The following is a 72,089-nucleotide window of genomic DNA, read 5'->3' as shown; positions in this document are numbered from 1 at the left end:
AATTTGCCTTTTTTAATACCTTTTCTACGGCCCATCGAATACCATTCCATAAAAAAAGGAATACAATCCTCCATGTTCCAACCCGGAAAATCCACCCACTTTGCAATTTCCTTCCAAACATAATTAATCACAACCCATTTGAAAAAGATATGGTCCCTATCTTCCAAATGCAAATCACAAAAAACACACTTTAAATTAGTAGAAGTTAAGTTAATACCTCTATACACCAATAGATCCTTTGTGGGAAGCCTATTCACAAAAAGCCTCCAACCAAAACTTTTAATCCTAAAGGGAATCTCCATCTTCCAAATTAACTCCAACGCCTCATCGTGCCTATTAAAAGGACCAAAAGGAATGCGCTTTTGCGCATAAACGGAATAGCACGAAGATACCGTAAATCCTTTCTCCGAGTCAAGAGACCATTCAACTAAATCCTTCCCTTCTTGAAATCCGCCAAAACTCTCCAAAAGATTTCGCAAAATCAAATAATCCAAAGCAATTCCGGGCTCAAGAAACGCCGTCCCCGAAATACCTAAATCCCCCCACTTCCAAATACCCTCACTCCACCCTCCCATAGCCGCCACCGAAACTTTTTTCAAAGAAGATAGCAAAAAAAGATTCGGAAATGAATCCATCAAAGCACAATTGTTTAACCACCGCACCTCCCAAAAAGGTGTGTTGAAACCATTTCCCACTTTGAAACAACAATTAGAAATCAACGAATCACCGGAAGAAAGGGATGAAATAGATGAGTTAAAAAAACCAACCTTTAGAGTATCCCTCCACCAATGGGATGAAGAAGAGCATACATGAGCGCCGCCTCCGCATAGGATATGCAAGGATAAATCTCCGTAACGGGCTTTCAAGATCTCATACCACAAAGAATTGGAACCATTAATAATCTTCCATCTCCACTTGTTTAAAAGAGCTAAATTGAAGTCGGAAATATCCTTGATAGCTATACCCCCCTTTACAAAGGGTAAAGTCACAACCTTCCAACTTATCCAATGAATTTTCCTTTTTTCCGCCACCCCTCCCCATAAGAAATTGCTTTGACTCTTATTGAATTCTTTGACCACTTTAATCGGCATCTTGTAGAAAGATAAAGTGAAGATAGAAAGAGAACACAATATAGATTTCAAGAGAGTGATTCTACCTCCAAGATTGAGAAAACGATTCTTCCAACCCGCCACACGATTTTTCACCTTCTCCAAAAGCGGCTTCCAAGAAGAAGCTTCCTAGGATTTATACCAATATGAATCCCAAGAAATAAAAAGTTACTTTCTTCCCTTTTACAAGAAAGAAAAGAAGCGGCGGCCTCCAAAAAATTATGCGACACATTAATTCCAATCAACTTGCTTTTATGAAAATTAATTCCAAGACCCGACACCAACTCAAAAGCTCTCAACACCAACTTCATTGCTTTAACATGTTTCCACGTTCCCTTTCCGACCAACAAAGTGTCATCCGCAAATTGGAGAATATCCACATTACACCTTCGATTAATATCAAACATCTCAAAACCCCCTAAATCCACGGATTTTCTAACCAACCGAGCAAGTGCTTCCGCTACCAAAACAAAAAGAAAAGGAGATAAAGGGTAACCTTGTCTAAGTCCCCGTTTGACAACAAACTCCTTGGTTGGACTACCATTTACCACCACCGACATGTTGCTATTGAAAATTAATAACTCCATCCATTTCCTCCATCTATCACCAAACCCCATTTTAACCAACAAAAACCGAAGAAACTTCCATGAAACCTTGTCATAAGCTTTTTCAAAATCCACTTTGAAAAGAAGACAAGAATTACATTCTTTCCGAGCATAATCTACCACTTCATTAGCAACGAGAGCACCGTCGAGTAATTGCCTTCCCGGAACAAAAGCACTTTGACAATGAGAGACTATAGAATCCAAAACAAGTTTCAATCTACCCGCCAAAATTTTAGCTACCACCTTGTACATACATCCCACCAAACAAATAGGCCTATAGTCATCAAGATCTAACGAGTTAGAAGATTTCGGAATAAGAGCCAAAAAAGAAGATGTCACCGCCTTTGACAACTCTCCTCCCGCATAAAAATGATCAAGGAATCGCATGAAATCGGCTCTAAGAAAAGACCAACATTTCTTGATGAAATGAAAAGTGTAACCGTCGGGCCCCGGGCTCTTGGAACCCCCACAACAAGCAAAAGCTTCCTTTACCTCTTCTTCTTGAAAAGGCCTTTCAATCCACCTTTTGTTCTCCCCACTTATAAAATCAAACGGTATCCCCTCTAACGTAATGCCAAAGTCCCCCTCATCTTCGAATTTACTTGAAAAATGGCGAAAAACTTCATCTTTAATCTCCCTTACGGAATTCAAGGATCCGCCCGGAGTATTTAACGGCCCAATGTGATTTTGTCTCCTCTTATCTTTCAAAACTTTGTGGAAAAAACTGCTATTTGAATCCCCCTCATTTAGCCACTTTAATCTAGATTTTTGAAGCAACATATTCTCTTTAACTCTCAACTTATTCCAAAACCGACTAGTAGCCTCCTTCCTATTTTGAAGAAATTCGGATTGAAAATCTCCCTCCATCTCATTCAACAACTCATCCCCACAATTAATATCCCTAACGCCCTCCTCAATCTCCAAATCGATTCTACCAAACACCTCTTTGTTCCACCAATTAAGTCTTCCTTTAAGAAGTCGGAGTTTTTATTTCAAGACAAAATCCCCTCTTCCTTCTACCTTTAGATCTTCCCACTCCTTCTTCACAAAAGGTAAAAAAGAATCAATAGAGAACCATTCATTGTTAAACTTGAACGGTTTTGGCCCCCAATTATTGTTATCCACCTCTAACCAAATAGGACAATGGTCGGATAAATCTCTATCCCCCACAAATTGACCAACAATCCCCCAATCGTTCACCACTTTATCCGACACCAAAAATCTATCAATCCTACACCTCGATCTACCATCACCTCCTTGCCAAGTAAATTTTTTTCCTTTGCAAGGAATATCCACCAACATGCTTTCCGAAATAAAATCCGCAAATTCTTCCATTTCATTTGTGTTAGACATCACCATCCTACCCTTTCGTTCTCCACGCTCTTTAATCGCATTAAAGTCCCCTCCTATAATCCATTCCCCATCATTGAACAACCCCTTTAAATCCAACAACCTTCTCCAAAGAATTCTTTTCTTATCCAAAACACAAGAGGAATAAACATTCACTAAGTAAAAGAAATTATTGTTTTTCCTAAATTTGATGCCAAGATAACCTTCTCCTTTGAAACTAGTAATTACCTCCAACGCATCTTCCTTCCACAAAGTTAAAAGACCCCCGATCTACCCGTCGCATTAGAAAACGAAAATCCAATACCGTTTGTACACCAAAAAATTTTAGCAACAAAGTCTTGAATATCTACCAATTTAGTTTCTTGTAACATGAACACATCCGCATTACCCTTAAAAATCAAAGAATTAATTCTTCTCCTTTTTAGAGCATTGCCACCCCCTCTAATGTTTAAGGATCCAATAATCATGATACAACTTTTTTGGACTCCTTCTTTCTTAAAGCTTCTTTCTCCAAAAACTCAAGTCGCTCCAAGATAACACTTTCATTGCCCACACCCGAAACCCCTAATGCTTCCATAGCCTTCCACATTTTTGAACCGGCTTCACTGTCCAAGTTGCCCCACATCCTACAATTATTTCTGTTGATGTCTGAAAATCCACTGTCAACACCACAAGACCCCGAAGCCTTATCATCACACAATAAAGCTGGGGCAGAATACAACATATCCGTACCACTACCTTTAGAGGCTGGAAGTTCATTATTTGACATGGCTTTACGCCTCCTTCATGTGAATAGTCCCGACGGGTTCTGAGTTTTCCCTAAAATCTTTTTAACAGGCCGAATTGACCTCCTGTGAATAACACCTCCCACATCCGCTAATTTTTTAATCCTGGCCTTCTTTAGCAACTTACTCTTCTTCACTCTAGCCGAAGACACCGCATTATCAAACAAACCGTTTCCGCCGTCCAGAATTCCCACACAATCTTGCGACTGTGCACGGCAGTGCTGCTCCTCACCCCACGAAACTGATGGTTGTGCCGGTAGAAAACTGTCAGCCACAAAGGAATTAGAAACTGTCTCCGACGACCCTTCAAGATTGTTGACCACAACCCCTTCCACTCTCGCTGCTTCCTTCCCCCTAATACCTCTCGAACAACCCGACAAATTGCCAGCCTCCTCCGCCCTTCTCGAAACCAAAAAAGCACCAGATTTAGTACCCTCCCCTGCAACCGGACCCAACAACACCGTATTCGACGAGAATTCCTCAATAACATCTTCGACCTCTTCATTGTTCTCAGAAAAATCTCCTATCCAAACATCCTCAGAATCCACTGAACCAGAAACAGAATCAGAGATTAGAGATTTTGAAAAACCTGAGTTCGAGAAACGATCACCCTTGTCTTCCTGAACCACTAAACGGAACGAACTTCTATTAATCTCAACCAAGACCGAGTCTGACAAAGTACAGTTCAGAGGGACTGCCAACTTCATTCTCGCTACATCTCCGAAATTCCCGCTAGCTATGTGATCATCCAAGCAGATAAACTTCCCTATCGAGTTAGCCAGCGCCAAGAAAAAATCTGCATTCCAGGCTTGGAAAGGCACCCCGAAAATCCTCACCCAGATTATTCTTTCTTTATCCAAAACCCCATCGTCCCACTTCAAGACCTCCTCAAAACAATTCCTCCACCACACTTCACCTTCCTCAATAAGATTGTTTATAATATCCTCTTCAGATTCTTCCAGCAAGCATAAAGATGCTCCCAGAGGGGTGACATTGATGTTAAAGAAACCTTCCATTTCCAATTTTGTTTGAATATGATAAGTGGATCCTAGCAGCACTACCCTCCCCACAAAGGCCCTCCGGAGTCTCTGTAAATTAGCTTCAGTTGAGGAGAAAGACACTGAAACCGACTCCGCCTCTGCTCTGTCTTCCTGCTTGTTGGTGACTACGTCCACAAAAGACCTGTTCCTGTTGACGTTCACAAACTTCTTGAAAGTCATACCTGGTTTTCTCAAGGATGTTTCAGCTGCCTCCAAACCTCCCCCAAAACGCCTCAAATCCTGCTGCCTCCTCTGAACAACCGGTCTACCCCGCTTGTACTTAGGAATATTAGCTTTAATTTTGAATCCCCCAATCTGGACGTTGTCCACACTGATTTCCAGCAGCCTCAAATCTTCAACTTCCCTAAACCTCGCAAACCCAAATCTTTTCCCTAGGTTGTTCCTTCTCGGTGCTATCGAAACCTCCGCCACATTGCCTATGCATCCAAATAGATCAAACAACTCCTTTGCTTTGATGTCTTCTGGGAAATCAGTGATGTAAAGAGACAAGAGCTTGGAATATTCTTCCCTTCTTAGAAAACCAGAAGTGGAAAACGATTCCCACCTCGGAGCCCAATGCCTGAACTGTTTCTTCCTTGTCTCTACCCAGTTGTCTTGATAGATGGAACCGCTACCCATGGTCTAACAGAAAAAGAAGAAGAACGAACAACGAAATACCCAAAACCAGAAACTGAAACACCTTCAAAACCTAAATCGGAAGCCCCAAATCACCTTCTCGACAAGGTCCCTGACCCGAAGACCAGGAGTTTAAACCGAAATCGAAGAAGTGATGAAGCCCAGATTTGGTCGGAAAAGGTTTCAGATAGAGAAATAAAACGCCGTACACACTCGCCGGAGTCCGTTCATCTCGCTCTTCTTTTTGATAAGCCAACTTCTTTGGTAACTATATGTTTATTTTAACTATTTATATTTTATTTTAATTTCAACTTATAATATTTTTTGCTTAAAATAGTATAAAGTTAAAAAATAATAATTATATACATCACTATTGTCACAAAAATGTTATATTACATCACATTATATTTTTGTCATTTAAGTTGTATCGATGTGGTTTTAGATAGTATTTATTATTTAGTATCCAGGATATTATTTATTATTTATAATATTAAATATATATAATTTAATATTAATACCAGCTTTACACTAACTTAAAATATCACATACTTAAACTATATTTGGTGTAGAAATTGGAAAATGTGTGCATGGAGAAATTGAAAATCAAAACTTTTTTTTGTAACAGAAAAAAATATACCGCGAGAATGTCAAAAAGTAAGATTAGGATAGTAAAGTTAGGAAATAATTTAATTATATTTTGTTAATTGTTGTTTAATTCACCAAAATATTTAATATAAAGAAAATGAATTTTAAATAAAAACCTAACAAATTGCAATAAAGTCCTAAGTTCTGGCCAAAAGTTGTGATAGAAGAGGATCCTTTACTTTTTTTTTAAATCTTTTCATTTGTTGTAGGTGGGTGTTGGCTATAAGCCTATAAGAATCAAGAATAAGAAGACGAAAAAAGAAAAGGAAGATATTCAAGAATAAAATTGATGATTATTCTCAAGAATGTTGTAAACATTAATTAAAAACGTTTTGTTCCATAATAGACATGAATAAGATTAATAGTATTATATTTTAGGAAGATATTTTTTAGAATCTTTGCATAATTTCAAACAAACACTCTCCTCTTTGAACTTAGAAAATTAACAACAACAAAAAAAAAGTCAATGCAGCCGTTAACTCTTTATTTTAACTATTTTTGGGCTAACTTCTAGTATCTTTAATATTTAATCAGTTGAACCCATGAAAGCATGATTATGCAAGCTTAGGAGAGTAAGTTGTGTTGTTGAATTCATTTTTCAATGTTATTCATTTTTTTTTTTATTGTTCTTTAAGATATCTCTCAAGGTGTGAAAGAGAATAGTTAAGATTTAGAGAAGGTTTTTTTAAAGAGGTGTCAAGAGAGTTTAAAAATTGCATGGATTAAGTGGTCTGAGGTGTGTAAACCTAAATAGGTGGCCTTGGGGTCAGGAATTTTCACTTGGTTATTCTGGCCCTTTTAGCTTAGTGGAGATGACAGTTTATCCCAACCGCCTCTAGTCTCTAGTGTGATATTTTGTCTCTTAAGTATCGTGCCCAGATCCTATTCTCTCCATAAGGGAGTATGACTTCTGACTTCCACTCTGATTCATCTTAGTGGAAAGGAGTCTCTCATTGGGTTCTAAGATAGTTGGTCAATTTGATTGGTTTGCGAATTCTATGAGGAGAAAAGTGAGTTTCAAAGGCCTTACCTCTTTTTGGAAAGATACTTGAATTGGAGACATTCTCCATGTGCTATATTCACATGCTCTTTAGCCTCGAACCAGTAGGATTGGTCTGTTAGTCAAGTGGGAGCTCTAGTTAAAGGTTTTCTCACTTGGGAATTAAAGTAGTAGAGACCCTTATTTAATTATCGACAAAAGATGGCTTTTGACTTAATATTTTTAAATAAGGATGTCTCTTTCTCTCTAGAGCATGTTAGGTGGTCCTGATGTCTCTCTAAGAGTGGTTTGTTTTCAATTGCTTCAACTTATCTTATAATTCTTCAGAGTGGGATTCACGGAGCTCCATTTTTGGAAGCCTAGTGAACGTGATTCTTTCCTTTGTTTAGGGTAGTTGGACGCCCTCTAGAGTAGTAGTTTTCTCTAGGTAACTTCTTCTTTAGAGAATTTTCTTTAGAGACAATATTCCTATATGTAGAGTGCTAGTTGATTGTAAACGTGTTTTTTGCCTGATGTGAAGGGGGTCTTTAGAGTCACTTATCCATTTGTTTTAACATGTGGTTATGAGATATTTGTTTAGTAAAGAAAATTGTAGATGGTTGGGATGATGATTTGATCTTCCTAAGGGTCTCTATTGCATTTTTCTGTTATTGATTTATTTGAGAGGTAGGCTTAACGTTAAGCAATGACTCCAACCTAAATGTTCAAAATTATAGGAAAAGTTCATGAAGAATTTTTTTTTTTGTTTATGGTGACTCTTTTGGATAAAAATTATAGTTTTTTCTTAATGTTCTTGCTGGCTAGTCCTTTGTTTTTGGTTTTTCTAGAGTTTGTGTTATGATACTTCTTGTGACATAGCGAACTTCTTGTGTACTTTTGACATGTTATTCTAAGAAAAAAAATTAAATTAATGAATTTGAAAGAGTTCTAAGATTCAAGCCACTATATAAACAAACATAATTTTATATATATATATATATATATATATATATATATATATATATATATATATATATATATATATATATATATATATATATATATATATATATATATATATATATATATATATATATATATATATATATATATATATATATATATATATATGGGATGTATCAAGTAGGAGGACTTTTTAAATAAGAGACAAGAGGATTAAAGGTTAACCACTAGATTTGATAGTTAGTCTTGGTGAACATTTATTATCATTGCTTGAATGTGACTTCATTAAGATCATTTATCACATCCAATTGTCAAGATTTAATCGTCTTATCTCTTATTTAAGAGTTCTCCTACTTGATATATATATATATATATATATATATATATATATATATATATATATATATATATATATATATATATATATATATATATATATATTTGAATGTGACTTCATCAAGATCATTTATCACATCCAATGGTATATATATATATATATATATATATATATATATATATATATATATATATATATATATATATATGCTTGAATGTGACTTCATCAAGATCATTTATCACATCCAATGGTATATATATATATATATATATATATATATATATATATATATATATATATATATATATATATATATATATATATATATATATATATATATATATATATATATATATATATATATATGGTGACTTTTGATTTGTCTTGATTTTGTCATTCTTTAAGATATTTATTTTGTCTGGCTTTGATATTTAATTTTTGTTTTGTAGCTTTTGTATTCTATCTACATCTTATACTAGAACTACTAGAATCCTTTACATTATTATTTTTTAAATTTTTTTAAAAAATAAATAAATAGCCTAAATAAGTTTAACTTTAATCTCCACTACAAAATAAGTGTTGCCTCTTTTAAATTGGTGATCATTCATAAAATTAATAGAACCTAAAAAGCTTGTGGAATATTCAATGATATCCTTACTTTTGAGGTAGTAAGCTTTAATTTCGTTTGCTATTAATTAAATATGTATGATAAGTGGTAAATTGTCGAAATGTTGTTTGGTCAAATAGATACAACGAATTTATTTTATAGTATTAAAAATCAAAGTTATATATATATATATATATATATATATATATATATATATATATATATATATATATATATATATATATATATATATATATATATATATATATATATATATATATATATATATATATATATATATTTTGGTTATTATGAGAAATGAGAATAATAAATCAAGACCATTAAATTTTGATTTGTTGATTTTATTGAACTGAATTGGTTTATCTTTCTATGTTTATAGAAAGAGAAACCAATTTAATTCATTAAAATCAACAAATCAAAATTTAATGGTTGTGATTCATTATTCTCATTTTTTATAATAACCAAGTGTTCTCACTTGAGTTGTCATATATATATATATATATATAACATAAAAATCGATTTATTAGACTTAATTAAACTATTAAGGTGTTCATTGGTTCGGATAAATCTGAATCAAATTAGAATTCAAATTAAAATTATGGCGTTTGAGTTTGACATTTTTTAGTTAGGCAAAAAGCAAATCAAAACAATGAATTTCGTTGTTAATTGATTTGAATAACGGATTTTCAAAATTCTACTCGCGAACTCGTATACTCAAATCAACTATTGTTAATTCATATATTTTATATTATCATTCTCATAAAAACTAGCATAAAGTATACAATTTTAAAAAATTAAATAAAACGTCATTTGTGACATTCGTAAAATAAAAAAATAAATTTTAAATTAAAAAATTAGTTTTTATTAACATACATATTTTGTAAAATATTTTTGGACAATTACTTTAATTATAAGCAATCAATCCAATTCAAAATTAGCCTGTTATTTTTTCATTTAGCTTGGTTTGGATTTTATCATTAAAATGTATAAATTCAATCTAAATCAAATTATATATTTTTTATCGATTTTAACATTAAATTTTCTTAAAAATCAAAACAAATCGACCCACAAACATCCCTATAAATCACCGTTAAACTTTCATTTTGTCCAACAATTATATCAAATATATTAAAGTCTTCTAAAAACTTAGACCAATACATGTACACTAACCATGTTTTATTAGCCCCATAAAAAAATCATGTTTTATTAGCACAACTAAAAAAACAAGAACTAAATATTTAATAGTAAAGGGCCAATAAAGTAACAACATATTGCCTATGTCCCAACAAGTAAAATATTTAAAAGTAAAGGACCAATAAAGTAATAAAATATTGCATATGTCCTACAATATTTACTCAATTTAACTCTATCATGCATATTTAAGAGATGTTTTCATTCAACTATCTTTATGAATTATTTGTACATATCAATTATCGTATAAATAAAGGGAAGAATAATTTAATGAGATAGTACATACAAAAGAAGCAATAAATTTGTATTGTAAATTAAAAGTGATAATCATTTTAAAACATCTATTTGCAAATGTGATAAATATGGTAAGATAGAAAGAGTAAATAAAGTTTAATTAAAACTCAGTCGGTAGCTGCACCAAAATATCATATGCAGGAGAGTAGATTCAAACCGAGGATGTTTTTTTTTAAAATTGAACATACACTTTTCTCTTACATATTAAGTGTTCTTTTAAAATATCATTAAAATATTTATTAATTAAAATTTAATAATATACCTTTATTTATGAATTTTAATCTTACAAACTATTTTATTAATTATACTTTATAAATGTCAAAAAAAAATTAATTTATTATTATTATCGACCTAACTAACTATTACTCCCTCTGTTCCTTTTTAAGTGTCGTTTTAGCAAAAAGCTCTTCAACCAAGATAGTGGATTATTAGAGTTAATTTTTCTATTATACCCTTATTTATTTTTCTCTTTCCAAATAAATTCAATCATACATTCTCCTTTTCCAATAACTAATTGAAAAAATTGAGGTGGAGTTATTGAGAAAATAAGGGTATAAATGACAAATTATAACATTAAATTATAAAACGACACTTAAATAGGAACAAAAAAATTCTTCTAAAACGACACTTAAAAAGGAACGGAGGGAGTATCTTATAAAATTGTTAAAATTAAAGGTGTTCATGGATAAAGGCTGAGCTACAAATGCACTCATTCAAAGTTTAAACCAATTTAATTTTTATTTTTGCTCAACTCAACCATGTATGAATTCAAGTCAAACCAACTTATTTAAATTCATTGGTATTTAATTGAGATAGCGAGTTTGCAAATTCAACCGTTTGACATGGCATTATATTTTTATTTTACTTTTAATAAACTATTTAGCACAATCTTTATGATTATATGTTTCTTAATACAATTATAGTTTATATTATGTGTAAAATCCCAAGTATAAATTAAATTTGAGAGGCCAAATTCTTTTATTCAAAGAGAGATCGATAATCATACTCTTTAATTTATTTTGTATAATTTGTATTTGTTTTTGGATTTCATTCAAATTGTAAAAGAGTTTTTAAAGTATTAAATAATATATTTTATCCAAATTAATTACTAAAATTTTATAATTTTTTAAATGTTTATATAAAATAATGTGTTAATTAAATTATCATTTTATTTAAAATTTAAAAAGTATATTTAATGAATAATTTGTAAATTGAACTCAACCAATTCATTGATAAGTGGGTTGGTTTGATTCGAATTTAGTCTTACAGATATAAAATATAATTGAACACTCAATCAAAATAAAAAATTATTGATCGGATTGAATATAAATTTGATCAAATTGGATCCAATTTAACCTATGAATGCCCCTATGTAAAACTCAAACCAATCATTTAAAATGAAACCATGAAAGTTAAGAAAGATTGTTTTCAATTAGCAAGGATTTGACTTGCACGTGGAATAGTCGTGACTTCAATATTTGCTATTGGGATGAGGACATATTTGATGAATAATTTATAAGTTTTTTGTATGTGCTCTTTGAACTTTAAATTCTCCTATAATCCTAATGAACTCCATAGTCCAACCCACATAGACTTATATTTTAAATTATTGAATTATGGAAGTATCTTTGTATGCACTCTTTCAATTTTAAAATGTGCTTTAATTTTAATGAATTTCAGAGTGTAATAGAGATGGAAATGACTATTCATGGATACGGGTATGTTCTGTGTTTAATAAATATGATATTTATAGTTATTTTATATTTATATGGATATTTGTAAAATAGATATTCCTGAATTGTGAAATACACGCGAGTATTTAGACATATCCATAGATACTATTATTTAAATATATTTAATAAAATGTATAATTAACTAATTTTCTTTTATCTCTTTTAAATAAAAAACTATTTTAAATTTAACAAAAATTAAAAAATAACTCACATTCATTTTTTTTTCTTCTTTTATCAAATAATTATATTAGATTCAACAAAATAATAATTTCATATTTAACACAATAATAATATTAATAATAATAATAATTTCATATTTAACACAATAATAATAATAATAATAATAATTTTATATCAAATACATTAATATTTAAATAATTTTTTAATTATTAATAGATATATGTATCCGCGAGTATGAGTACCATCAAATATGTATTCGTGTCTGTAGTAAAATAAATAATTAAATATCAGTTTATTTTATCTGCGAATATCTACCCGTATCCACGACAGATTTTACTCACGAGTACAATTTTTTTTTTCATTCATAGAGTTCAATCCACCTAAAGATATATTTGAAAAATTGAATCATGGAAGCATTTACTCTGCCAATTATTTCCAACTTAAAAGAACCATTTTCTTCCTCCACTACAACATTTAGCTGTTTGAATTGTCAACAAGAAAACAACCATTTGGTTGTTAGTTTCTATTTGTCACGCTTCACCCTCGTTACCTTTTCTTTTATTGATTGTTATTTTTAGACAATTTTGATACACTTCTTTTTTAGATGTCGATGATAACGATTTGATTCTTATTATCATGGGCTCCGACTCATTAATACAGAAATTTTATGTTCAAAGCTAGTATGATGCTACATAAAGAAAGAGAGTTATAGCAACGTGACAAATCTAAATATGACTAAAGTAGCACCATTACGTGTTAATGCGTATTCTAAGCTTCTCTTTTAGCACTTAACCAAAATATCAGAATTTTCTCTTTTGGAACATTTTTTTTTCCACATATACCAACAGGAAACAACATTATCACTTGTCTAAATCTTCTCACCTATCAAGTTTCATCAGCTCGATTCTCATTCAATTCAAATCTTTTTTAAACTATATACCGCAACACTAGTCAAGATATTTTCTTTTTTTTTTTTTTTTTGGATCAATACACTTGTCATGCTATGAGTAGTCATTTAGGTGTCATAATAAAACTTTAAAGTTCATGAAGAATTTGTTTTTTCCTTGGCATATAAATTAGTGTATTTACAATAGAAAAATGTATTTAAGTTAGTAAGTCTTGTTAAGATTGGAATCCTTTGTGTCGAAGCAACATGTTGCTCGATGGGAATAAGAGTGTTTGTTGTATCCCAATTTTTGACCCTGAGATCCCACATTATTTTGTGCATAGTGTGATCATCGTCATCATTATTATTCATATTCCATTTACTAACAAAAAATAGACAAAAAAGAAAGAAATTGTGTTTTGCTTGTTGCTTGTTTCCCAAGGTTGGTGATTGATCAAGAAGTTTAGGCAAGATTAGGGTTCTAAGACCCACAAAGGAGCTCAAGCATCCTCATATGCTCAAGTGATTATCCCCCATCAAAATCAAAGTCTAAGAGTGGCTCAATTCAAGATCAGCAACTTTCAAGTGTTTTAACCTAGTTTTTTCTCAACTTTATGGATTCTTTTCACCAAGATCCAAGATGAATTTGAAGGAGAACCAAGGACAAATTTGAAGAGTGTTGCAAGGGCTTTCCAAAGAGACCATTAGCACAAGATTTCAATGCTTGAGCTAAGAGATGTGAATGTGTGAGTAGAGCACCATAGCACTTGAATTCCAAACCATGAACATGAAGAACAAAGCTCCAAATCCAATTCAAATCTGCGTAGACATTGCTTGCAGACCCTTTTGCTTGTTCTAAGCACCATAATTAGATGATTTTACTTTCTTTTGAGCTATGTACCAAGTGATTCAAGTCTTAACCAATGCATAATACCATTTCAAGCATGTAGCCATGACTTTCATTTTGGAAAAGCTACTTTAATCACCAACAACTCTTGCTTGGAGCTTCCAACTTATTTGCTCTGCACCAAAAGTGATTCAAGTCCAACAAGCAACCATTTAAGTTGCAGAGAATCTACCCTAGGTTCATGTTTAAAGCATTGCAAGTACTATGGGAACCGTAACTTTAAGCTTTCTTCACCAAGAAGCAAAGTTGGATAACTTTCACATGTGATCGCCAATTAATCTAATTTCTTCACCCACAAACCCTAATTCTTTCCTATAAACAGAGACCAAAGCCTCTTGCATATAACACACTAGAAATCAATTTGCAAAAGATACATGGTTGAATTCGTGGTTGAATGCTGAACATATTTGCTGTTTGAATCTCTTGAAATGGTTGAGTAATAAAGGAGTTTGATTCTCTAAAATTAGTATTGTTGTTGTGTGTTCAACGAAGAAGATGAAGTAGGAAATTCCATTTTTCAAATCTAAGTTTATTTTATTTTTATTGCTATGTGTGTGTTAAATGACTAATTGATTTGGCTCAGCTGGCAAGCGTGTTTGTGTTAAGGATTTCGTGTATAGGGGTGTGGGTTTGATCCACCCCTTTTACACTTTTGTTTGTTTATTTTGCATTTCCACCATTTACCACTTAAACTAATATATTATGTAGTGCTTGGGCTTTATGATCAAACACAAGCAGTTGGTCTAGTGGCTAAGCTTTAATCTTGTGACCTTAAGGGTGTGGGTTCAAACCCTTCCAAGTACAAAAGCTAATTTTTAGTCACTTGTTTCTTTCACATTTTTATTTAACTTTAGTATTTTATTTAAAATAGCAAACTAACTTGTTTTTAAACCATTTTTTGCACACTACTTATTTAACTTGTCTATTTTGCTTATATATTTTTAAATCCCAAAAATATTATTTATTTTTAATCATTTTAAAATTAAAACAAAAACAAGTCTTTTTATATGTTTTAAACCTTAAAAAATCATTTTCTTTTAATATATTTCCCCAAGTAAACTCCTATTATTTTTGTGTGAATCTTTCCAGGGTTAGGTTAAAGTCACCTTGACCATACCATGTTCCCTTAAACTAACTCTCTTTTAGGGTTTGGTCTTTAAATCAATTTTAAAATCAATTAGGTTTAGGTGTGTTTCAAAATCCTAATTCAAAACCCTATTTTGAAATCCTTGATCTTTAGCTTCACCATGTTAATATAATTTGTTTGCTTTGATCTCTCCTTGTTGGTGTACTTGTACATACTTGTTGATATTTTTATCCTTGTACATTTGTGCGTTATTCATAGTATTATCATTGTGTGTGTGTGTGTGTGTGTGTATTGTTTACTAACCACATGCATGAGATATTCATCCATCATCCATTATATTCATTCATACATGAAATGATTCAAAGGTATAAACATCCTTTTATCCATCATCATTTTAGTTTACATTGATCTTTGTTATATTCACTTGTTTACTTTTGTGACACATATTATCACACACACTTGAGGTATTCATGATTGATTGCTTAAGTTGTTGTTGAAATATCAAAATAAATGGGAATGATATTGACTAAAATTTTCAAGGTGTTCAATCTCTCTTCCAATCTCTTTTATCTTTTTGCTTAGTATTATTAAAGCTTTGCACCCCACTTCTTTTAAAAATTGTTTTTTATTGTTAAAGTTAAACCTTTTGAAAATCAACCATTGGTTTTGTATTGTTAAAGCTCAACCAACTTCTCCTTTTAAACATGTGCCTTGTATTGTTAAAGCTTGGCTCCTTTTATTAAAAACTTGTTAAGTGTTGTTAAAGCTTAACATTTTAAAAGCCCAGTGAGTATTGTTAAAGCTTAACACCCAAAAATATTTTTGCCACTTGACCCTTTTATTTTCCTTTTAAGAGGAACTACAAAAGCTTTGAATTCCCTATTGCACTTAAGGGGTATGTAGGCCTGAGATTCAATATCATACCAAGCTCACTTTTAAAACCTTATTTTCTCATCCCGCACTCTATTTAAACAAAAAAACACAAAGGCATTTAATAACAACAACAATAATAATAATACTATCAAAGACGTTTCTCTAGAGTACCATAGATGTGAGGGGGGCTTAAAATATTCCCCTTGCATAACAAACTCCCTTATCCAAATCTCTGTTTATTTTATTAGTTTTTATTTTAAAAACCTTTGTGGGTTTTATTCGCTCTTTCTCCCATTTCCTTTGGAAACAATAAAGCGCGGTGGAAACTCCGTTTAAAACATATGAGCTAAGTCAATTCAAGCTTTTGTCTCACAAATTTCACTGGTACAATTTCAAAATAGTCTAATGTGTGTCTAGGGATACCAGGCAGACCAAAACCCACAAGACCCATCCGCACCTGAACCCGAGTTGACCGGGTTCGGGTTTGGGTGCCACCTTGCATTTCGGGTGCGGGTTTGGATAGTGTGAAACCCGCACCCAAAATCACACCCGCCTATACCTACAATTATATAAGTGCCCTTAAATATATATATATATATATATATATATATATATATATATATATATATATATATATATATATATATATATAAGTGTAACAAACTTGATGGAAAGTTTTAGACTTTAAATTTAAATTTGAATGTTGATGGAAAATTGTAACGTTGATGTGTGAAAGTTGTAGTAAAATTGATGGAAAATTGTAACGTTATTGTTGGAAAGTTGTAGGAAAATTTATGGAAAATTTCAATGTTTTTGTTGTATTTTATGTGTTTTGCTGCGGGTTTGAGTTCAGGTAAAAAAACCCTAACTCAACGGGTGTGGGCGTGAGTGTTATTTTGCCACCTGAATAGCCTTTGGGTTTGGGTTTGGGTGGTGATATCAGGTGCAGGTTTGGGTTGTGTGAAACCCGTACCCGACCCTACCTTTTATCCTCCCTATGTGTATCGAGTTGTATTAAATGTCTAAGTGTCGAAGCAGGTTGTTTGACACAGGATTTAAACTTAGACCAAAGTAGGTATTTTAGGCTTTTGTAGTTTTGAGTTTTAGTTTAGTGAGAAATCAACCTAAAAACTATAGATAGATGGAGTAACCCCTATTATTGTAAAAATTGAGAATTTCCAGTTGCAAAGTGAATAAAATTTCAGTTTGGAAGCAGATATAAACTCTGTCGGAATATCCTTCTCCTTATGTTCAAACCCTAAATTCTCTATCTTCCAGTTTCATCTTTTCTTTCTTCCTTCCTTCATTATCATTATGCAACGATAACCATCTTGCAACCAAGGTTGGTTGAATCACTTAAGTGAAAAGTGAATAACAAGGGATTTCGATCGGGTTGATTGAATCTAGTTCATCAAGATTGATTTGGAATTACTCAAAGTCTTGAATTTAATTCCAACATCTGGTATCTAGAGCATTGATTGAGTGATTCTTGGAAGAAAATCACGATGGCGATGATTCATCCAAACGAGTGCTTTTCGGTGAGTCTTCTGATTATGAAAGTTGACAACTATGAGAATTGGTGCAAGCAAACTAAGGTTGTTTTCTGTTAGCAGGATTTAGGGGATCTTGTGAAGGAATGAGTAAAACCGCTTGCTGAAAAAGTGACAGATGAAGAAAAGGCTGCACACAAAGAATTGAAAAAAAGAATTATAGAGCTCTCTTTATAATTCATCAATGTGTTAGCCCAAATAATTTCCAAAAAGTGAGTGATGTAGAATCTGCAAAACAAACATCAGAAGTTCTGGAAAAGTCATTTGGAGGCGCAAAAAAAATGAAAGAGGTGAGGTTACAAACTCATAAAATAACGTATGAGTTGCTCCAGATGGAAGAAAGTGAAAGCATAACTGATATCTTCACTAGGGTTACGAAATAGGTGAATCAAATCAAGGTACGTGGAGAAGTGTTGACATCAAGATCAGTTGTTGCAAAGATCTTGTGGTCATTGGCTCTGAAGTTTGACCACTTGGTGATAGCCATAGAAGGTTTGGAAGATTTGTTGACTTTGACAAGGGAAGCTTGAATCTCGTGAACAAAGAATGGCTGAAAAAGCTGCAAGCAAGTCGAAGAACGATATGGCTTTGCAGGCGCAATTAGCAAAAGAAAATAAAGGCAAAGGAAGTTGGAATGGCAACAAAGGTAAAAGAGGCTACAATAATTCGGCTGGTCAAAATTAGCAAGGAGGAAGCTGATTGAATCAGACAAAGCAATCATACCAAAGCAACCAAAAAGGTGGTGTTGTAAATAGAGGAAGAGGTGGTGTTTGAAAACCTAACAAAAGTCACATTCAGTGTTTCAATTGTCAGAAGTATGGTCACCACTCTAGTGATTGTCCAAACAATACAAGAATCAACGAAGTGATACAAAGTTTGCAAAACATGGAGGAGAAGAAGAAGAAGAAGAAGAAGAAGAAGAGATGATGCTAATGGTCACAACAACAGATGAAGAGAGATTCAAGGACCAGTGATACTTGGACTCTGGATGCTCATCATATAATCTCGGAGGAAAGATTGGTTTGTCAACATAAAACCCTCAATGAATAACATGGTGAAATTTGAAAATGACAATACTCTAGCAGCTGAAGGTATTGGTGATGTTTGATTATGAGGAAAGACGAAAAAAGGTTAGTAATTTACAATGTGTTGTATATACCATGTATGAAAATTAATTTCCTCAATATAGGGAATTTAGTAGAAAAGAACTACAAGGTGTTGATAGAAGATAAAATGATGAGAGTTATCGACTAAGGTTAATCTTGAAGGCTCGTATGTCTCATAATAGAACCTTTATGATTGAACTAAATGTGATTGAGCACAAGTGCCTTGCAACTGCATCTAGCAGAGATGAATGGATGTGGAACTATCAACTAGGCCATCTCTACTTCAATTACATTATAGAGTTTAAAAGAAGAAATATGGTTTCAGGGTTACCCGAGATTGACATTCCAAGAGAAGTGTGAGAAGAGTATGTGTAGGCAAAGCAACACAAGAAAAACTTCAGCAAGGATGCAAGAAGCAAGTAAAAGGCAATCCTTGAAGTCATATACTCTAATGTATATGGTCCAATCCAAGTGGATTCAAATGGAGGTAACAAATACTTTGTCACATTCATAGATGATTTCAGTCAAAAACCAAGGACTTACATGATCAAGAAGAAAAATGAAGTGATTGAGGTATTTGCCAAGTATAAGTCTATGGTCAAAAGACAAAATGGTAGAAAATTTAAGATATGAGAACTGATGGTGGTGGAGAATATGTGTCGAAAGACTTTGACATGTGATGTGAAGAAGAAGGGATTGTGCATGAGGTCGTTTCACCCTACACTCCATAGCATAATAGAATTGTAGAAAAGAAGAATAAAACCATCATGAATATAGTAAGAAGTATGTTGAAAGGTAAGAATTTACCTAAGGAATTTTGGGGTGAAGGTTTGTGTTAGAATCCCATTTGTGCATATTTTGTATATAAGATTTGTGGTATTTCTGAAACTCTTGTGCCAAATTTGATTACCTTTTGATATAATAGTATGTAAATAAATAACTTTGTGTTTATTTTCTAAATTAAGTTATTTTATTAACTCTTGTAATGTTTTTCTTTAGGTTTTAACAACTTTTGGGCAAGATGGAATGAGAAGAATGATCAAAACAAGCTTGCAATGAGGGTGGAATGGAAAAAGAAGAAGATTTGTGCAAGGAGGTCCGCTCAGCGGAGCTGAAGCGGACCCAGGCAAGGATGCAGCAATTTTTTTCATCAGCAAGTCCGCTCAGCGGAGCTGAAGCGGACATGGGCAGAGAAGAGCAGAAAACTTACCTCCGCTCAGCGGACCCCCTCCGCTCAGCGGACCTTGAAGACAAAATAGATATTTTTACTGCTCCGCTCAGCGGACCTGCTCCGCTCAGCGGACCTACTTTTTCAACTTTTGTTCCTAGCCACATAAAATTGATAAAAAAGGTGGTTTTGGAGAGTTCTTATCATAACACTCACTTGAAAGAAAAGTTAGGGTAAGAGAAGAAGAGAAAAACCATTTTTCTTAAGAGAAAATCAAGATTTCCAAACATCTTTCTTTGATCTTCTTGAGTTTGATGTCACTAAATCTTGGTTTGTTGCTTGTTGTTGAAGCTTCCATGGATATGGAGGGCTAAGTTTCATCTTGTGTCAAGATTAGAGGTAGTTAGTTTGTAAATATGTACTTTCTTTGATCTATTATGTATGAACTTGGTTAATGATTAATACATGGTGAATATTTTGTTATTTATGTTTCATTTGTTGTTTTGGATCATTATTGAGAGATATGTTTCAAAGCTAGATCTAAAAGATATTCATCTATCAATAAACAAACTCTAGAGATAGATTTGTGAGTTGATAATCACAAGTATCAAGCTTTTAAGATTATCATGTTGATTGTCGGCATGAGAGATCATCTGACGGTGAATATGATGATAATCACGATATTGCTTTAGAGATAAACGGTATCGAGAGGATACGTGATTGTATTAATCATGAATAGGTTCATATATATAATCATTAGAGTACATATGAAGCAAACTAATGAACACTAATCATGACACAGTTTTACCAAACCGTTTTTAAACCCGAAGTTATTGTCTTTTATTTCTTTTCATGCTATTTATTTTTCATGACATTAAAAACATCCAAAACCTTAACTCAAAATACACTGAGCTGTAGAACGGCGATAATATCGCATCACTCCCTGAGGAGACGATACTAAGAATACTTATCCTAAACTTTCTAACAAAATGGCGCCGTTGCCGGGGATTGGCGTTAAGATATTATAAGCATAGCAATAGTTTTTGTGTGTTTTGAGTATAAATATTGTTATTATTACCTAGTCTTTGCTCACTTATTGGTTAGTGTTTCAGCTCTGGTTTATGCGTGGGAGTGTACCAGCAGATCAACTTCTTTTTGATCCAGAAATTGAAAGAACCGCAAGGAGATTGAATAGTAAAACCAGAAGAAGAAGGAAACTAGCCAAAGAACGAAGATTAGCCCAAGAAGCTACTACTTCATCAGCACCACAAGTTATAGAAGAAGAGATGGCAGGGCATGGAGAACAGGATCCACCACCGCCACCACCACCACCTCGTAGAGCACCATGTGCTAACAGTCCAAGAAGAGCAGCCCAGTTTGCACGAAATGACAACAATGCAAGAAATTCTGAAATGAAGACTGGCATTCTTCAGCTACTTTATGCTAGTCCCTTTGCAGGACTTGATCATGAGGACCCATATACACACTTGACAAAGTTCTATGAAATTGCCGGAGCAGTCGGAGCACCTGAAAGAGAGGAAGAGCAAGTGTTTAAAAGATTATTTCCTCACTCATTGATTGGTAAAGCAAAGGATTGGTACCTTGATCAACCTACTCAAACCATGACAAATTGGAATGAGTTAGAAGAAAAGTTTCTTGATAGGTTCTTTCCTCAGTCAAGGTTGCTTGAAGCAAAAACAGCAATTTCAGTGTTCTCTCAAGGTGTGAATGAAACTCTTAATGAAGGATGGGAAAGGTATAAGTCAATGTTGAGAAAATGTCCGAGTCATGGCTTTGATGAACTCACCCAGATTCACATTTTTCGTAATGGCTTACAACCACAACCGAAGCTTCTTTTAGATGCTACAGCTGGAGGTTCCTTAATGGCTAAGACAGCGGAGGAGGCAATAGAGATAATTGAGAAAATGGCCAGAAATGATCATCAGGTGCAACATAACCGAGGAGTTGTTCAAAAGAAACCGGGGCTTATTGAACTAGGAACCAATGATGCTATTCTTGCTCAAAACAAGCTGCTTTCTCAACAAGTGGAGGAGCTTACAAAACAAATGGCAAGGTTACCTCAACAACTCAAGGAATTACATGATCCTAACAAGAACAAACAAGTCGCTTCGTGTGAGCTTTGTAGTGGAGACCACCCTACCGGATATTGTCCACCGGTGAATGAAGTGAATTATATGGCGAATCAAAATCAAGGAGGTTATCAACAAAGACAAGCTCCTTTCCAAAACCAAGGTGGATACCAACAAAGGCCTAATGCACCGCAATATGGCCAAGGGTGGAGACAAGATAATTATCAACAAAGACAAAGTCCTTATCAACAACAACCACCTTCTCAAGACAAGCCTTCAAAGTTGGAGGAGACTCTAAATCAATTCATGCAAGCATCAATGGCGAATCAAAAGAGTAATGAAGCGGCAATAAAGAATTTAGAGACTCAAGTCGGCCAACTTTCAAAACAATTAGCCGAGAAGCAAACCGGACCATCATTCACGGCGAACACTCAAACCAATCCTAAGGAGCATTGCAAAGCGGTTGTAACTAGGAGTGGGAGGGTGCTTGAAAGTGAAGTGGAGAAGGAGGTCGAGGAGGAGGAAGTTAGGATAGAAAAGGAGAAAGAGGTAGAAAGTGAAGTAGAACCAAAGAAAAATGAGGGAGTCTTAGTTGAAAATGAGAGTGAAGAAAAAAGTGAGGAAGAAAAAGAAAAAAATAGAGAGAAAAAGAGAAAGATTAAAGAAGGAAAGAAGAAAGTTATGAGTCCTCCCGTTCGTAATTTACCTTACCCTCATGCTCCCTCAAAGAAAGATAATGAGAGGCAATATGCTCGTTTTCTTGACATATTTAGGCAATTGCAAATTAATATTCCTTTTGGTGAAGCTTTAGAGCAAATGCCAAAATATGCCAAGTTTATGAAGGACATTCTCACACAGAAAAGAAGTTACACTGAGCCCGAAATGGTTGTCCTAGATGCTAAATGTAGTGCCATCATTCAAAGTACTTTACCAAGGAAGGAAAGAGATCCAGGAAGAGTTACTTTGCCGGTTACTATTGGTGACATTCATATTGGAAGAGGTTTGGTTGACACGGGTTCAAGTATCAATTTGATTCCTTTATCCATGGTCAAGAGGTTAGGCATTGTTGATATGAAAAATACAAGAATGACACTTCAATTAGCCGATAAGTCTACAACTATGCCTTTTGGGATAGCGGAAGATTTACTTGTGAAAGTTGACAAGTTCTTCTTTCCGATTGATTTTGTTGTCATTGATATGGAGGAAGATGTTGATACCCCATTGATTCTAGGAAGACCTTTTATGAAGACGGCAAGGATGATGATAGACATTGATGATGGTTTGATGAAATTGAGGTTCCAAGATGAGGAAGTGTGTTTTGATCTCTCGGAAGCAATGAAACATCCAAATGATACAAGTGATTGTTTTAGAATTGATGCTATGGAGGAAGTTATCATGCAAGTTGAAAGTAGAGCTCATGTGTTCAATCCTCTTGAGAAAACATTAACCAAAGCTCTTGATGTTCTCAATGATGAAGAAGAAAAAGAGATTGAAGAGTGTTTGCGAGATCTTGATGTTTTTGAAGAGATAAGTCCTTTTGAAGCAAAGATGGAGGAGTTGAAAGATGAGCCAAAGGTGGAAGAAACCAAATTAGAATTGAAGATGTTACCGCCCCATTTGAAATATGTTTTTCTTGAAGAAGGTGGTAAGAAGCAGGTGATAATTAGTGGTTCATTGTCTAAAAAGGAGGAAGAGAAATTAATTCATGTGTTGAAAACTAACAAGGAGGCGATAGGATGGGTTCTTTCCGATCTAAAAGGAATTAGTCCGGCCTATTGTATGCATAAAATTATGATGGAGGAGGATTTTAAACCGGTAGCTCAACCTCAACGCCGGTTGAATCCTACAATGAAAGAAGTTGTAAGAAAGGAAGTGGTGAAACTATTGGAAGCCGGAATGATTTATCCTATTTTCGATAGTGCATGGGTGAGTCCAGTCCAAGTGGTACCAAAGAAAGGAGGAATGACCGTGATCACAAATGACAAGAATGAGTTGATTCCGATAAGGACCGTGACGGGTTGGAGGATGTGTATTGATTACCGAAAGCTTAACCAAGCTACTAGGAAAGATCACTTCCCTTTACCTTTTATGGACCAAATGTTGGAAAGGTTATCGAGTCAAGAGTTCTATTGTTTCTTGGATGGCTATTCTGGATACAACCAAATTTCGGTCAATCCGGAAGATCAAGAGAAAACGGCGTTCACTTGTCCCTTTGGAATTTTTGCTTATAAGCGAATGCCGTTTGGATTGTGTAATGCATCGGCCACTTTCCAAAGATGTATGCAAGCTATCTTCTCGGACTTCATAGAAAAGACAATGGAAGTTTTCATGGATGACTTCTCCGTTTTTGGAGCCTCATTTGATCTTTGTTTGAAGAATTTGGATGTCGTGTTGAAAAGATGCGTTGAAACAAACTTGGTCCTCAATTGGGAAAAATGCAATTTCATGGTTACCGAAGGCATAGTTCTTGGTCACAAAGTTTCTTCCAAAGGAATTGAAGTCGACCGAGCAAAAGTGGAGGTTATTGAGAAGTTACCACCGCCAACAAATGTCAAAGGAATTCGAAGCTTCTTAGGCCATGCGGGATTCTATAGGAGATTCATCAAAGACTTTTCAAAGATTGCAAAGCCTTTGAGCAACTTGCTCAACAAAGATAAGTCTTTTGTTTTTGATAATGCATGCCTTTTAGCTTTTAATGAATTGAAACAAAGATTGACCACCGCACCCATAATCATAGCACCCGATTGGAAACTTGATTTTGAACTAATGTGTGACGCTAGTGATTATGCGGTAGGAGCGGTGTTGGGTTAAAGAAAAGGAAATTTTTTTCATGCTATACATTATGCTAGTAAGGTTCTTAATGAAACACAAATTAATTATGCAACAACTGAAAAAGAACTACTAGCTATTGTATATGCATTAGAAAAATTTAGGTCTTATTTAATTGGTTCGAAAGTTGTTGTTTACACTGACCATGCAGCAATAAAGTATTTGCTTACCAAGCCGGATTCAAAGCAAAGGCTCATCAGGTGGATATTGTTACTACAAGAATTCCACTTAGAGATTAGAGACAAGAAAGGAGCGGAAAACTTGGTGGCGGATCATTTGTTAAGGTTAGTGAATGAAGAGGTAACGAACAAAGAAGAAGAGGTTTTGGAATCATTCCCGGATGAAAAGTTGTTCATGGTGGAAGAAAGGCCGTGGTTTGCTGACATGGCTAATCATAAGGCATCGGGTTGGATGCCGGAAGATTGGAGTAAAAGTGCAACAAAGAAGTTTCTCCATGATGCAAAATTTTATGTGTGGGATGATCCATACTTGTTCAAAATTGGTGTGGATGGTGTGTTAAGGAGATGTGTGACAAGAGAAGAAGCAATGAGAATCTTGTGGCATTGTCATAACTCACCTTATGGTGGACATTATGGTGGACAAAGAACGGCGGCAAAAGTTCTTCAATCCGGGTTCTATTGGCCGACGTTATTCAAAGATGCCTACTTGCATGCACAAAGTTGTGACAATTGTCAAAGAAGTGGTGGAGTGAGCAAAAGGAATGAAATGCCATTGACAAACATGTTAGAAGTGGAAGTGTTCGATTGTTGGGGAATAGACTTTGTAGGACCATTTCCTTCGTCTTTTGGGTGTGAGTATATTTTGGTTGCGGTTGATTATGTTTCAAAATGAGTGGAAGCAATAGCGTGTTCAAAGGCAGATGGAAAGATGTCCCAAAACACATAAAATAGAAAATACTTACAATGTTGGGGTGCCTCCCAACTAGCGCTTTGTTTAACGTCGGTTAGCTCGACGGTCCGAGGCAGCTTTACGGATCAAAAATCGGAACGGATTCCGAATTTCGATCGACTTTACCACCAAGATACGGCTTGAGTCTTTGGCCATTCACGGTCCAACTTTCATTTGTTGTCGGATTTTCAAGCACAATCGCTCCATAGTCTTTTACTTCTTTGATTCGGAACGGACCCGACCATTTGGATTTCAATTTGCCCGGAAACAACTTCAACCTTGAATTAAACAATAGAACCATTTGGCCTTCTTTGAACTCCTTCTCCACAATCTTTTTATCATGATACCCCTTCACTTTTTCCTTGTAAATTTTGTTGGATTCGTAGGCTTGTAATCGCAATTCTTCTATCTCAAGCAATTGCAATCTTCTCATTTCACCACTTGCCTTAGGATCAAAGTTAAGCAACTTCAAGGCCCAAAATGCCTTATGCTCCAATTCCACAGGTAAATGACAACTCTTCCCGTAAACCATTTGAAACGGAGTAAAACCAATCGGTGCCTTGTATGCCGTACGGTAAGCCCATAAAGCATCATCCAACTTCTGTGACCAATCCTTTCTTGACGAAGAAACTGTTTTTTCCAAGATTCTTTTGATTTCTCGGTTAGAAACTTCGGCTTGACCATTAGCTTGTGGATGGTCAAAGTATTTGATGCTGACACACCTTATCACTTTTTCTTCTTTAGAGCATCACTTCTATTCCAAGACAAACACAAAACATTATATACACCTTAACATATAATATATGTACACTATTCTACTACTAAAGCACAATATTATAACAACAAGGGCATAAATTGCCCACACAAACACACATTACTTAAACAAAATACTTAATCAACAAAGGCATAAGTTGCCTACAAAACATGTCCGGGTGGCACCCACGGCCACCAAAGTACATCAAACCTCATCCTTATATGGATGGCACAAAAGTAATTACTAAAAAAAACAATAGGAAATTATGCTATTAGTTCAACAACAAAAAGTAAATAACAACAATACAAAAGTAAACACTGAATATCTTCAAGTCTCAATTTCTTTTCTATCAACTACTGTATTTTGTTCTCTTCAGTTCCAGACAAGGTATGTGGTGTTTAATGTTGCAATTTTCTGTTTAAAGTATATTAGGGTTGCATAGATATGTTTCTTTTAGGAATTAGTGTGATTTAGTAGTAGAATTAAGATTAGATTGTGTTTTATGTTTGATTTTAGTAAGAAATTTTGTTTATATTTTAGATTTAGATTAGATTAGATTTTACATTTTAGGGTTTCATCAATTGCATGTTAATTTGCTCTCTTTCATTGTTGTTTGCATGCTTACTTGCTGGAAAAGGGGTTTGAAACCCCATGGTTGTTCCTGGCGCAGACCTGTGTTCTGCAGAATTTGTGATTTTCTGCGCAGGTCCGCTGAGCGGACCCTGCTGAGTGCAGAATTTTGCTTCTGTTTTCTGTTGGTTATGCAATGGTTTAGGGACTGGTTTCACACTACCAATGGACATGTAATATGCTATAAATGTTAATTTTGACGATGTTTGTTCGATGTTGTGTTGTTTTTTGTGGATGTCGTCAAGAAGTGATCGGGGAAAGCGAGCTAGGCAATTGACAGGTTCAAGCTCAGGAGCTGCTCCGCAACCACCCTTCGATTCACATAGGTTTCTAGGTCCAGAGCAGCAGGCAAGGTTTGAGAAATTGGTTGGTCGGAAGATTTGGCCAGAAAAGGTGTTTGACCTCCCACATAGAGGTAACTTTTATCAGTTTCTGGATAATATCGCGGAACGCCATTGGGAAGCTCTGATCTCTCCAGATACTCAAATCAATGCGGACCTTGTGCGTGAGTTCTATGCCAATGCGATTCCGATTGAGAAGTGTGAGTATGCAAGGAAAAAGGCTGCAAAGACTTGGGATATGCAGGAGATTGCTGATCTGTTATCCTTTGAGCGCCGAGGGTTCACTCTTAACCCCTCCGGTTATATTCAAAAGATGGACAGGAAGAATATGACTCAAATGGCACAGTTGTACACAGTCTTCCTCCTGAACAATGTCATGCCGAGGAGCCACACATCTGACCTAACCATTGACATGTCTTGTCTTTTGTTTTGGATTATGACAGGTGGAGAGGTGGATGTGGCTCAAATCATTTCTGAGGAGATTAGGATTGTGGCTTCAAGTGGTACCAAATCAGGGACAAAGCCTTCTGCTCAGCTTGGTTTTCCAAGTTTGATTATGGGACTATGTAGGAAAGCAGGTGTGGAGTTTCCTAATGTTGCAAGCATGAAATCCACTAGTGTTGTGGACACCGGTTATGTGCATAGGCACTGCTCTCCCAAGCTAGGTGTCCAGCAGCATCCTCAGCCACACAACATGGCTCCTCCTGCTGGTGGTAGGTATAATGAAGAATTAGCTTGCAGGTACAATTGGGCGTATTTTGATGCCAACAGAAGATCGCAGGCGATGATTCATGATTCTCTGTGCAAGCTCTATCGCCACCAAGTCAACCCGGCTGATGTTCCCTCTTTTCCTACTAATGAGGATTATGAGGCTCATTGTGCATGGCCTGCGGAGAAGCCATTTTTCAGAGAGGGGGATGGTGAAGATGAAGAAGAGGAAGGAGATGGTGTGGAGCAGGACGATGAGGAAGATTGAAGATATTCAGTGTTTACTTTTGTATTGTTGTTATTTACTTTTTGTTGTTGAACTAATAGCATAATTTCCTATTGTTTTTTTTTAGTAATTACTTTTGTGCCATCCATATAAGGATGAGGTTTGATGTACTTTGGTGGCCGTGGGTGCCACCCGAACATGTTTTGTAGGCAACTTATGCCTTTGTTGATTAAGTATTTTGTTTAAGTAATGTGTGTTTGTGTGGGCAATTTATGCCCTTGTTGTTATAATATTGTGTTTTAGTAGTAGAATAGTGTACATATATTATATGTTAAGGTGTATATAATGTTTTGTGTTTGTCTTGGAATAGAAGTGATGCTCTAAAGAAGAAAAAGTGATAAAGTGTGTCAGCATCAAATACTTTGGATGGTGATGATGATATTCTTGATGATGTTTATACCAAGGTAAGTATTTTGTTGCTTTGTAGATTATAAGGTGACTATGAATTAAGGGCTTTACACAAAGTTTTGATCACAGTGCATTCTAGAAATTGTGTTTGTGTTTGAATCAAAATTAGGACAAAACTAGATAAGTGAGTGGACTTCCATTGTGTACAAAAATAAGAGTGTTCTAGTGATTGATGTTAACTCAAATGATTCATGTTTAATCTTGCTTTGTATGAGACATTAGAGCTTAGAAGGGATCGAGGCAAATTTTTTGAGTAGTATGAGAAAAACCCCCTTAAACAAGGCTACCCGTGAGTGTGTGATCTTTTGTAACCAATTTTGAGCCTAAAATTTTTGTTTTGTCAAGTGACTTAAAGGAAAACACAATGAATTTTGATAAGGAGAAGTGATTCACTTGACAATTTCTTTGGCAAACGCTTAACCCAATAGTACTTGAACCTTGAATGGAAAGCATTGACGTCTTTATAGATAGAAATGTTTAAAGTTGGGGAGAGATGTTTCTTAAAGATAAAGAAAAGAAAGAATATGGTGGTGCAATGCATTCTTTGAAAAAGGAAAATCAATGAAAAAAAAAAAGAAGAAAAAAAAGAAGAATTGAGAAAGAATGAGCATATGATAAAGAGAAAAAGAAAAATTCAAATGATCTATGGAAAAGAATGCATTGTACAGTGAAAAAACAAAAGGGTAAAATATTATTAGTGTTGTACATAAATAATGCTTTCCATGATCATTCACCCTTTTTGTTTCAATGGCCGTGTACATATAATATCACTTGTTTAGAACCCAGGCCAAGTTACAACCAAATGAAGTCCTCAGTGATCTTTGTCTCTATTGTCTCGTGTGCATAGTATAGATGAATATATGAATTGTTTTGGATGTGCATCATTACTAGTGAGTGTGAATTGTCCTTTATGCTATCATGGCAATTGTCCTTCAATTATTTTTGTGAAGTGAAACACAGGTGATTCATTCATGAACATTATCTCTTTAATGCAATTGTGTTGAAAGTTTGTGTTCAGAAAGTGGTTCATAGTCATGTTAGAATCTTGTACAAGCAAGGAAGACTTATCTTCTAGGTATGTAACTCAAGTCTGAACCATTCAATTGATGTTACTAACCTCATGTGATTCGATGATGTATGTTTTTGAGCTAGCTTTGTTCGAGGACAAACAAAGATCAAAGTTGGGGAGAGTTGTTAGAATCCCATTTGTGCATATTTTGTATATAAGTTTTGTGGTATTTCTGAAACTCTTGTGCCAAATTTGATTACCTTTTGATATAATAGTATGTAAATAAATAACTTTGTGTTTATTTTCTAAATTAAGTTATTTTATTAACTCTTGTAATGTTTTTCTTTAGGTTTTAACAACTTTTGGGCAAGATGGAATGAGAAGAATGATCAAAACAAGCTTGCAATGAGGGTGGAATGGAAAAAGAAGAAGATTTGTGCAAGGAGGTCCGCTCAGCGGAGCTGAAGCGGACCCAGGCAAGGATGCAGCAATTTTTTTCATCAGCAAGTCCGCTCAGCGGAGCTGAAGCGGACATGGGCAGAGAAGAGCAGAAAACTTACCTCCGCTCAGCGGACCCCCTCCGCTCAGCGGACCTTGAAGACAAAACAGATATTTTTACTGCTCCGCTCAGCGGACCTACTTTTTCAACTTTTGTTCCTAGCCACATAAAATTGATAAAAAAGGTGGTTTTGGAGAGTTCTTATCATAACACTCACTTGAAAGAAAAGTTAGGGTAAGAGAAGAAGAGAAAAACCATTTTTCTTAAGAGAAAATCAAGATTTCCAAACATCTTTCTTTGATCTTCTTGAGTTTGATGTCACTAAATCTTGGTTTGTTGCTTGTTGTTGAAGCTTCCATGGATATGGAGGGCTAAGTTTCATCTTGTGTCAAGATTAGAGGTAGTTAGTTTGTAAATATGTACTTTCTTTGATCTATTATGTATGAACTTGGTTAATGATTAATACATGGTGAATATTTTGTTATTTATGTTTCATTTGTTGTTTTGGATCATTATTGAGAGATATGTTTCAAAGCTAGATCTAAAAGATATTCATCTATCAATAAACAAACTCTAGAGATAGATTTGTGAGTTGATAATCACAAGTATCAAGCTTTTAAGATTATCATGTTGATTGTCGGCATGAGAGATCATCTGACGGTGAATATGATAATAATCACGATATTGCTTTAGAGATAAACGGTATCGAGAGGATACGTGATTGTATTAATCATGAATAGGTTCATATATATAATCATTAGAGTACATGTGAAGCAAACTAATGAACACTAATCTTGACACAGTTTTACCAAACCGTTTTTAAACCCGAAGTTATTGTCTTTAATTTCTTTTCATGCTATTTATTTTTCATGACATTAAAAACATCCAAAACCTTAACTCAAAATACACTGAGCTGTAGAACGGCGATAATATCGCATCAATCCCTGAGGAGACGATACTAAGAATACTTATCCTAAACTTTCTAACAGTTTGTCGAATGCAACATATATTTTGAACAGATGTGCAACGAAGAAGCTAGAAGGAATTACACCAAAAGAATTTTGGTCTAGTATCAAACCTAGCTTGAGACATGTGCCTAATTAGTTGAGAAGAAAAATTTATAAATCAAGTTAGATGATCCTTATAGGATATCATTCGATTAGATTATCCTTGTAGTAAGTTTCCTTCGTTTGTGATTTTTTGTTTGAACCGTGCAATTGTTTCATTTTTCTAAACTTTGTTGATTCTTGATTCTTTGGAGTTTTTACTTTTGATTCTTTGGGTGTTTGGCCTTGTTTGAGGACAAACAAATTTAAGTTGGGGAGAGGCTGATAAGTGCCAAAATGTAGTTATTTTATGTATGTAAATAGTGGCACTTATCGATACTTTTTGTTAATACCGTTTGAATAATTTCCCGTTTTTGTGTAATATTTTATACTTTATGAATAGTGTATTTTCATATACTTTTATACCATTTGATAGTTTTTGTATCTTTTTGTAGGTATTTTTGCGTATTCGGAGCCTTGAGGAATAAAGTGTCGAAGGCATGGCTGCGACCGCAAATTTGGAATAAAGAATAAAGTTCTGGTGTAAGGCGCGTCGCGCCCATAGAGGGTGCATCGTGCGGCTTGGGAGCAAAAAAATAAGTTCTAGTAGATTGTTGGGCGTGTCGCGCAGTAAAGAGGGTGCATCGCGGGCTCTAGGGCAGTTTGATACATTTAGTGTGAGGGCGCGTCGCGCGCTCCGCGTATTTCAGTTTTCTATAAATAGTTTTGGAACAATTTTTTTTAGGTTTTATCATCTCTTCTTTGACAAAACTGAGCTCTGATCCATTCTTTGTAGTTTAGGGGTTCAAGCAACATTATTGGATGGTTCATATGTCGATTGAACGCGGATGGTCTCTGATTGTGCTGAAAGCTCGAGAAGTTTCCAATTGTTTTTCTTCTTTCCCGTGACCCATTCCAATGGTTGGGTTTGTATGTATATTTTTCCTCTCTTGTATGTACATTTGTCGATCTTGTGATCGTTTATATAGTGGCTTTACAAATCATTATTGTTGTTGTTCTTGATCTTTTTGCTTAAATGCTTTGGATTTGTGTTGTTGTAGAAATAGACATTATAGATCTTGATTAGGAATGATAACTATTAGTTTCTAAACTCTAGACCTAAATTAGGGGCTAATAATCATAATGGGTATCGAGTTTAATGCCTCCGTGTTAATTATGTTGGTGGAGAAATCGTCGATGTGAATGATACGGTTGAACTCTCGTCGGTGTTGCAGAAATGGACAGTGATGTTATGTTTTGAGCGGTGGCCGGTGATTTTGATGCGTATTATGAGTGTTGAGCGATAAATCCTCAGATTTAAGTATTTGACGGGTTGAGTAGAAATACGATTCTAGAATGAATTCTCTTAGGCTACTATATATTGTTTATTTGCTTTTATTTACTTTTCCCGCATTTACTTTCTGTAACCCAATCATGAAACTTAGAACGTGAGATAGTTGAACGGTAGTTTTTCTCTACCAATCTCTGTAGACTACGATGTAAGAAGTACAAAAAATCAAAGGAATTCATCCTTCTGCCAGAATGCATCCTCAAATGCGTGTCAAACTCCAGGACATGTCCCCGGACGCGTGTGTACGTGCTATTATAGGCCCGATGGTCTGAAAAGCCCAGAAAGGCATAAATAAAAGGAGGAAACGCGTTTGGACAAGGGTTGGACGATTTTGGAGAGGAAAAACACATTTAAAGGTTGGAGAACTCAGATTCTATGCAAGGATTGAAGATTGCTATGAGATTTTGCCATTGAAGATCTAATTTCCTTCATTCATCTGTAATGTCTACAATTCAAACTATGTTTACTGTTAGTTTTATGAGTAGCTAAACCCCCCATTGCTAGGGGGACCCTTATTCTGATTGTAATGAATTTGTTTAATTGATGCAATAACAATTTGATTTTCATAATCGTTAATTTGTTCTACATCTGTTCTTAATGCTTTAACCGTGGGAAAATGTATTTTTGATTTGTATGAATAATTTAAGCTGCCTAGTAATTATTTATTGATCTGAGTAAGAACATAGGATAACAAATATCACCTAGGACTAGGGATATTTCATCTTAACCGGTAATTCTTGTTATTGGAATGCTTGATCATAGCTGTTTATGGACATAGTAATTAAGTTGTGATGTCAAAGATCTTTTCACTAAGGACTTAGGATTAGATGCTCTAGAGAATTGGTAATCAACTGAAGAAAATGATATTGTTGCATTGAGAAGGCAATTTTTTTGCAAGAAGAATCATTCGCCGAGCCCTAATAATCTACTCATCTCTATTCATTGTTTCAATATTTTATTCTCTTACTTTATTTGCAATTTTAGTCAAAACTTTATCAAACCAAACAAAACCCCTAAAGCTTTTGTTTAATTGAAATTGTCACAAAACTCTGTATCGTCAAGCAGTCCTTGAGAATCATTACTTGGGATTTTCCCATTATTACTACATAGGCAGAATAGTACACTTGCTATTTTCCTTATCACTATGGCATTTTGTTTCCTGCAGTTGATGAGGGAATAAAATGAAAGTTAGTAAGGTGTACTCACTCAAGTTGGTTTAGTGATGTTAAGGATCGAAAATCCACAGCTGGTTATTTTATAACTCTAGGTGGTGCATCAGTTTCTTAGAGTTTGAAAAAAGAATCAGTAGTGATACTATCATCATGTAAAGTATAGTACATAGCTGCTTCTCTTTGTGCATTTCAAGTAACATGGATGGTGAATCTAGTCGAAGAGATTATAGGGAAATATCATCGAGCAATTACCATGAAGATCAATAGCATGACAGCTATCAGTCTGGCGAAGAATTTGATAACACATGGTCAAAGCAAGCACATCGAAATGAGGTTCCATTATCTTTGAGAGCAAGTAGCAAAAGGGAAGATAAACTTGGAACACAACATAACTAAGAATCAGATTGCAGATATTATGACGAAAGGATTGCAGGTCGAAGTGTTCAAGAAGTTAAGATCTATGATGAATGTAGATATCTTAAACACAATGAACTAGGTGGTGTCTTGAGATTGTAATTCCATGTGTCGAAGGAGCTTGTTTCTCAACAAAAACAAGGGTGTGTCGAAATAGTCTAATGTGTGTCGAGTTGTATTGGATGTCGAAGTTTCGAAGCAGGTTACTTGGCACAAGATTTCAACTTAGAACAAAATATGTATTTTGGGCTTTTGTAGTTTTTGGCCTTGGCTTTGAGAGAAAGCAACCTAAAAATTATAAATAGAGGGAGTAACCCCTATTATTATAATAGTTGAGAATTTGCAGTTGCAAAGTGAATAAAATTTCAGTTTTGAAGCAGAGAGAAACTCTGCAAAAAATATTCTTCTCATTTTGTTCACACCCTAAATTCTCTATCTTCCAATTACATATTTTCTCTCTCCCTTCTTTCATTGTGATTGTGCAATGATAATCATCATGTAACCAAGGTTGGCTGAATCACTCAAGTGAAAAGTGAAGAACAAAGGATTTCGATCTGGTTGATTGAATCTTGTTTTTCAAGATTGATTCAGAATTACTCAAATTCTTGTATTTAATTCCAACAAGTCGAACTTATGACCAGTTTTTTTAAGTTTAATTTTTTTAAAATAATTATATGCAAATAGTTTTCAAATCCTATGAAAATTAATTTATTATTTTCATAAATTTATAGGCTAATTTTAACATTAAAAATATAAATATACATTATTGAAGATTAAAATATAGTCAAAATACATAATTTTAAAAAATATTTTTTAAAAATAATTTTTGTAAAAAAAATTCAAAATAATGTTAAAATTAAGTGATTTTTTAGAGTTTTTTATATCCAAAAAAAGTTGTATTAAAAGATTGAAATACATAAGATACTATTCTATAAAAAACTTTTTAAACTAGTTTTTCATTTTAATCTTTGTTAAAAAATTTATTCTTAATTTAAAAAAAAAATTAGGTCTTTAAATTACCGAATGTATCTCTATCCATATAGAAGTCAATAACAAAATTGTGATCTAATTCCTTTAAGTTCTTATCATATGAACTTATATGTTTAGAATCCATACTCGATTACAATAAGAGAATGAAAGCGGAAGCATACCTGAGTTTGCCACTGGAATCAATGAATGTTTGCAGATATGTGATCTTCTGATTTGTAGAGTGCCTTAAGATTTCTTGATTATCTTATTATGGAGATGAAGTAAGAATACCTAATAAATCGTGTGGATCATATTATACAAATGGGGACCATAACTCATATATATATATATATATATATATATATATATATATATATATATATATATATATATATATATATATATATATATATATATATATATATATATATATATATATATATATATATATATATATATATATATATATATATATATATATATATATATATATATATATATATATATCTTCATTAGGGTTACTATTTACTTTCAATATTATAATTTAGCCTCTCACCAAATTAGAATATTGACTTTTTGTTTATACACAATAACCTTTCAAGACATATATGTTCTCATCCATAGACTTAATATCAATTATACCACTATAGTTTTGTCTAATTAAATATTAACCCTAACACATGTAATATTACATTTGTGACCAAAAATTCCAACAATATTCCATTGATCACATATAACTTTACACATGTGTTAGACTCTATGAGCTCAAAGTTTGCCATTATATATACTTCAAGCATATCCAAATAATCCCATCCATTAGTTATGTCAATACATTGAACCAATGTGATTTCCGTTATATCAATCATAAATAAACCTAGAAGAGATTAATAATAATTACATAGCTAAATGACTTAGATTCATCGTAAAATGTGTAACATGAAAATCACAAGAATGTGGCATGTATATGTCGATTTTCAATTGATATTACTTTACTTTAGTGAGATTATTCAATAACGTTGTTGTACAAAGTATAAATAGTCAAATATCAAACTTTATAAACAAAAAAATTCAAATCCAAATATGCATACATAATGCCAAACATAGAACATAAAATTCATAAATGAGTAACTCTCACTAAACTAAAGATTCATTAAACTGTAAAACACTCATATGAACAGTGTACTCATGAAAGGTCTTGAGTGGAAGAGCTTTTGTAAGAGGATATACTATCATGGAGTTTGTCCTTAGATGTTCTATAAAAATTTGTCCATTTTGTACCCTTTGCTTAACAACTAGTAACTTGATGTAAATATATTTTGATTTAGTCAAGCTCCTTTTATTGTTGGAATATATATAGGATGACTAATTTTAGTATCACCGTATAACTTAAGTGGTCTTTCAATTCCTTTCACAATTCGCAGGCCAGTGATAAGGTTCATCAAACAAATGCCATGATTAGATATGCCTTAAAACATTTTACAAATTATGCTTCCGTGATGGATGAAGCTATAAGATTGTGTTTTGGATGAAGCATTTTAATGGGGAAGATAATTTTTTGAGGTTAAAATGACTTGATCAAAATCCATTGTTTGAATAAAAAATATTGAAAATTGTCAAAAGGATTTAAATTTATGAAGTATCTTATTCAAGTTAAATTTAAAGAATTTCAAACGACACCAAAAAGTAAAGAATTTGAAATTGCTGTTTCACTCTATATAATGCAAATGTTTAATTGTATTATTAATTTTTCAAATTTTGCAATATGGTCCTCATATTTTATGAAAATTTCAAATTTACCTTCAAATTTTCAAAAAAATTACTAATAGATCTCTAATAATTTTCAAATTATACTAATTGGTCCATATTTTCATATTTTAAATTTGGCCAAACACCTTAAAATTTATGAAAATAACCTCAAAATTTTAACAATAAATCATTTTAATATTCATTTCAAATAAAAGAATTTAAAAATGATTGAATTTCAATTGATCATTTGAATTACTTAGAATTTTGAATTCATTAAAAATTCTTAATTACCTCATTCAAACACACTCTAAGGTTTTCCTTCGTATTGCGCCAAGAAATTGCACCACTATCCAACATGTAGATATAGCATAAAGTGGATCTTTTAATATCTAAGCATTTAGCAAAATCAGAGTCAGAGTATCAAGTGATCTCCAATTGGTCTGGCCTACTATACGTGAGTGTTAGTTCCATAGTTTTGGATTGGCAATAATTTTGCTAAAATATGGTTCTTGACATATGCTGAGCAAGATGACATGACATCTTGATTATTTTGAAACAACATAATTTGTGCTTACATTAAAGACATATGTTCTAACAGATGTCATGACATTCTGAACCAGAACATCAGGACAGGATGCTTTAAATCTTGACATGTTTGATTTAATTTTGTGGTATTTCCTTCAGATATATCTCAATAATATTCGCAAGTCAAGAAGATTCAATCTGGAACCAGAGAATCAAATCAAATCAAATCAAATCAGCATTACAGTTTCTATTGGTTGGTTGGACAATTTAGAAAACTTGAAGATTTGTTCCAAGATTAGAAGAGATTTCTCTACAAACTTGTTGCAATTCTCACTGTGTGCATCAATTAATATTTAGGTAGAAGTCTCGAAGTCCGTGGACTGCTAAAGACTATTTAAATAAAACCATAACCTAATGAAAAATAACTCACACAATTGTAAAATTAGGAGAAGTCTTAGGTCTGCAGTTTTGGGAGTCTCTCATGTGTGTTCAAGACACCCTTGTATCTTCTGATACATGTGGTAGACGTTATGTCCTTACTCATAACCCTTTAGGTAATGAGTTGAGTGTTGTTCTTGATCAAAACTTTTAAACAAGATCAAGTTTTGTTTTTAGTTGAAGCTGTGAAGCAAGAGTAAGTATATTTTACTGGAAGTATAGTCTTCCTTTGTCACTAGTTTGTGACAAGTTTTGTCACTAAGATTGTGACTTCTTTTTATCCTTGTTGTTGTGATTGTAATAAGTTGTTTATACAGTTGTTAGGTTCTAACTGTCTTTTATTAGTGTGGTGATTGGAAGTAGGATATCGACTACCTAAGTCTAGATTTCGACTTCTAGGCAGAAGTTGCATTGGATAGTGATTAGGCGAGAAGTTATAAATTGGGATTGTTTAAACTTTGAACTAATACTACTGATAGAGTATTTCCTTCTTGGCTTGGTGGCCCCTAGATTAGGTTTTATTGCACTGAACTAGGTTAACAATTCCTTGTGTTATTTATCATTCTGCAATAGTTTTATGCATATGATGTTAAGACATATGTCATAACACTATTGTTTGAGTTAAGACATTATTATCAACCTGTGATTTGCGATGGTTGTCATTATGTGATTTATCTGTGTGCAAAAGTATCAGGTGAATGCTATTGTTTTGTATCCAGATCAGATGTCATAACATCTATTTTGATGTCATGTTCTGATGTTGGAACATTAGTATCGATATGTATCTAACATTTTCAATTGACATCAGAGAAAGCACCCTGTCTGTTTATTGGTTGAGCTACAGGGATATAATTTTCTAGTATTGTATGAATATGTACTTAACCCCTAGGTACCTGGTTCGATTCCTGTGGAAGGCAAAAACAATATTTCCTAGGCAGCCGGTAAGCGGACCTAGGGAGGATTATTGATTAAGCCGGTAACATGCTCGGTTGGCCGACACGGTTGATGCGTGCAGCGGACACGGTTGATGCGTGCAGTGGATATCGGGGTGTTACATCATGAAAATTAATGACTCGTTGGGTGTAAAAACACCGAGGTAAAGGTTTATTATGGCATGGGTTCGAACCTCAGTTTCTACTCTTTTATAGTTTATAAAAACTAGCACATTTTTTATCTCAGTTTATCATAAAAACTGAGGGGTCATTAGTTTTCTTTTTAATAAAACTCGTTATAGTGTTTACAAAGAATATTACATTAATTATCCATGAAGATCATATGTTGTATCTTCAATTTCTTGATATTCTAGGAAAGATCAAATACTGGGAACCTCTTCTCTCAAAACAAAACAAAACAAAACAAAAGGGTTTTATAAAGGATATTCTCTATAGATCATCTTGCTTGTATTTGTTTTTGGTAAAAAAAAGTGGGTAAGATAATTAATATCAATAATCAAAAATATTTTTGGTATAAATAAAATTTTAATAGAACAAACATTGAACCCAATTGATTTTATGCTCTTGCAATCCATCGAAGAGAACTTTCTAAGTTTCCTTATGTTTTAAGCACTTCATGTGTTTCATTTGGATTTCAAATATTGTAAGAGAACTTATATGATGGATGTCCCTTAGGTTTCACGCGGATCACTAACGGTGGATTCTTGAGCGTTGATAACCTTTATATGGACAAAAAGGATTTGTTTAAGGCCGATGAATGAAAATAGTGAAGAAACACTTAACTATCATCTCAGTTTTTAAAACAACCGAGGGGATTTTTTGTCCAAAAATGGTTACATTGTTTACCCATAATATTAAAAATACATTGTAGGAAAAAAAATTCGTATAATATCAGATTGTTTACCCAAACATTAAAATTATAGCATGAACAGGTCGCATACAATATTTGTTGCATACAATGTATTTTTAATATTCTAGGTAAACAATGTAATCATTTTTGAAAAAAAAAATAATTTTACTCTAACCCCTCGGTTTTAAAACAAAACCGAGGGGTTAGAGTATTTTTTTTAAATGGTTACATTGTTTACCCATAATATCAAAAATACACTATATGCAACAAATCTTCGCAGAAAATCAAGATTATTTACACAGAATATCATAAATGCAGCATGTACAGGTCTCATACAAGGTGGTAGAGATTCGTCTTGAATGTTAAGAATGCATTCACCAAAATTGATTGTTAATGCTATGATTATAACTACTTTCCCTAGCGTATACAATTTGCATGCTTGGAATGTATCCAACTTCTAATCAGGTGTTTGTTCCAAAAATTGGAAAAAAAAATCAACACTTGCAATTAATCAGTAAAGACCTTTAGGAATAATACATAGTTGTTCAAAATCTTAAACATAAACAAAAACCTTGTTTGAGATGGATTGAAAATGCTAGAAAATATTTTGTTCAAGGTAGTAGAACATTTTTTTCAGTTTTGCAATCCATCCTAAAAAATGATGCATTCAACAGTGGGGAGACTACAAATAAGATAGTACTAGGTTAAAATTTGTTCATCGAGTATTTTATAATAAAATCTAATTATTTTATCCCTCAAATTATCAAAGAAATTGAATGGTTAAATCATTTAGTTTATAGTTGTTAACAAATAAAAACATAAAGTGCATTAGCTGAGACTCGAAGCATGTTCTGAATGGTATATAACCTCGGTGTTTATAAAAATTGAGGTAACAAGTTGTTTATATATATATATATATATATATATATATATATATATATATGGCGCCCAATGGAATAAGACCTCGGTTTTTTTATGGATGACTTGAAAGCTTCATCATGAAAAGCAATATTTGTTGTAGCGTAAGAAATATTTGAAGTCGTGTGACTTGCCATTGACATAATGTCCTTCTTCTTTCAAGAATCAATCGAAGAGGATCTCTATCTCCAGATCTGTTCAGGACTATGTTCCTTATTTTTTACTTGTCTTGACATGATAGTGAGGTTCTTTTGTAAACTCTTGCAATGAAGATTTAACTCATGATGAGTTAGCTGCATCAAGTGAAGATATATGCAAGGAGAAATATTGTTTGTATGAGATAACCTCTTTTAACTCCAAATTTGAAAACATGATCAAGTTTTTGAGAATAGTGAACAATTGGTTCCAGTATATTGAGAAATTTTGCAAGATCAGAAGATGACTAGAAACCTAAAAGGGATACATTTTGATTTTTCAGGGGGGTTAATAAGTAAAAGAAAATATGAGGTGACATAAATATGTTTCTATTCTTGTCAGAATTGAGTCAATGATATCAAACAACACGTCTCAACTTCATTTCAGTCATCAGAAACCTCAAACTATTGAAAGGGGCTTGAATTAAAAATATCACTTATGTGGGAAAGGATGAGCATATTAGGCCATCTTATTCTCAAGATGTATGTTTATCCCAAAGGTTAACCAAGCAAGGGGTAAAACTCAAGGAAGGTATTTCCTTTGGATTTTTTATTAAGAAGACGGATATATCTTCTTTGAAACTGGTTGTTCCATAAACACATGAGTGGCGTGAAAGAGTCATGATGATCTTTAAAATATTAGCTAGTCTTTTTAAGGTTCTACTTGCTGAAATAAATAATGACTAGTATGATAATCATAAGTCGGCTATGTGACCAAGATATGGAAACAAAGTTTATTATCTGGTCACTAATAAGATGAATGAAGTCTCATATGGGAGTTGAGTCTAAAAAATGTTCTTACTTGTGGAATTCCTCAAGATTTCACTAGCTCATATATATGCTTACTGATCAAAAGCAAGATGAAGCTTAGTTGTCATACTGAAATGGCAACATCAGACTGCTCACAAAGTTCTAGAACTTCCTTCCAAGGGCTCAATGAAGATTAATTTAAGGTGGGAGATTTGTGCCACATGAATTGGATACTCATATTTAGGTGTAGGATTATTTAAATTCCCAAAGTCTACGCATATCCCATGGGTTCCATTTTTCTTAATAACAGGCACTATGTTCACTAACCATTAGACATATTTGGCAATACTAATAAACTTGATTTTGAGCAGTCATTCTATCTCCGTTTTGATCTTGGACATTATTTATGGGGAAAATATTCTTGGAAACTGTTTCACTGGTTTTTTACCTAGTGGAATTATTAGCTTCAATTCCACCATGTCTCGCCTTAATACTAGCATCTCATAGTAGTCATAGGCGAAGTAATCTTTGAATTCTCTAAGTAACTTGAGCACCCGTGTTGAATGCAGTGTAGGGCAAGCAACGAAAAATGATTTGGAAATATTGATCCGGGAATTATCGTCCTCAGAGATGGAGAGATGCCATTCAACAGTTTCTATGGTTTCGAACTTTGGATTGAATGAGCAAAAAGTAAACAAAGATATAGACAGAAAAAGAATAAACACATTCTTAAAAGAGAAATAACTTATCAGGAATGTAAATGTATTCACTCTTCACAAACATACACTTACCAACCCGTTATACTCAACCTACGATACTCATCTATGTCATCACGTATCTCTCACATAAGCGTCCATCTCTGGAGCACAAACGAGATCATCTCACAACTAAGGTTATCTCTAACGCGAAGTCGTGAGAACATCCGTATTCTCGCGTCGGCGATCTCTCGCGCGTCGCTCAAACACAAAAGCATTAAGAACAGATACAAACGGTGAATGCTAGCTCTAAATCTATCTCTAGAGTTTAGAACCAACAGATTATCATCCTAGATAAGGATTCAAGAAGTTTATCTCTAAAGCACCCCAAATCCCCAGCATAGAGCAAAAATTCAGGATAACATCAACACAGATTCGTAAAGCAAGTTAAATATAACATTATAATCGGTAAATATACATAAGATTCAAGTAAATATACAAACAAACCCAACCAAAGAGAAATACACAAAGAAGAAGAGAAATGAACCGAAGATCTCTCGGTTTGTCAGCTCCGTTCGACCCTCAATCCACCCCCGATCATCCTTATGCAACCTCAGAAGTTGTTTTCTAAGCTAATTTTGATCTAAGAATGAAGTTGATGGTGTTGGGACTCAAAAATACCCAACCCATGACCTAAAAATGTGATTTTGGCCCCTTTTAACGAGCTGCTGTCTTAGCAGGTCCGCTTAGCGGACCCCCTCCGCTCAGCGGACTCAAAATTTCATCCAGACTCTGATTTGCTCCGCTGGAGCTCCGCTCAGCGGACCCCCTCCGCTTAGCGGAGTCTGCTAAAAATCAGATTTTGTTTTCGCCATAACTCGAGAACCGTAACTCTGAATTGCGCCCGGTTAGAAGCGTTGGAAAGCTTATTCAATGCTCTATCCAATAATGAATGAATGGAAACCAAAATGATGATTTTGGTCATCCTTATTTTGAGTCTTTGGAAGTCCGCTTGACGGTGGCTAAGCGGGCTTTCACCAAAATTGCGAAATCGTAGCCGTGCCTTTGACACTTTACTCCTCAAGGCTCCAATAAGCATGAATACCTATAAAAACAAAGGAAAAACTATCAAATGGTATAAAAGTATATGAAAATACAACTATTCACAAAGTATATGTATTTATACACAAAACGGGGAATTATTCAAACGGTATTAACAAAAGTATCGATAAGTGCCACTATTTACATACACAAAATAAGTACATTTTGGCACTTATCAAACTCTCCCCAACCTGAAACTTTGTTTATCCTCAAACAATGTCAAATAAATCAAAGAATCAAAAGTAATAAACCAAAGAATTGTGAATCAACAAGTTTTGAAAACCAAAAACAAATGTATGGCTCAACACAAAAACGTATAAACAAACTAAATACTTACCACTATCCTACAACGACAACATGTAAACAAAACGAATCCTAAGTACAAAAACCATGCAAAACATTCTAAAACAATACATACTATCTCATGAATCACACCTAGCAAAAATTTCATCAATGGATGAAGAACACACAAAGGTGAAGGACTTTTAACACTCATCCAACAATCTTGCAAACAAAAGATTAAATTATGCATTCATCCAAAAATCACATTGAAGATACAAAAGCAAGAATCACAAGGACTTTTCAAGGTTGTAATGTGGCTTGGTTAACAAACAAGGGATATGTCCTAAGGCTAATCGAAACAAAAACTTGCCTAAACCTAAGGGAGTGATCAATCCACCAAAGATTCAAACAACAAAATCTCGATTAAACTTCTTCCTTAACCACAAGTTCCTCAAACCAATCACAATACTTATTAGCACAATTATTCACATCTTTTTTCTTTTTCTTTTTCAAAACTTTTTCAATTTTTTTCTTTTCTTTTCACATTTTTTTCTTTTTTTCTTTCTTTTCAACCTCATAGCAACAACCAAATAAGTAGCAACCATTTTTCTCCCCAACTTGAATTCAACCACATCATCATGTGAATACTCCCTACTTCTAAGGCAAGGTAAAATTCATACCAAAAATCATGGTTGAGGGTTCAAGAAAACCAAGAATCAATCATCCATGCAAAAATGAGAACTAAACACTCAAAGATAAGCATTTAGCAAAAACAACATGGATATTGACAAAAAAAGCTCAAAAGGTTTAACAAATGATCACACACTCACAAGGTGAATTTAACTATTCGGTTTTTGTTGTTGTGCTCAAAATGAAACAAAATGCCTTGATCATTTTTATGCTTTCATAAAATCAACATAAACAAAAGATTAAGCATAATAAAATTCAGTTAAAACAAAGATTGTGGCCTCCAGCATATGTGAATAATGGAAAGCTTCCTCACATTTATGGTTTGGGAACTAAAGTGATTCAATCAACAAGCAAGTAATGCAAAAGAATGAATGGTATGGTAATTGTACAAATGAAAAGTTTCCTAAACATGCTATGCTATAGAAAGCGATAAATGAGTACCTTGAATGATACAACTTCAAAAACAATATCCTACCATACATCCGTAGGTTGAAACACTCAAGCTTTGGAAAATCACCTCAAAAATCTTCGAATTACCGGACAAAATTTGAGTACAAACAACCAATAAAAGAATTAGAAAAACAAAACCAATATATACTACTAATTAGCCTTGGTGAAAGTGGGAAAAAGGAGTGAACCAGGTGGCATGGGAACCCCACTAGTACAGAGCAGAAAAACAAAATTCTGCTATGCTCGCTTAGCGAGCTCTGCTCCGCTTAGCGGACATAGCAGAAACTAGAAAAATCAGAACAGGATCTGTTGTTCCAATCACTCACCACTTCACCTAAATTCCTCTTAAACATAAAAATAAACAAAACTTTACAGCGGACTCAAAATTGCATCCAGACTCTGATTTTCTCCGCTGGAGCTCCGCTCAGCGGACCCCTTCCGCTTAGCGGAGTCTGCTAAAAATCATATTTTGCTTTCGCCATAACTCGAGAATCGTAACTCCGAATTGCGCCCGGTTCGAAGCGTTGGAAAGCTTATTCAATGGTCTATCCAATAATGAATGAATGGAAACCAAAATGATTATTTTGGTCATCCTTATTTTGAGTCTTTGGAAGTCCGCTTGACGGTGGCTAAGCGGGCTTTCACCAAAATTGCAAAATCGAAGCTGTGCCTTTGACACTTTATTCCTCAAGGCTCCAATAAGCATGAATACCTATAAAAACAAAGGAAAAACTATCAAATGGTATAAAAGTATATGAAAATACAACTATTCACAAAGTATACGTATTTATACACAAAACGATGAATTATTCAAACGGTATTAACAAAAGTATCGATAAGTGCCACTATTTACATACACAAAATAAGTACATTTAGGCACTTATCAACCCGCTCCTTGATACCTAGTTCAAATTTAGCATTAATGTATGTAGGATATTAAATTACTCCATTTCCCTGATCAGGCTCTTCCAATGGGTCTTGGGCTTGGATTTTCTTGGTGGAATTCACTGGGTCTTTTCAAACCCCCAAAGTCTCAAAATCATAAATACGATGAAGCCTACGACTTTCTGAAGCCAAATTCCACTTGTTACAGAAATTTCCAACGTTATGGCTTCAACAGCCATATTTTGTAAAGTGTTAAGGCCACTTTTAATTTGTTTTAAGTCATATAGGCCGAAATATGAGCCAAGGAACTTGAATCAGTCATCGTTACCGCTGCCCATCACCCTCCCAGTGGGTGCAACACATCCTTATTCGACAGTCTGATCTCCCATCCTTTCTTAATCCCAGATAATTCAATGAGTGCGATGAAGGTTCATAAAGTACAATGCATCCTTGTGCGGAGTATATGTTGTCTCTGCTGGATAACTTGAGGGCATTTTGACCAAATTCTTGTCAAAGTTCTTTTTATTGACTTGTTTAACGTCAGCCATATAGTAACTTTGGTCAGCTTCAATATTTTTTTATTATGCCATTGGGACGCCATATGAAAATCCTCTAATGGAGAGTCAAAGGGACCACTCCAATGTCATGAATCCACTCTTGTCCTAGCAAAAAGTTATAGTTTTATTTGAACGAAATCACCATAAAGAGTGTTAGCCTTGTTAAAGTACCAACTGAGAGGTCAACTTGTATCACCCATAATATATGGATTGTCTTACCTTCATATTTAGACAAAACCGTGATGTGTAGTCAAAGGTATGTGTCATACTTCCCTAACTATTTCATTATGAACTACGACATCAAATTCACTACCGCTCCTCTGTCAACAAAGACTTTATTGACTACTATGTTATCTACCTTTTCCCTCATAAGCAAAGGTTTCAAGTGATACATCATTCATGCTTCTGGTTTCTTGAATATGGCATGTTGTTCTTCCACAACGCCATTATTTATTAGATAATAGCATAACGACTTTTATTGTGCCGCTTCATCATGCGTAGAATCTTCTTCTGCTTCTGAAACTTTTGAAATGCGATCATACTCAACTGGTAAAACTGATACAAAGTTACTGGTCACTTTGAGATAATCTTCTGACCCTAATTCAAAATTGTTAGTTACCATTTTTTCATCAGGTTGTGCAACAATGTCAAAACAACTTTTCTCCAAAGGTGCAACAACTAGAGATAATCTATGTTTAACTAGTTTCTTAACTATTTCACTTGTCTTATGTGTAGGTGGTTTGTTGTTAGAATATGAACACGAGGCTTCACGTGCTGCCTTCTCATTCCTATGATGACGCCTCCATTATGTTTGTGTCATAGAATTATTCCCTTTATAGTTTTAAAGACTGTATGAATACCTCTTTGACATGTTAGAATTATCATGATAAAAAGATCATATCCCCGTATTAATTACCTTCCATTTTTGTTGGTTTGATCCTCTTTAGTTTAGAAGTGTCACCCACTCTCCTTTGGGTGCATTGGGAGGAGGGACATAAGTCTTTTGATGGTGTCCAAAGTTTCTTTGGAATTCCTGGTTCCTATTTGGAAGAAAATCTGGAAGTAGACCTATCTCTTCCAACTTTCCTTTAATCTGAAACTCTGGTAACTTCCAGACTTTTCACCTTTCCTCATGAAAATCTGCGCTACACCTAAAGCATAACATATTCTTGGAGTTGCTTAGTTTGCACCTATTTAGAAAGTCGATAAGTGCCTCTTTAGCCTTGTGGAAAACCACTTACATCTTTTCAGTGACGCCTTCTACATAATTTTTTCCAACTTGTTCAACTTCAATGCCTTAGCCATCAGTAGCTTCGACCATGAGGATCTTGACATGCTCAACAAAGTTTTCCTCTTCGATATGGAGTGGATTAGTGTCAACTTGCATCGAAGCCTTATGATTCTCTCCAAACTAAAACCTTCCCTCCTTAAGTTCCTTTTGCACCAAGTCCCTAAAAAGCACACATTGGGAAGTTTTATGACCTAATAAATTACGGTACTTAAAAAAATCTCTCTTTTCACTTTGCTTCAATGGGGGAGTTTTTGGGCTCGGAGGCACTATAATATGTCCATCAGTAACCAACAAATCAAAAATCTCGTCATATTTCCTCATGTCAAAATTATATGTCTTAGTAACGAATTTTTCATTTTTGTTGGATTTGACATAATTTTTTCCATTCGACGGTTTCAATAATCTACAGACATGCGGAGGTCATGCCTTTAGTTCTGCCACATGGAATTTTCTCTGTTTGACATATTCGTCGATTAAAACTAATGGATAACTATTTGTTTCTTCATATGCAACCTTTTCTTTTTTGTTGTACTTATTTGATCTGGCATTCTCAGCTTTTAAACGTTCGACTTGGCGAATCCTGTTCGCCAATTGGGTCATGTTCCTAAGGTATTCAATGTCTTACCTTTTCCTAATGGAATAATCTAGACCTCTTGCGGCAATTTTGACCAACTCAATGTGTAATACGGTGGGAGAACTGACTTTTTTAAATGTTGCAGATAACAAGAGTCACCACCGACTTTTATTTTATCCAATTGGAAAGGAAAAAAGAACAGGAAAGACCTTTGAAAGAGATTGAGTTCAGGGGGTAGGTTATGCAAAGGGAAGGTGTAAGCACCCTTTGTATCCATGGTTATTCATGGGCTCTTAATTGCTTAGCTCACTTTGTTTGTTTGAAATGTTTGAAAGAAAGGTGTAGTGTGTGATTAGAAAATCTTTTGATTAAGGACTTTAACTTGTAAATAAGTATATCCTTTTGGAAATTGTTTTGAAAAGGAGTGTGAAAAGTAATTTTGAAGTATTGAGCAAGAAATTAAGAACTGCCTACCCTAAGTTCGTCTTTCTTGTTCTTTAAGTCTTTCGTTTGAAAGGGCTATCCATACCAATTGTTAGGTAGGTAGTATTTTCATTAGATGTACGGGTCATCGAGGGTCATCGTTTTCCATAAAGCCATCCATACCATAAGAAGGGTAGGAAGTCTTAAGAAAGGGTGAGAATAGTCATTTAGGCAACATGTAAAGATACCTTAGCATTCGAAGGGACGATCATCATTTTATCGAAGCGACATCGAGGGACAAGATCATTTTTAGTCGTAGGCAACTCGAAGGGACTATGATCTTTTATCGGAGGGACTATGATGATTTGAATTCGTAGGCAGCATGTGCTAAGTTATCCCTACGCTCGAAGGGACTTGACTATTTGTTCGAAGGCAGCATAAGAGGAATTACCCTAAAGGTGAGTGGATGCAACAATCACGTGAATTCGATTCAGATAATTATCTTGCGTTTAGTGATCTAAATTTAATTAAATGTTATCACTCCCTATTTTACTAACCACGCAGTTAATATATTGATGGAAAAATAAAGTGCGGAAAGTAAATGTCCTACGCTATTACATGGCTTTTGGGAGGGAGATTACAATAAAAACCTGTCGGGGAGATGCGAAAAGTAAAGTGCGAGGAAATAAAAGCCTAATTAACTATTACATCAAAAACCTTGCAACCTATACATAGTTTCTAGAAATTAAATAAACCGATAAATGAGTAATTTAAATAAAAGACATAAGTTAAACAGTCATGCGACATACATAGAGTATGAGGTGAGAAGAGAATCGCGATAGGAAAATAGGTTTAAAAACAATAAATAAAAACCTAAATTAATTTAACTATTAAACTAATCGTAATTTAATTTAAATCTAAATTAATTATCTAATTAATTAATTAATTAATTTATAATTATTAAGTTAAAAGACTAATCCTAATTAAATTACTAAATTAAAATAATTAATAAAAAAACTTAGTGAAATCCTACATTCTAATTGGTTAGTTTTAACTAATGGTGTATTAGTGGTTAATCAAAAAAATTAGCTAGGTTAATTAGTTAAAAAATAAAATAATAAACACAAAAAAAACAAGAAAGAAACTAAAAGAAAGAAAAAACGGAAAACCAGAAGAATGAACATTGGTTGGGCGTTGGATCACATGTGGGAGACTCTTGAGGGTCCACCATGGGCGTTGCGCTTCTTCCCTTTAGATCATGTAGTAGCGGAGATGCAATGGCAGGTGGCTGATGGTACATCGTAGGTGTGCACGGGAGAAGAGCGTTGTATCTGTGAGCATAGGTATACAAAATATTTTGTAAAAAATACTTGCTTGAACTGGGAATCAAACCGGCTCCCTTTTAGTTAAATGCTCTTTTCCCTTGCCAATAGCGCAGCACAATGTTAGTCATTCAATAAACACAAAACATAATATAAGGGTTAAGACCAATGAGATTCAAAGCTTCCACGTGTGGGCTCCACTATTGTTGCATGCAGCCAATCAAAACAGAGAGAGAGTGTTGGACTCGTTGACTGGTCAATGAGGGACGAAGAGAGATTCTAGAACGGTTGACCAGCCACCCAAACCGTCACACGTGACGTGCGCTCCAGTTCATCTTCTTCAACAAATTAATGGCTTCGGATTGCTGCAAATTTTGCTTCAATCTTACTTGCGAATTTCTCCGCGAGTTCATCATCATCAATGGCAAGAATGGAAACCAGCAAAAAACGATTGAACAAATCATACAAACGGTCCAGATATACCAATTAGGGTCTTCTGAATCCGTTGGTGGTGTCCATTCGGTCTAGAAATATCCATAGCCATGAGTACAGAGAGCTCCACCTTCATGCGCTAACCATGGCATATTGCATTATGGACGTGAGAGCTTCATTCTAAAGGTCCTATCCTCTTCTAAATGGCACCAGGAATACAACAAAATCATAAAACCATATTAAGCAATAGTAATATGCAAAATATAAAAATTTGAAACATGAAGAAACAATTTGGGATGACTTCTTGGACCTGGAAAGAGTTGCACCAAGGGGCACGAATTCTACACTTTCTTTGGATTTTTGTGACTTTCAAACCCTTGCCTCCTCTCTTCCTTTTTTCGTCCCCTATTATGCATGACTTGTTATGTATATATAGTACAAGCCATTAGGTCAAATGAATTTGGAAAGAATCAAGTGTTTGTATATTTGCAAAGATTGAAAAGAATTTGATTTTATTTTGCATGGAAACCTTCTATTCTTGCTCAATCTATTTTCCACATTTTGCCTTATGAATTGATTGGAATCAAAAGAAATCAATCAACCAATTTTTTATGATTTTATTTGATTTAATCTTGAATTTAAATAAATAAATTCAAAAGAAAATAAAAACCATAAAATATCATGGGATTGTTTTATGGGCCTCCAAAGTGATTTTAGGGTGATCAAGAAATTAGAAAATATTCTCACCATCATTTATCATTTAATTATGATTCTATTTGATTTTATTTGAATTTAAGTGATTTATTTGGTTGGGAAATTTTTGATGGACCATGTGAAAGTTATGGTTGATCAAAGTTTAGTTGACTTTTAGGTCAAACTAGTCAACTATTGACCATTTGAGCTGTTGATTGAGCAATCTTATGAGTCAGGGCTTGAAAATTGGTATGAGGATTCTTTGAAGCATATGAGAGGCCATGAAGTTCACTTGAGACATCAAAACCTGATTTTACTTTGAGAGAGACAAAACCCTAATTGGAGGCTTATTGCTTATGAAACAGGTAAATATGCCCAATTCATCATAGCCTTGAGCAACTGAAAGTCATGTGAGTCAAAATATCTGAAAATATTATGGGAAACTTTTGGGGTATGACACAATGACTCATGCATTTTATGCCTAACACTGGCCAATTCCTCAATGCTTATTTTCAACTAGCCCATGTAAAATTGCTCATGAAACACTCTCTTTAGTTGGTTCCAACTCTGTATGGACTGAGAAGGGAGCGTGGTAAACCAAGTGAAAGCATTTTTAGTTATAGAATTGGGGAAGTATTTCATCTTTTTAAATTCTCATTGTTTGTAATGTCACCATCCTCAGTCTAATATCTAGCGTCATGCTCGACTTCAGACTCATTGATGTCACCAGAAAACTTGGTAAACTTAGGAATTTTCCAACCCCAACAGGATTACGTCTGCCTAACATATTTTGATATGGGAGAAACGAAGTTAGTCCTATTAAGGCCAAAAGTAAGGTTGTTCTGGGCTAAAATATGTTATGCCAAGTTAGCGATATTAATATGCCCCCAAGTTATCTTGTTGGACATTTCTAAGTACTTGGTTAGCATCCTGGTTTCTATTTAATATTATTTTCCTTGGATTTCTCTGACCTATATATTCTTTGTCCTCTCTATTTGGAGTAGTTTCTAGTGGTCAAAATCCCAAATGTTGTCGTTGGTTAATCTCGATCATCCCATGTCAGGCATTTCGGTTGGCCTAACATTTGAGATTTGAGGGGTTGGTCGCGCCTGAACTTGGGGAGCACCGAAAATAATTGTCTATTTGGCCCATTTGTATGGTTAGCAACTCATAACTTTGGTTAGTATTTGTAATCAATAGGTTGAATATAGTACCCATTTATCTAATTAAATTATTAACCATTTCATGGTTACTTTCTTATATTTGTTACCTCATAGCCATCATGGACATCGTATTCAATGATGTTGTCACTTGAGGTATATAACTTATCCCTTGTAGTGGTGGCATCGTTCAACCTATATTGTTTATAGTCATAACTGAGGCATGTTAGGGATTGTAAGGTGGAATAGTAGCCATTGTGTTGTCTCCATTTGTTGACGCATTGGTTTGAAGACCTGCCATCATTGATGATGGCATGCCATATGAGTATTCTTTGTTACCCGTTGGCATTGAAAAACCAAGAGGAAATGGTGACATGGGCTCTCCCAAAATAGGTCTTCTAACCATGACGTTAAAAAGGAGACTCCCTAGTTGTTGTAGGGGTATCACCCCCTATGGTGGTATTGACGATACTGTCGTTGTCGACAGGGCGGGGCAGTTGGTCCAACAGGAGATAAAACAACTACATCTTGAATCGATGATCTGACCAAGGGTTCCATTGTGTTTTGAGGATTTTTCAGGGGTTAGAAGTAGGGTTATCCAAATTTAGACGTGTCATTTTAGGCAGAGATATTCCACTTCTTAAACGCATGCATACACAAGTATTGAAACCATTTTATGCATGAAGAACAATTCACAAAGGAACACACAATGATATTTTTTTTGAAAGTTTAGCACAAAGGATCCCATTGGACGTGCCAATTTGGTTACCGTAAATTAAAGTAAACGGGCATTAGTTTATAAAAAAGGGGCCCTTGTAGGATCGACTGTTTAATTCTAAGACATATATGCATAAAATCTTATAATTTTGTTGTAATGGTTGATGTGAGACAGAAATCTACTTTAATTTCTATAAAGAATCAAGATGTAAATATGCAGAAAAATAAGGGGTTTCAACGTAGTCCAAATATTAGTAAATGGTAATGCAAAAAAGAAAAAGAAATTGTTGAAAAGAGATAAGTTAGATTAAAAGAATTTTTTCTCAAATGTAAATAAAATGGTGTTTAAAATCATAGATGTTTGCTCAAATAACTTATTTCTCCTTTTTCACTTGGGTACTTTGAGTGTATGAGTTTTAGTAATAGATTCTTCACCTTGAATCCTAACGTTAGAACTCTTATTTATACTAATATATGAATAACTGTCAGCAATGCCTCTCTCCATAGAAATCAATATGTATTTCGTTGCATGATTCTCGTCTTTAGATTGCTTCCACATGTTTCTTGGAATAGGTAAGACTAGAAAATAACTATTCACTCTAAACTTGCTATTCGCTCCAATTGCTGATATCGAAGTCCTGAATGTATAATTTTGAGAGAAAAAATTACTAAGTCACAACTTCAATTCTAGAGCAGTGACTTCAACCTCATGGGCTAGAATGTCCATGTCAGAATAATCCTAAAGAATATCCAAATTTCACTAAGTATTTCTTGGAACTTCTTTCTTATACATCGAGCTCAATGACATCGAAATTCCAAGCTAACACAAGTGCAAATCAAACTTTTGACCTTCTTTAATTTCCTCTAGCACATTGTTATTTACCTTCAGCATACCTAACTTCACACTCTTCGTCGTTAGTTTATAGACCAAGCTTAGATCTATGAACTGCTCAATCAATTTCATCTTCTTGACCATCACCGCCGACATATGCAACAAATTCCTACTTAACTCATCAACTGCCACATTTGCTTTACCCAAATGATAACATAACTCGGAGTCACAATCCTTTAAAAATTGTAGCCATCTTATTTGCCTCATGTTCAATTCCTTATGATCGAACAATTTTTTTTTAACTCTTATGATCACTGAAAACATCAAATCTCGACTCATAGAGATAATATCTTCAAACCTTAGTACAAAAACCATTACTTCTAATTTCAAATCGTTGGTAGGAAAATATCTTTCACGAGTCTTGAGTTATCTATAAGCATAAGCCGTAACTTGAACTTTACGCCTAAGCACACCTTATAATCCCAATTTATATGCATCATAATATACCATAAAAGAATCACTTGCACACCTTCTGATTTCAGACCCTTTTTCAAATCTTGAAAAATTTCTCCACACTAAGTATCCCACATAAAAGCTTGACCCTTTTGTGTTAATTAAGTCAAGGGAAATTATAAATTTTATAAACCTTTTATTTTTCTATAATAATCGGCTAATCTCATAAAACTTCTGATACCAGTTACCGACTTATGTGTCTCTCATCACAATACGATGTTCACCTTAGACAGGTCTATTGCTCTTCCACCACTAAAAATTAGATGCCTAAGGAAGCTAACTTTCTTTAACCAGAACTCACACTTTGACAAGTTAACATACATCTTCTCATCATTCAAGGTTTGCAATAGTACTCTCAGATGCTTGATAAATAAGTGAGTATTTTGATTATCATTATAGATCATGATACTAAAAAATTGATCTTTCTCCTAACCGTAATGTTTGAAATGTTTGAAATCTTTCTCCTAACCTATCCCCCTTGACGCTGGAATGTTTGAAATCGATTTGGGGGAAAATGTGCGCTGCTAGGGTTTCATCCAAATCATTCTCCAGTTTTTCTTTTGCAATTCAATTCGTTTGATTACTGTTTACCATGGATCATCTCTCTCTTTTTCCAGAGTTAGCACCCGTATCAGTTGCTTCTGGCTCAATAGCCGCAATTGATGCAAACAAGAACACAAAGGCCCAAGCTTCCTCGTCGAAGAAATCTTTCATTCAGGCGCTCAATGGGGTGTGTGATATCCCTATTTCTCAGCTTTCACAACCTATTATCAAGGGGGATAGGTTGTCAATCACAATTCCAGAAGAGGAATACAAGGCAGGGCTTCAGGACTGCAAGAATAATCTTCATGGTCGAATTATTTGGCCCAAAGGAACTACTCCTCTCACAGTCCTTGCGATTCGGGAAAAACTGTCTAAGTGTTGGGTGGACATCAAAAACTGGGGAGTGCTCTCATTGGGCAAAGGCTATTTTGAGTTTATGTTCTCAAATGCAGAGGACGTGAGACGTGTTAGAGCTGCTGGTTCTATAAACCTTAACCCTGGCTCTCTGAAATTATTTGCTTGGACTAGGGACTTTAATCCTTCGGCTCAGCATAATACCTCTGCTCAGGTGTGGGTGAGATTTTTTGGGCTCTCTCAAGAGTATTGGAGGCCTAGGATCCTTTTTGCGATCGCTAGCAGCGTTGGTAACCCGATTTGCATCGATGCTTCGGCGGCGAAATCCATAGTAGACCGCACATTCGGACAATTTGTTCGAGTTCTAGTGGAGATGGATCTAACACAAACTCTTAGTTACAATGTTCTGGTAGAGAGGGAAGGATTTGCGTTTTTTGCTGATATAGAATATGAGAATCTCCCGGAATTTTGCACGCATTGTAAGAAGTCGGGGCATAGCTTGAACAAATGTAAAATCCTCAACAAAGGGCAATCTGTCTTTGTTCAAAAAGCTCGTCAAGAGTTGAAGAAAGTGGCAGCTGTCTCGGAACCTATCGTGACAAATGCTGATGCGGTGAATATAGACATTTTGAATGCAGGTACTGATACTTCTCAGCAGTTGCAGAAGGATGTTTCACTGCAGTTGCAGAAGGATGCTTCTCTGGTTAGAGCTGCAATTCCTAATTTCATCTCTCAACCTCCGGATGACTTGGTAACTTCCCCTTCGGACTGTGTGGAGGTCACGGGCAAGGAAATCTCTATTGTTGATACTGATAAGGCTTTGGATGACATGATTTTTCTAAAAAACTCATGGGCTGTTTTGGCTGAAGAAGAAGTGGTGGAAGACACTCAAAGTGGCAGTGGTACCTTCTCCAAAGCTATTTCTAATCTCAAGAAGAAACAAAAGCCTCCAATCTCGAATCCAAAGTACGGAACTAGGTCCCAAGCAGGCCTTAAAAATCTCACCTTATGAAGAGCCTCTATTGGAATATTCGGGGCATCGCTAATCCCCCCTCAAGATTAGCTCTTAAAAGGTTGTTGCGTTTGCATAATCCTCATTTTCTTTTTATTGCTGAGCCTAAAACTAACTTTGAGAAAGTCCCTGGTAACTGGTTCCACAAACTTGGTTATAAAATTTTTGCTGTTAATAGCGTGATCTTGCCTTCTCTTTGGTGTTTCTGTAAAGGAGATATTTATCCTAATATTCTGGATGTTATTTCATCTTGGATAACAAGAGGTTAGCCTCAGCTGCCATTTATGCTTCAAACAATTTATTTAAAAGGAAGCTTCTTTGGGATAACCTCAGCTCTCTTCAATCCAGGCATCTGCTACCTTGGACCTTTATGGGAGATTTCAATGCTATTATTGGTGCTCATGAACACCGAGGGAGGCTGCCGCCAGCGAAGGGTCCTATGAAAGATTTTAATTCGTGGACAGATTCAAATCACTTAATTCATATGCCTACCCAAGGATCTTTTTTTACTTGGTCTAATAAAAGAGAGTATCCTCATTCCATTGAGAGACGTTTGGATCGTGTTGTGGCAAACCAAGCTTGGTTAAATATCTGTACCAGCTCCTCGGTCTGCATTCTTGCTAAAGTAAGATCGGATCATTTTCCTATTCTGCTGGAGTTTTCTGTCAGTCCCGTTAAGTTTGCTTCCTTTTTTCGTTTCCTCAAGGCTTGGACGTTGCATTCGGAGTGTAAAAGTATTGTTGCTAATTGTTGGAACCAAAATGTGGCGGGTTGCCCTTTGGTTGTGCTGGGCAGAAAATTGCAGATGCTGAAAAAAGAGCTTAAGAGCTGGAATCACTCTTGCTTCGGTAATGTTACTCATAATGTGCTGCTGGCTGAATCGGAGCTCATTCGAATTCAGGAAAGCTCGTTGGTGGCTAATGGTGATTTTAATAGACTGGAGAAAGAGGCTCAGGATAAACTTTCTCTTGCTTTGGATGTTGAAGAAAGTTTCTGGAGGGAAAAGGCGAGAATAAAATGGCACATTGAGGGGGATCGTAACACGGCTTATTTTCACCGTATTTCCAAGATTAGAAATGCTGTCAAGCCTATTTCAATTCTGAAAAACGGAGAAGAGATAATTTCGGAGCCGGATCGTATTGTTACGCATACTGTGGAGTATTACAAGAATCTTTTTACTAACCCTGTTGCTATTTTGCAGGACTTTTCTTTGGTGGAGAATACTATCCCGACTTTGGTTACCGAAGAGATGAATACGATGCTCACCTTACTGCCGTCTTTAGAGGAGATTAAAGCTGTTGTGTTTTCCCTAAACTCCGATAGCGCGCCAGGACCGGATGGATTTGGAGCAACTTTTTATCAATCTTACTGGGAGATTATTAGCAATGATGTTTCAGCTGCTGTTCTTCAATTCTTCTCTTCATGTTGGCTCCCTACTGGGTTCAACTCTAATGTGTTAGTGCTGATTCCTAAAACGGATAGCGCAGACTCATTAGATCTATTTCGTCCAATTGCTTTATCAAACTTCAAATACAAGATTATAACAAAAATTATTGCCACAAGACTTGCTTCGGTTATGCCTCATATTGTGTCGAAAGAGCAACGTGGTTTCATTCAAGGAAGGAAAATTAAAGATTGTATTGCTCTGGCTTCGGAAGCGTATAATCTCATGGATTCCAAATCTTGGTGTGGTAATGTGGCGCTCAAAGTAGATATTACGAAGGCTTTTGACACAATTAATTGGCAATTTCTTCTCAACGTTTTGAAGCAGTTTGGTTTTAATGACCATTTCTGTCAGTGGATTAATAATATTCTGACTTCAGCCTGGATGTCGGTGTAGATTAATGGAGCGATTCATGGATTCTTCAACTGTTCGAGGGGGGTGCGTCAAGGGGATCCCCTCTCGCCTCTTCTTTTCTGTCTTGCGGAGGAGGTTCTTAGCAGGCAAATTCTGAATGCGGTGGATTCTGGTTCTCTTTCTCTCATCAAGGGGCCGAAAAATATTCTGGTTCCTTCCCATATATTATATGCGGATGATGTGCTCATCTTCTGCAAAGGTAGCATTGCAAATCTTAACAAGCTGGTCTCGATCTTTCAAGCTTATGCGGATGTCTCTGGGCAAATTGTGAATTGCGGCAAGTCTTCTATCTATGGTGGAGCCATGTCGGCATCTCGGCTGAATCTTTTAGCTTCTCGTTCCGGTTTCAAGGTGGGGCTTTCCTCTTTTGTTTATCTTGGTGTCCCCATTTTTAAAGGTAAACCCCGTGCTTCGTTTCTTCTTCCAATCGCGAATAAAATTGTTCTCAAGCTAACGTCTTGGAAAGGATCGCTCCTCTCTTTTGCAGGTAGGGTGGAATTGGTTAAATCCTCGATTCAAAGTATGATTGTGCATTCTATGTCGGTTTATGATTGGCCGGTGTCGTTGTTACGGTATTTCGAAAAAGCTGCTCGTAACTTCATTTGGAGTGGAAATGTTTCTAAAGGCAAAACTATTATCGTGGCTTGGAAAAAAATCTGCAAGCCGTTTTGCGAAGGGGGCTTAGGGCTTCGATCGCTAATTGAGCTGAATGCGGCTACTAATCTGAAGCTGGCATGGGAGTTTTTGAATTCTGAAGAACCCTGGGCTGTTCTTGCTAGAAGTCGTGCTATGAGGGATGGCAAGTGCATTTCTCATCATATTTTTTCCTCGGTTTGGACTAGTCTTAAAGCAGAGATTCCCGTTATTTGTGATAATTCTTCTTGGTTGATTGGTAATGGCGACTCCATTCGGTTTTGGTTCGATTCTTGGTGTGGTTCGCCATTGTTTGTAGATATGGGCAATAGCGTGCTTCCTGAAGATTTAATGGTGAGTTCTGTTATTCATAATGGTTGCTGGAATTTTCAGAACTTTAACATCCCTCTTAACATTCAGAATAGAGTTTCTAATTATCATATCCCGTTCGATCTTCGACCGGATAAGCGTGTTTGGAGTTTTTCTTCTTCGGGAGACCTTTCTCTTAAAGTGGCGTATGACTTCAAGCGGTCCCATGGTGCGGGTTCTGATTGGTGGGGCTGGATTTGGGCTAAGCAAATTCCGCCGTCGAAATCGTTCTTTGTTTGGCGGCTTTTGCAGGGTAAAATTGCTACCGATGAACAGTTGGCGCGAAGATCCTTTGCCGTGCCTTCTATGTGCAGCCTTTGTTCTCGAGCTCCGGAGGATTCTTCTCATCTTTTCTTCGCTTGTGATTTTGCAGTAAACCTGTGGCGCTGGCTGATGTCGGCTTTTAATTTAAATTTTACCATTCGCAATTGGGAGGACATTAGGAGAGGTGTGATGAAAAACTGGAATGCTCAATGTCATCTCACTTTCAAAGTAGCGGTGATTTTTCTTCTCAATTCCATTTGGACAGTTCGCAACAACCTTAGATTTCGGGACTCCCGTTCTTCTGTCTCCTCTACTGTTGCTGGAATTGTTTCTGCTTGTTGTTTGGTTGGAAATAATTTTCTCTCTCCTGATTTCATTAATATGCAGGAGTTTCAGATTTTGAAGAAATTCAAAAGCACGATTCAGCCTCCTTCGGCTCCTCGCATTGTGGAAGTTATTTGGAAACCCCCTCCGTGGGGTTGGATTAAATTCAATACTGATGGGGCCTCTCTCGGCAATCCGGGTCCTTCGGCTTGTGGCGGTATTGCTAGAGATAACGAGGGAAGATTTCTTGGAGCGTTTGCGAGTTTTATCGGTATATCTAACTCTCTCATTGCCGAACTCACCGGTGCTATGTTAGCAATTGAGTTCGCTCATGAGAAGGGTTGGAGGAATATTTGGTTAGAATCAGATTCTTTAGCGGTGATTCGGGCCTTTTCTCCACCTTTTAAAGTGCCTTGGATTATCAAGAACAGATGGGCGAATTGTGTTAATATGTTAGATAACTTTGTGGCTTCTCATATTTTTAGAAAAGGAAACAGTTGTGCAGATTTGCTGGCTAATGTAGGTCTAACGGTTTCTTCTTACACTAACTATAGTTGTATTCCGATTTTTTTGAGGGCTGATTTTGTAAAGAATAGGCTTGGATTGCCTTTCTTTAGGTTCATTTCTCCTTGAGAGGGTTTCGGTTTGGTCCCCCCTCTCTTTTTTTGTGTATCGGTTTCTTTGTTATATTATAATCTTATTTAAAAAAAAAATGTCTACTTTTTTTTTAGATTTCCATATAACAAGCATATATTCCATGTTCCAAAATTAATTCTACTATCATGAAACCATAAAAACTTTGCTTATTTGACATTGTAATCGAGCTACAAAACATGTTTCAGCGCAACAACCTAACATTCGCATTACGTATCATACCATATAATTACTACAAAGGTTTGCATTGACAATGAACCACATAACACAACACTATCTTTTTATCTAAAATTACAACTAATTATGTATAGCAAAACTAACATTGACAGATTATATTGAGTTAAAATAATACTCCCTCCATTTAAATTTTAACTTTTTATATTCATTTTGAATAAATGAGGTATCTAGTTCTTATATCATTCAAATACAATATTTATTAAATGGATTTAAAAAGTCAAAATTTAGTTATAAATAAAAATGGAGGGAGTATTTTATAAAAACAATCATGCATTTCATTATAATCCATCCAACTCCTAGACAATTTTGAACCGATAAAAACTTTATAAATAAAAAAGAGATGCGTCCTTCATTTATTTGATAATTTAGTGTAATTTTAAATGCCAACCTTAAACTTAGACGTGGTCTATTTGTTCAAAATACAAGTGTGGGCTCCAAATATTGATGAATGGCCTCCATCCCACTATAAATTCCAGTCAAAAGCGTAATGTGAGAACCACAATACATTACAATTGACATAACTTTATGTGCACGTATAAACAAAACAGATTAGTGCATCTTTGTAGTGTTTCACTATTGTATGTACTATATACTCCTACTTATTGAATATATTTAAACATCGATGGGACATCAATTAAAGATGGTTGGAATAAGAACATACTCCCAACTCAACAACTCAATATAAATACGTTGTTGCTCATAAACATTTTCCACACCACCACCTTCTCTTAAAAACACAACTTGTTGCTATATCATAATATTAGTAATAGTGAAGATGGAGAGCATGAGTAGTATATGGCAGGGGTTGAAACCAGATGTGCTAATGGTGTTTGTACAAATATCAATAGCTGCTGTGAACATAATATACAAACTTGCAATAAATGATGGAATGAGCATGAGAGTTGCCACTGCTTATCGTCTCATCATTGCAGCAGCTTTCACTATCCCAATTGCTCTTATCTTTGATAGGTTCATATATTATTCACCTTCAACTTTTTTATATCACTTGAAATATGTTTTTTTCTTATAAAAAAATTATATGAAAAATGATAAATTAATATATTTGAAATGGAGTGTCTCTCAAAATAGTTTTATTTTTAAAAACTGAAATATCTCATCTGAGAGTCGTGACAATTTTTTCAAAACACTATGTAAATTAGTAGTAATTTAATCATAGAAAAATAAATAGAAGTCTTATCCTACAATTGTTTAACCATTATAAATATTTTATAAAATCATGTACAGTAGTAATATATTGCACGTAAGAGTGTAGCATAAAAAGTACGGGTAGTTAAATAGAATTTGAATCCCCGTCACATTCCTATATATCTTGTGATTCTTATCTTTTGATGATTTTTTTAATTTTGATAATTTTGTTATTTTTTTAATGATTAGAGAGAGCAACATTAAGAAGGGCAAAAAAGACATCACTTATGTATTATCAAAAAACTGTATGAAACTCAAAGATAACTTTTTAAAAAAGCAAACTTTTTAAAGTTTGGAGGATAACGTTTTATTAACAACTTTTAAATTTTCAAGTAAACTTTATCAAAATATTTATTAGTTAAAAAAATTTTGAAATTAAACTTAAGCTTTGTCACTACTTATTTTATAAAATTAACTACTTCATTCATAAAATAAATAAAAAAGTAAATCTAATATACTTAGAGTTTGGGTGGTTATAAACTGATCATTCTATTTATAGTAATTTGTTGAGAGAAAAAAATCAAAATTTTAAATTAATTTAATCTAGAAACTACTGCACACAACAAAATTCAAGTTACTAAAAAAAATATAAAGTTGTATCAATGATACAAAAACAAGATCCGAACATAAGTTTGTCGTTTTATTCTCAAAAGTGAGAAGAAACTTTTTTTGTTGTTCCCACCAACCATTATCTCTTTCATAACTAAACTTGAGAAAATAGTATTTCTTCTTTTTTTTTTTCTGCTATTACTTTTTACCTTGTAATTTTTCCATAACTAAGCTAAAAAAATTCTGTCTTTTTTGCAGGAAGAAGAGACCAAAGATTACTTGGAGTGTGCTTTCTAAGTCATTTCTATGTGGATTGTTTGGGTATGTGACTTCTAGTTCTATCCTCAAATTATACAAATATTTTCTTCTGTCATGTATCTATATTTTCAATGGTCCAAGCTAATCTTACACGAAAAAACTAATCTATTGATATGTAATATTTCAGGGGAAGTTTGTATCTAAATCTTTACCTCGAGGCTCTGGCTTTGACATCGGCAACGTTTATGTTGGCCATCGTCAACCTAATTCCAGCCATTACCTTCATGATGGCTGTATGCTTGAGGTACATATATATCTATCAATTACATAATGGAAATTACATGTAAACATCGTTCCGTCATTTTTAATTTATTTACTTTTGGTTTTTTATAGAATGGATAAATTAAATTTGAGGGTGATAGAAGGAAAGGCAAAGGTGATAGGAACAGTAATGGGAATAAGTGGAGCAATGTTGATGCTTTTTTTCAAAGGTGCAGAGATTCATATTTGGTCTTCCAATATCAACCTTTTGCATCCACATCACAACCAAAATGAACAAATGGCATCTCACCATGCCGACCTTCGTAAAAAATTGTTGGGTGTTTCAATTGCACTGCTAAGCAGTTGCTCTTTCTCTATGTGGTTTATCATTCAGGTTAGCTTATTATAAATAATTTTTTTAAACCGGAATTTTGATGAACTCGTCATACATATAGTTGTGTTGTGTTGCTGATATCCTTCTCTTTTAAATGGCACAGGCTAAGTTGAATGAGGAATACCCTTGTCATCACTCAAGTGCAGCTTTAATGTCTACAATGGGAGCCATTCAAGGAACTATTATTGCTTTTTGTGTAGACAGGGATTTGAATCAATGGAAACTAGGAAACACCCTCAGGATTCTTACCGTTGTTTATCCGGTATGCTCTAAAAGATTTACAAAATTTTTTAAATTACACTTCAAGAATATATTATATATTCCTTGAAGCCATTTTTCATGTGAGTGAATGTTGATGCAGGGAATTGTGGTGTCTGGATTAGCAGTTATCATGATTGCGTGGTGCATAAAGATGAGAGGACCTCTATTTGCATCTATTTTCAATCCTTTACAACTCTTACTCGTAGTTATAGCTGCTTATTTGATGTTGGATGAGAAATTATTTTTGGGAAGGTATATTCTAAATCTAAGTTCACCTAAATATATGTCAGTTCATGTTTTTTATTCTGTTTTCCAACCATCAATATATTCACAATTAACTTTTTGAAAATTACTTTCATAGCATGCTTGGAGCAATGATGATTGTTTGCGGACTCTACGCCGTACTTTGGGGACAAAGCAAAGAAATGAAAAAGAAAACGAAGATATTAATAGAGCCACTAGAAATCACAAGAAAAACCGAGAATGTTGAGCTTGTTGTTATTACCGTGCCGGTTCACAATGATAAAGTTATCCAAAACTACAAAAATTAAGTCATTACTAAATAAAAAGTTGATAAATGATCAATCAAAAATCAAAAATTTTAATGACTTAATTCTTATAGCTTTGGATAATTTTATTAGTGCGAACTCACTTAATAGGATAAATATTAAGTTTGGATGTTATTGTTGTTAATAATGATCAATGATTGTTTATATTAAAGATTATGATTTTAAAGGGAAAAGAAAATGAAAACCCCTTCCGTCATTTATATTAATTCGTCTTTCTTCTCGATTATTCTTGATTCCAACATCAACACACAGTCGAGTTGTATTTTATACAGTATAAGAATACGATATTTACATATAATATTCTTAAATCTTTATTCCATCATTAAGCACTAATGAATTAAATAATGTCTTTTAAAGTAAAATTATGTCATCATTTGAGCAATGATTGGAATATCGTACTATATATACAACAGTTATGCACTGCTATTAATGACTTAAATATGAGGACGAGGATTTACACTGTGGCTGTTTTCTCATTGGTAAACAAAAATTGGTGCTATCCACAATTTTCAATAAGCTAGCTACTAATCTAAAGAATATATTCCATCTAAATAATATTATATATGTTATTTTTCCAAGTCCTTAAAATGGGTCCACCAAATCTCATGGTTCATGAATTTTCGAGATATGCTATATAGTGACGTAGTAAAAAGCACAATCAAAAAATGCGATAACAACTAATGCACAAAATTACCAAATTCACAAACAGATAATAAATACAGAGCATATATGCAAAGAGAAGATTTGATTAGTGAAAGTGATTAGTGAAAACAGTAAAGGTTTTGCAGTCACATTGTTGTCGCGTAAAAGTTTTCGTGATTTCAGTGTGTTCGGTCAATACAGATATCGTAACACCCATCAGTCTTTGTGGTATGAATTAACTACAATTTATTTTTTAATATAAGTTGATATCTATATCAGTATTGGACGTTTTTGAGGTCGCAGTCGGTTTTTCAAAACATGTATTATTGATGATTGTTGTGATCGGAAGCAAGATGAAGAAGTTATGCCGGAGAAAGGAAAAGAAGGTTTCCGTCTCGCCGGAGAAGAGTTGCGGAACAATGAAAAAACGTTACGGAAATGTGAATATTCTAACTAGGGATTCTTCTACTGTACAGAGAAAAAAAGGTGAATTAAGGGTAAAAATACTTTTTAGTATTAAATATTAAATAATTATTATAATATTTATTATAATATTTATTTTGATTCCACTAGTCAAAACTTGTTCATCTATCTAGTTTGTCTGGGACATGGCATGTCAAATTCCAATCAAAACGAATCATTCATTCTCACAAGTGTTTTACTAGAATGCTACATGTGTATCTTATAAGATTTTAATGTTTTATCAAATAGTTTTAAATATCTTCATATTTTGAGAAAATATAATATGCTGTAAAATATTAATATAATTTAATAAATTTAAATTTTTTAATTGAATGTCTGTATAATATTATTTTAGATTCAGAGCACTGCTTTTTAAACTCTTATATTTTTATATAGATTTTTATTTAAATCTTAAGAGTTTAATGTAATATAAATAAAATTTAAATTTGCAAGTTGTATGTTTGAATTTGATTAGTCAAGTTGAATGGATAATTATTGTAAATGTAAGTATTCAAAGATTTATAGTTTTATATGTTTTGCACGATTTAACTACTAAAAATAAGCTCTGTAGCGACGTGATTCTTATGCCACAAAATGGAATATTACGTCACAACACAAAATTAGCGACGTGGACATATATGTCGCTTGGGAGTGCGTGGCAACTTGGTTGTGTCATGATTCTCACGTCACTAAATAGTGACATGGAAATCACGTCGCAACGTGATAGAACACGGAGAAATTTTGTGGTGTGGTAAACATGACACAAGTTAGCGACGTGGTAATCATTTCACAAACTTTCTGATTAATTTAAGAGAGTAGCGACGTGATACACATGTCACAAATTAGTGACATGTATAACACGTCACAAACGTTAGTTTTTTTTTAAAAAAATTATTATTATTATTATAAAAAAGGTTTTATTATTAATATTTTTTATTCAAAGTTTCCACCACAATTTCAAAATGCTTGATATAATAATAATAAACAAAATGCTATAATATAATAAACAAAATACAAAAGTATATTGAATTTATAATATAATAAACAAAATGTTACATAAAATTAAATTACCCTACACAATTTCAAATTTAAATAAAAATAAAATTAATCCTAAGGGTCATCTGGATCGGGAAAATCCTCAAGGTTCATATCTTCATCATCATTCTCTCGCTCATTTCCAACCACTCATACGTTTCCACCAAACGGTTGACTACCACTTCTTTGTTGGAATTGCATAAGTAATCGCATTTGCTGCTTCATCTCTGCTTGCCTCTTCGCTATTGTCTCTATTTGTTGTTAATGCCCCTCCATTTGCGCTTTTAGCGCCGCCTCACGTTGCACTTTCTCATCCATTTGGACTTTTAGCGCCGCCTCACGTTGCACTGACTCACGTCTTGCCTCAGTTAGGGCCAATTGTCTTATTGTTTCCATTACTTGCGGTGTCAATTGTGCTGGACGTGACGATCCTTCCCCATCTCTAACTCTTTGAAATAAAGTTGTATCCCCACTTCTCAAGCTTCCCGCCAAATTTCCACCACAAAAAAATCCATTAGGCCCTTTTCCGCCAACGACTTCATTCCAAATATAAAAATATTTATTTTATTGAAATAATAATAATAAACAAAATACTAAAATCTATTGAATTTATAATATAATAAATAAAATGTTACATAAAATTAAAGTACCCTACACAATTTCAAATTTAAATAAAAATAAAATTAATCCTAAGGGTCATCTGGATCGGGAAAATCCTCAAGGTTCATATCTTTATCATTATTCTCTCGCTCATTTCCAATCACTCATACGTTTCCACCAAACGGTTGACTACCACTTCTTTGTTGGAATTGCATAAGTAATCGCATTTGCTGCTCCATCTCTGCTTGCCTCTTCGCTATTGTCTCTATTTGTTGTTGTTGCCCCTCCATTTGTGCTTTTAGCGCTGCCTCATGTTGCACTTGCTCATCCATTTGGACTTTTAGTGCCGCCTCACGTTGCACTGACTCACGTCTTGCCTCAGTTAGGGCCAATTGTCTTATTGTTTCCATTACTTGCGGTGTCAATTGTGCTGGACATGACGATCCTTCCCCATCTCTAACTTTTTGAAATAAAGTTCTATCCCCACTTCTCAAGCTTCCCGCCAAATTTCCACCACAAAAAAAACACCCATTAGGCCCTTTTCCGCCAACGACTTCATTCCAAATATAAAAATCAACATCTGGATGAAGCGACTCTCCTTCTCTAGGAGTATATTTGGGATTATTGACCAAAAATGTTACAAGCAATGTTTGATAATCCCCCTACACACAAAAAAATAAGTATTTAACTTAAATTAAAATATATTAAATAATAAAATGAAAATTAGTTGTCATGTGATTTTTATGCCACAACATCAGAGTTGCCACATGAAAATCACGCCGCAACTTTTTTAGTTGCCACGTGAAAATCACGCCACAACTTTTTTAGTTGTCACGTGAAAATCACATCACAAAATTGCCATTAAATATAAAAAAAATATAATAAAAATTGAATAACTTACCAAAGCTTTTCGTGTACGCTCATAAACATAATCACCCGATTTTTTTGTTTGAGTTTCTTTAACCAGCTCGACCATTAGTGGTTGTCTCCCTAACCTCTTAGCCTAAATAATAAAATTAACTTTAATTAAAAACAAATAATTAATCAAAACATAACTTTAAAAAGTGGTAATAATTACCATGCGCCGAGAATGTTCGTAAGTGCTTATACTTCCAACTGCATTAAGGTAACCCCCTTTTTCAGATGCCCTCATTTTTTTGGCATTTTCAGATTTAGCCTTAAATTCGTCTGATTTCCAATACACAAGAAGTTTCTCAAAATCTTCTTGGTCCATTCACTCGGGACGACTACCATCACGTTCCCAACGCTTTCTAATACGTCGCAACGTGTTGGAAAGTCTTTTTTATGTTCTGCTATAATAATTTTTTTAACAAGTCTCTCGCTCATTTGATCCCAAGTGCACTTTTCCTGATGACATTTAAATAAACTATTAGAAAACTATAGTAAAAAAATTTAAATAAACAATGACTCGAAAAATTAATTAAGTATACCTTAAAACAATTAAACCAAGCCTCTTTATTTGAAACGTCTCCAAAAGTCGTCCAAGCTTCTTTATACATTTGTTGAATCACATAGTACACACACCTTGCAGCAGTCCGACTCGGCCCAAAACTAAAAAACAATAATTTTATTTAGCATACATTAAATATAAATTTATATTTAAAAAAATAAATGTAAACTTAATTAAAATTTAATATATAAGATACTTACGAACTTCCTGCGGGCCAAATATAATTTATGCCGTTAATGATATGAATCTCTCTCGGATCATCCTCCCCCTGAGTATGATCACCATCAGACTGATCATCATCTCCATCATGCGCAATATCATCCCCACCCGGCTCCACATGATCATTCTCACGTGTAGGTATATGTGTGGTAGGTGAGGTGTGTGACCCCCAGTCTGCTGAAAGGATGGGGGGCACCTGTGTGGGAAGTGGAGTGCGGGGTCCCCAAGTCGGCTGGAAGCTTGGGGGAACCTTTGTGGGATGTGGAGTGCGGGATCCCCAAGTCGGCTGGAAGTCTGGAGGCATAATCCAAGCGTGACATTTCTAGGTTCTGCGGCAAAATCAGGATGTATTCGATCAAAGTGCTTCCAAGCCTCGCCATTAGATGGATGTCGCATTGTGCCTGGACTTGTTTTGTTTGTATGATGTCATGTCATCTGACTTGCACTATGCGTTGAAGCAAACATTCTTTTTAACCTTGGTATAATCGGAAGATAAAACATGGACTTCACTGCTACATGTGTTTGCTTACGATTAACAGCTTTACTTTGAATTTGATATCTTGGACTCTCACAGAACTTACATTCCTCCAATAATCCATCATTAGTACCAAACTCATTATCATAAAATAACATGCAACCATTAATGCAACAATCAATTTTTCTTACACTTAAACCTAACTTCGACACAAACTTCTTTGCATCATTAAAAGTTGTAGGCAAGTTGTCTTTCATAGGAGTCGAGTCCAACATCACTTTTGTGAAGAATTCCAAACACTGATCAGGAACATTCTATTTTGCCTTGGCAGCCAATAATCTCACAAACATTTATAATTTTGAGTCCGACGACCCCTCAAACAACGGTATATTCATCTCATTCAACAACTAATAAAATCTCCGCGCATCCTCAACCATGTCACCGATCAGATTAAAGTTTTACTCATATTCCATAGTCGGTCTACTACTTGAAGCATGCGAATTGCTAGTCTCTGGCACGTTCATCGACATTTTTTCACCATTAGACGTCCAAACCCAATCATTATTAATGAAACACCTTCTATGTAAATGACGTGTTACTTCCTTTGGATCATTAATTATACGTCTACATTCACATTTAAGACAAGGACACACCTAACCCCCCCCCCCCCCCCCCGCCCTTCGCTTCGACAACATTCCTGAACAAATGCCCACTTGATAAACCCATCAACCCCTTCTATGAAATTTGGTTTAAGTGCACGTCTTCCTGGTTCCAATCTATCGTACATCCAACTACAATAGTACAAATAATATTTCATACTGCATATTTGTACAATCATACAATTTCATATGAGTAAATTTTAATTATTTAATACATGCTCAACTAATACATTTTATACTGTTACAATATATACTACAAATAATAAAATATTTTTTTTAAATACAAATACTACAAATATTTCATATAATAATATTATGTGTTTGTTTTAAATATATATTAAATAAAATATTTTTAATACATAACTATTATTTTCTATTTTTTAAGTTTTATTCTAATATAATAAAAATATATATTAATACAAAATTTAACAATCTACATTATTAGTCTACATTATATGCTTCAAATAATAAAATATTTTTAAATATAAACATTACAATTAATACATATAATAATATTATGTGTTTGTTTTAAATTTATTTAATAGAATATTTTTATTACATAACTATTTTTTTTTATTAAAAAACAATTAATAAAAATCTAACATATAATACTATGATATTCTATTTTTCTACCAAAATTTTCTTTTTTACCTTTTAAACATAATAACATACTAAATTATAATATTACATTTTCTCTTTTACCAATATATATATATATATATATATATATATATATATATATATATATATATATATATATATATATATATATATATATATATATATATATATATATATATATATATATATATATATATATATATATATATATATATATATATATATATATATATATATATATATATATATATATATATATATATATAAAAAAAATAAATTTTGTTTATCATTAAATTTTTTTCTTACCATTTAAACATATTAAATATTTTATTTTCCATTAACAAATAGATATTCTGTTTTAAAAAATAATAATATAATATAAATTTTGTTTTACCTAATAAAAAATTTAAATATTCAGTCTTAAAATAATATTCTGTTTTAAAAAAAAATAATATAATATAAATTATATGACATATTTTATAATTTCTGTTTTACCTAAAAATAAATTTTACAAAACAAAATACATAATATATATTTTGTTTTAAAAATATAATCTATTTTAAATATTATGTTTTAAAAATATAATCAATTTTAAATATAATATACATATTTTGTTTAAAATAATATTCTGTTTGAAAATAATAATAATATAATATAAATTATATTAACTAATATTAACTATTTTAAAATATAAATTTTTGATTTACCTAATACCAACTTATATTCTGTTTAAAAAAAATATTTAATATAAATTATATTAACTAATATTAACTATTATTATTTAGTTTTACCTAATAATAAATTTTAAAAATAAAAAACATAATATTTCAAAACAAACTAATATTTGTCAAATTTTAAAACAAATAAATATAATATCTAAAAATCAAGCAACAATTCAAATAATATATCAAAATTTATTAAAATTGCAAAAATACCTCTTTTGCAATCTCCTTCAATCTTCTTTGTCCAATCTTTCTTTAAATCTCTTCAATATTCTTCAATCCTCTTCACTTCAATACTTAAAAAAAAATTAACAGAAATTAAATACCTAAATTAGTATAAATAATATTTGAAGAAAAAAAATACAGCAATAAGAATATTATAAGAGTAACTTACCTTTATAGAAATTGCAATGAAAGAAAAAAAAGGAAAGGATTAATGGAAGAAGAGGAATAGAAGGAAATGTGAGGGGGAGGAAGTTGAGAAACGTGAGAGGAAAAATGTCAAGTTTCTGAGATTTGGGAGATTTGGGAACGATGAAGGTGTTATATATAAGGTTGTCAGCGACGTGGAATTCATGCCACAATTTACCCACGTGGAACCCACGTCGCAACAATCAAATGGTCATATGCAATTACTGCTACTCTTGCCATATCCTGCACACGGTCAAGTCAAATGCCCTCTTAAAGTGTTGCGGCATGTTATACACGTCACAACGTGAAATTTGTAAATTTAAGTTTCCCTCTTAAACTACTTTGCAGATTTCAGGGCGCGAGGTTTTAATTTAATTTATTGGGATATAGCGACGTGGTTTTCTAGACGCCAATCAGCGAAGTGAAAATCACGTCGCAACTTCTCAACGGTCAAAACTTTGCCACGTGACAAGCATTACGCTAGTTGCGACGTGGTTAGCATTACGCTACAGGCCAACAGATATTTTCATTAATTGCCTTTTCAGAGTCAAGTCAAAACCAAGTCAAT

At 34.1% G+C, this 72,089-nt stretch overlaps 1 protein-coding gene across 1 annotated transcript; it reads left to right on the top strand.

The window, feature by feature from the left end:
- The first annotated feature begins 61,336 nt into the window (after positions 1-61,336).
- LOC131607738 (WAT1-related protein At1g68170-like) lies at positions 61,337-64,400 on the top strand. Its single transcript, XM_058879707.1, has 7 exons — positions 61,337-61,675; positions 62,720-62,782; positions 62,907-63,023; positions 63,113-63,374; positions 63,478-63,636; positions 63,736-63,887; positions 63,997-64,400. The coding sequence occupies exons 1-7, from the start codon at positions 61,482-61,484 to the stop codon at positions 64,184-64,186; spliced, it is 1,137 nt and encodes a 378-aa protein (XP_058735690.1). The 5' UTR covers positions 61,337-61,481; the 3' UTR covers positions 64,187-64,400.
- Positions 64,401-72,089: the final 7,689 nt, after the last annotated feature.

Source organism: Vicia villosa, linkage group LG5 (genome assembly GCF_029867415.1).
Source record: "Vicia villosa cultivar HV-30 ecotype Madison, WI linkage group LG5, Vvil1.0, whole genome shotgun sequence".
In the NCBI taxonomy this organism is placed as follows: domain Eukaryota; kingdom Viridiplantae; phylum Streptophyta; class Magnoliopsida; order Fabales; family Fabaceae; genus Vicia; species Vicia villosa.
This window is presented reverse-complemented; position numbering and strand designations above follow the sequence as displayed.

Bases quoted from the DNA above. Each gene is read 5' to 3' on its own strand.
- LOC131607738 (XM_058879707.1), top strand. From the start codon at position 61,482: ATGGAGAGCATGAGTAGTATATGGCAGGGGTTGAAACCAGATGTGCTA. The intron at 61,676-62,719 runs GTTCATATATTA...TCTTTTTTGCAG, and splicing joins ATTGCTCTTATCTTTGATAG to GAAGAAGAGACCAAAGATTA. The intron at 63,637-63,735 runs GTATGCTCTAAA...ATGTTGATGCAG, and splicing joins TTCTTACCGTTGTTTATCCG to GGAATTGTGGTGTCTGGATT.